The sequence below is a fragment of the Actinia tenebrosa genome, unplaced genomic scaffold (genome assembly GCF_029948245.1).
Source record: "Actinia tenebrosa isolate PJP-AT-01 unplaced genomic scaffold, QUT_ActTen_1.0 PGA_scaffold17__23_contigs__length_9995812, whole genome shotgun sequence".
NCBI lineage: Eukaryota > Metazoa > Cnidaria > Anthozoa > Actiniaria > Actiniidae > Actinia > Actinia tenebrosa.
Window position 1 is genome coordinate 1,478,865 of NW_028292577.1, and position 69,656 is coordinate 1,548,520.

Consider the following 69,656-nt stretch of genomic DNA (forward strand, 5'->3'; position numbering starts at 1 on the left):
GAAAACAGGCGGAATGTTGGTAGTGAAAATCTCTACTTCAGATGTGCAAATGAAAGTATTTCCTCCCTTAGAGATTAACTGACTTGTAAATCTCGTTTGGGAAGCAGCAGGCTCTAACCGTATATGGTATGAAGTCCATTTGGCTTCTATGCGTGTCGAACCACATCTAGTTTAGTCTGTTTGGGTTTAAAGGGGCGTTGACTGAATAGATATCCAAACTTTTCCTTATACTCCAAAAACTTTACTATAAATCATAATATTGATCCCAAATGTTTGTTTCCGTGATTCAGTGAATAGACGAGACAAATAAATTGGAAGAAAACGACCGACAATGCTCCCTAGAATTTCGATTGAGAGTGAATTGATAGTATTTCCGCTGATCGGCAAAACAACGGGCTCACTGTTTAAGGAGTCAACGCCGCATTCACCTGGAACCATATTTTTGCCCAAATATGGTCAAACGAGTGTAGCCATTGTACCGGTGACTATAAAAGCGGCCGTACCCATTTCGATCATTGCTTGAGCTGTTGTTGTAGCGAAGTGTACCACAGTTGTTAGTTCTTATTCCTGTGTTCAATCTCTTAACAAAAATACAAAATGGCAGATGAAGACGTTGCTGCTTTGGTTGTAGACAATGGATCTGGTATGTGCAAGGCTGGTTTCGCTGGAGACGATGCTCCACGAGCAGTTTTCCCTTCCATCGTTGGCCGACCTCGCCATCAGGGTGTGATGGTTGGTATGGGTCAGAAAGATTCATATGTAGGAGACGAGGCACAGAGTAAAAGAGGTATTCTTACCCTTAAATACCCCATCGAACACGGAATCGTCACAAACTGGGATGACATGGAAAAGGTAAGCCTTCAAAACATTTAAAATACATATAAATTGAAACATTATAACTCTATACTAACGAGTATGTCTCTTTTGTTGGTTAGATCTGGCATCATACTTTCTATAATGAACTTCGAGTTGCTCCTGAGGAACATCCCGTTCTATTAACCGAAGCTCCACTTAATCCAAAGGCCAACAGAGAAAAGATGACACAGGTAAGATATATCTAGATTTTTTAAACATTTGCTTGATATAAGTCTAGTATTAAACATCAGACGACCACACCTCCTACTAGTTACATAGAAATTTATTCAATACATAAAAGATACAGAATGTCTTATACAATAGGTTTTGAGGCTGTTTTTATTTGCCGGCTTTTGCTTTTGAGTGTAACATAATTCGTTGTCACACTTCAAGTTCACCAGACGTGTTGATAACAGATGCAAATGTGAATATTAACCGGTGTCTTGCTGTACGGTATAATTTATATTCATTCATTTTTATATAGAAAGTGAATTTGATTTACGGCCATAAATTATTTAAAACTATCTTTTTTATTTTCGTTGGTAGTTAAAATTCATAAGAAAAATTTCAAAGGGAAATTCCTTTATCTGAAACCGTTGAAACGATATAAAATACACGGAAACTAAATCTAGTCTGATTGACCTGAGGCTTTGAGATACACCATTGGTCATTACATTCAATCTTCCCGCTATGCTAGAGAGGCAAATGGTCTGGCATATGGAAATGCAGCCATCGCCCGGTTGAAAAATTTAATAAAAATCGAAAAAATTTAGGCTAGGCGACGCGAATCGCATAGTTTCCAGCAGGAAACTTGAGATGCCGGCTCATAGGCAATTTGTGGTTATTTACGCAAGATTTTCCTGACGAACCATATTTGGTAAAGTGTAAGCTGATTGGTCAGATTATCGTCAGTAGATCCCACCCGGCACCAAATATGACATCTGCTGTGCAAAAAAAGAAAACTTCTACGTAAACATGTCTGCATATTAAACACACTGTGAAATAAGAGTTGATTCAGAGATATTGATGTTGACAAAATTCCGTAAATAGATGTGTTCGATTAATAGATTTACATAATTCCTCGCTCAAAAAGTCACGCAACATTAGATGCGTTTAAATAAATGTACATTCTAAATGTATATATTCCACTTAAGGGAAAAAAGCATAGCAATTGCTTTCGTGGGTGGGGTATTTGAGTTTCGGTATTACTCGGTAGGCGTTGTGTGACTGATAACTAGCTAGCTGTTCAAGTGTTTAAGGATTTTTATTGATCTTTGGTTTTGTTTTTTATATTTTAATTGCAGATTATGTTCGAGACCTTCAACAGCCCTGCCATGTACGTAGCTATCCAGGCTGTCTTGTCCCTGTATGCCTCTGGTCGTACCACTGGTATTGTCATGGACTCTGGAGATGGTGTCACCCACACTGTACCAATCTACGAGGGTTATGCTCTTCCTCACGCTATCCTTCGTCTTGACTTGGCTGGACGTGACTTGACTGACTACTTGATGAAGATCCTGACAGAACGTGGTTACTCTTTCACCACCACAGCTGAACGTGAAATTGTACGTGACATCAAGGAGAAGCTCTGCTATGTTGCTCTTGACTTTGAACAAGAAATGCAAACAGCTGCAGCTAGCTCAAGTCTCGAAAAGAGCTACGAGCTCCCTGATGGACAGGTCATCACCATTGGCAACGAGCGATTCCGATGCCCAGAGGCCATGTTCCAGCCTTCATTCTTGGGAATGGAATCTGCTGGTATCCACGAAACATGCTACAATTCGATTATGAAGTGTGATGTCGATATCCGTAAGGATCTGTACGCTAACACCGTCTTGTCTGGTGGCTCCACCATGTACCCAGGTATTGCTGACAGAATGCAGAAAGAAATTGCCAACCTTGCACCCCCAACCATGAAGATCAAGATCATCGCTCCACCAGAGAGGAAATACTCTGTCTGGATTGGAGGCTCCATCCTCGCTTCTCTGTCCACCTTCCAACAGATGTGGATCTCCAAGCAAGAATACGATGAATCTGGCCCATCCATTGTCCACAGGAAATGCTTCTAAATTCGAACACTTAAAACCCTTGAAAACTCTTCTTGCATTTGTTATTCCGTTAAAATTTCTAATCCTTAACCCTCAAGCTACCAGGACTAAAGAGAACGACTGGAGAACATATTGTAGTACTTCGCGAGCAATTTACGGCAAACCCGGTACATGTAGTAATTCTGTTGTAATCAACTAGTAGCGAGTATATTTTGATAATGTGATCTGTGCTTTTGATATTAGAAAGTAATATTTCCCTTATAAAAAGTTGTTTTATATTGAAAAAAATCGTTATCGAAACAATAAAACGATTACTTTTGTTACCAAATGTCTTAAGCGTTGTGTGACTCTTGCGCTTACATGGAATGAAAGGTAGATCTCGTAACTAAAACAAAATCGTGGGGGTGGGGAATTCAATCTGTACTCAAGACAATCTCGTGCACCGTGCATAACCTGGGTTTTGGTTTCCCTATAGTAAGTTATAAATATTGTTTTTCACCGCACAAATTCCTGGTCTCGCCCTCGCCTCCGAGGTGTCTGTTAAACACTACACGGATTGACCTAAGAAAAGCAACCAGAAACCGTAAATGAAATACTCGAGAGTTTTAGATAGACATTTTTTTCTTCCGGCAAGCGTGACCACGTTTTCATCGTTTTCCTGTATTTTACTAGTAATTTAGCCGGATTATTTGAGTCCTAGTAAAGATAGGAACCAAAACTCGTATTTTTATCCAGTGATATTTGCCTTATCAAATGATTTCTGAATAATGAGCAAAACCACAGGCTTCACGGATGCAAAACCAGTAATCATGAACTTTGCTAGCATTTTCGTTACCACGAGATCGTTAAGTTAGATCACGCCTAACCAGCACGTTCGCAGAGGTGACCATGGCAACCGTGCCAAAGTCCTCAGGCAGCCACACAGTGGATCAGAAAAACATTGCTCAACATGAAGAGCACGTACAGCTGGCACCTCATTTATAAACGATGAAAGGAAATGGACAAAAAATGTAGCGAACAAACACAGTTTATATTCGTCGGCCGGACAGGCGGATCATTAGCGAGCTCTGAATCGAGGCTTATAATGGATGTAATAGATCAAATACGAGTGCGAGCAGGGTTCCCAGGGGTCAGGAAAAGTCAGGGAAAAACACAGTCAGGGAAAAGTCAGGGAATTTTTTATTTAGTCAGGAAAATTGCGATTTTCAGCTAAAGTCAGGGAAAAGTCAGGGAATTTTGTTTAAAGGTAACCATGAGTATCCGTGTGATACTCATACTGTTTGCAATTTTCGAATAGACTGATAAATCCTTTCAAATGATGAAAAAAATGTGAATGTATTTAGTATCATTTATGCCGTACATTATGTTTAGTCACGTTGGGTATCCTGTGTAATAAGAGCGGGGCCTAGGTAAAAGTTAGGCATGTGGCACATGCTCGCCCATGCGGCTCAACAAGGTCAGTGAAAACTGTTATTTAGTAAGGGAAAAGTAAGGGAAAAGTCAGGGAATTTTTAAATTGGTGATCACCCTATGAGGAAAACATCAATAGAATATAAAATCAACCCAAACCTATCAACGAATTCATTACTAGCTTATTAGTTGACAATGCACTAGAAGTTCACACCAGAGGTTCCCGAACTATATCTATAGAAATCATAGCATGCACATCAACAACAACGAAACCGTGGTCTTACTCCGAACCACCAAAAGGAAGTCTAATCATAATTCGTCTTCGCAGACAACGCCCTAAATACTGTTGCTTTAAAAAGCTGTGAACCAACAAAAGGGGCGCGCGGCACCGCTTTTGAGCAATGTGCACAGCAAAAGTTAAACACTCAAGAAACAGATTTGCAAATCAGATTATATCGACTCGAATACTCGACCGGTGAATAAGGAATAAAGAAAAACAGCGCACTTTTCCTTGCTAAAATCCCCTCAAAATAGAAAACAAAACCCGAAACTACAAACCAAAAAATTCTTCTCGGACAAACACCGGCTGCACGGCCGAGCAACATATTGAAATCCTTTCTTGCGGCCTTCTAGTGAAAGCTTTGCATTACTATATCCGCCACTATACCGAATTGACTTTAGACGCCCATACTCTCTCTGCCACTCACACAGCAACTCCGGCAGCATCTGATATCTTTTTGGCTTTCATATTCTTCTCTCTGCCACCACAGAATAACTTATTCAAATCTTTATCCAATCTCTATCACCGAATACGAGCAAAAAGAGAGAACAACTTTTTAAGACGAGTGCAAGAAAATCTACACTTACCGCTTTTTCCATAAGTAAGACCCATATCAGTTTTTTTAAACTTCGTCAATAGTTTCTTTTTTATGCACTCTTAATTTCGGAAATTCGGCAAAATTTAAGTAAAAAAGTAATTTTTGAGTTATTAATTCTTGTAACTGAGAAATCGTAACAGAAACGACAAATTCTGAATTTTAGGGCTTTAAACTATCGCTTCAAATATCTCAAAATCGGCCTTTGAGATTTTCTCTAAACTTCGCAAAAGTATAGGCAAATGCCTCAAGATTAGCCTCCAGTTTGTCATTTGTAAATTCTATATCGAATCAGGCGTAAAATTGCTGCTAATTTAAAACATTGACGTCACTGTTTCGTTGCTATGGTAAATCTGGTTCCAATGAAATGTACATCATTACAAACTTCAAACTTTTTATAAGTGAGTAGTTATAGAATGACTGAGGGTGGGTGATCAAATGTCGTCCTAGCCTGCGAAACGGCCGGAGTGGGGGGTTGGGGAGAAGCTTTTTAACATCGTAAAAATAATTTTGGGAAAAGCGAATTTCTTCTGTGCAGCATTAAACTTCCAGGACGAAAGGGAAAATTTTGTTGGCTTTTGCCGCCTGGAGCAAGGGCGCCAGGACAGACGGATTGGGTTTTAAATATGTGTGATTGTTTCAGTTATTCATAGATTTCGTATTTTTTCCAACGGTCTTTCTGGTTCGAATCAGCCGTCCGATATCAATATATTTACCACGTCCAGCAACGGTCTTTCTGGTTCGAATTAGCCGTACGATATGAATATATTTACCACGTCCACCAACGGTCTTTCTGGTTCGAATCAGCCGTACGATATCAATATATTTACCACGTCCAGCAACGGTCTTTCTGGTTCGAATCAGCCATACGATATCAATATATTTACCACGTCCACCAACGGTCTTTCTGGTTCGAATCAGCCGTACGATATCAATATATTTACCACGTCCAGCAACGGTCTTTCTGGTTTGAATCAGCTGTACGTACGCTCTGAGTATTTACCGCTGCACTATCCGTGCCAAGCAGCGCCGGCGTCGCTTCGTTAGCGATTACTCTCCTTTAATAAGTTAATCAAATATACCTTCAGTACAGTACAGTCTATTTTACTGTACTGAAGGTAAATACGGCTGATTCGAACCAGAAAGACCGTTGGATGGAAAGGTAAGTGAACACTATTTAGTATCCATTTAGAAACAAACATATATCAATTCAATTAGAAATCTACGAATAACTGAAACAAACACACATAAATAAAACCCAATCCGTCTGTCCTGGCGCCCTTGCCTGGAGTTCCCTATTATGAAATCAATGAGTCAATCAGTGTGTTCTGTTCTTCATTACCCACCTTTGCTTCTATCATCTTGTATCATAATCGTAGTCATCGCTCGGTTATCGTCACATTAAATCCATCACTACTGGCACTTGAGAAGCATCACTGTACTCTGGTTTTGCTGGTTCTAATTCTTCATGTTCCACTTTTAACTTTTTATCTTTTTGCTTTTCGTTCTTTTTACTCTTTCTTTGGAATAGGACCATACCTCCAAACGTAGTGCTGAAGCGCAGTATGGCAGCGCGAAGCATTTACGGCTATGCCGGAGATTTCGGCCCCGACACCGCTATCCATAATGACTGATCAGGAAGCTCGGCCGAAGCCTAAGGGAGAGGTTAGTCGGCCCCTAAACCGTGTAAGATTAACCCCTTGCTATGACCAGCGAAACGAAATTGTTTCTCTGATGACAAACTTTCTGTAGTTGACTCATTCCGTGTGGGATGTTTGGGAACGCATCGCAGACTTGTGCCTAAAGAGTTAGTCATGCGCCGTAGGCATATTCATACTACGAAAGCATTGCATGAGAAAAACGCAAATCATCATATTTTCAAGCTTTTTCAATGGTTTATCTCAAAAATGGAAAAAAGGTGGCAATAGCAATTAGCTTAATTGGAACGGGCGCATGCTCAAAGCAAACGTTCAATAGTGGTCATTCACACAATGGGTGGGGGATCAGCTATTTTCCATACGTACGATGACCCCCCACTACCCCAAAACGATGTTGGGTCTGGCTAGAGGGAGCCGTATTAACCAATCACAAATGGTCTCTTTCGTATTTGTCTTTGGGTAATGAATGTTCTGGTTGAGTTCTGGTTGAGCAAATATTAGTATAGCCACCAAAAGTGTAAACTTTCGAGTTGGTTACCACCCAAAGCATATACAAACACTGCTCTGATTCTCAATACACTACTTTAGGAGCCATCACCGTTTTACTTTCTACTCATAAAAGACTCGCGGGATTCAAAGTACCAAAAGCGTTGGCCTTAAAATACCTATATTTCTCCTTTTCGAGAAACTGATATTTTCACATGTGAAAATAACATGTTATTTTCACATGTGAAAATATCGTTACCATGTGTATTTAAGCTATTAGTTTATGAATAAAAACTTTTTATAATAATAAAAAGCTTATTAAGTTGATTTTATGGATAATTATATAATAAACAGAATATTACATGGGCGCTTGGAGATACGAAATTTATCTTCTCGTGTTGAAAATCTCTCACTCGAAGATAAATTTCGTATCTCCGCGCGCCCATGTAATTAATATCCTCTATTTATTTACAATGGTGAAACATGAGATATAATGTAAACGAGCTAGATATGATATATATATATATATATATATATATATATATATATATATATATATATATATATATATATTTATTTTTATTTATTTATTTATTTATTTATAATATGACTAGATTATTACGCGCGCTCTGATTGGCCAAAAACCAATGAACTATTTCCCCATGGGCTGCACGCTCGCGCACGCTGATCTCAACGTACACTCGCCTTTTTTCTCTAAATTTTCAAACCCGATGGCGTCAATAGCGCGCGCACGAGCGAGATGGGTGATATAACGCGCGCTCTGATTGGCTGAAATGCCTATGAACTATTTGCCCATGGGTCGCACGGTAGATTTTTGGTCATATTATAAATCAGTTAGACGACAAAAAAGCGCTCGCCCATGGCGATATAGACGCACTTGAGAAAATATAAAGAACTCTTAACAAGCTAGAGTGTCACTCGGCTTCGCCTCGTGCCACTCTTTCGCTTGTTAATCGTTCTTTATATTTTCTCTCGTGCGTCTATATCGCCATGGGCGCGCGCTTTTATGTCGTCTAACTGATAAATAAATAAATAAATATATATATATATATATACACTCGATTGCAGAAACGTTGTAGTATACATTTGTACATTTATACAAATATCTAATGAGATGCATAATGCAAAATAACCATTTTCAACGCTTAAAACCAACTGATTTATAATCTGTACGATCTAATAGACAAGAAAAAAAATTTTGGACAGTCATTGAATGAAACAAACAATAAATAAAGCGATTTTTCTGTTTTGCATATCATTAAATATACTGAATAAATTAGATATTTTGTATAAATGTATACTACAACGTTTCTGCAATCGAGTGTATACATATCTTTAGTTACCTTTCTAAAGTAAAAAAAAAAAGGAAGAAAAGCTTCTATCGAGTTAGAAAAATGATATTTTGCTTGTATTAGAGAAATAACTAAACAAACCGAGTAAAAAAAATGTTTAAAAGTTAGCACATACTCTATTCCGAATACATTCATACTCTATTCCGAAAACAATGTCCGAACTTCTTGGCTAGCAGCTAGAGAACGGCTAGCGCTCAAAAGGTGAATTCAAGACATCTGGTCTTTTGGCTTTCTTCAATAAAATGTCCAACGGTCCGATTAAAAACCAAACATTATACTCCAAGTATAATGGGATTCTTATGCAGCGCTAATACCTTCGCTAATCCCATTAGTGTTGTATGTTATCTTTAAAAAAAATTGTACATTATCACAGGGTGGGGTAAAGTGCGGTTTCCGCTTGACTATGGCAGGATTACCACGTGCTCTTTGTGAAACGTAATTTGCGACATGTGACTTGAAAGTGTACTAAGGGTGCAGTTTTGCTATATGCCCTCATTCGCTAAATTCTGTCGCTCAAGTTCAGCAGCGCTACGAAGAACACGATTCATCCTTTTTACCCACCGCCTTCCCCTTTACACCATCCTGTATTATCCCTCTTCAGGTGGCGGGTATTTTCCCCACCTTTGATGGAGAGAATTTTAAGTTGTGTAATAATAAGGGTTAATTTTAATGCTCAGGACCTATTATATTATTATTTAGATTATTAATTTTTGATTAAACCGACACGACAGAGACCAAATTCATTCCAAACATGATTGTTGTTGATTCTCTCCATCAAACAAGTGCGACGTCTCGCAGAGCAGCTTCTGGATCTAGTTTGGCCGTAATATTGCGCGCATAAAAATAATTATTTGATTGACAGAAGCCATAAACCCAGATATCTTGGGCTGAGTTGGTCGCATGGCTATGAAAATGGATGCAACTGCCTTGTAATGCTTTTAGTGAACGCCAACATTGTTTCCTTTAAAACGCAACAGTAGTAATGAGAACAACAAATCAATAAACTCCACTAGAGTCAACAGACTACAGCCAAGTAACAAACCCATGTTGCCGCCGACTTCTCCTGTAAAATAACGACAACAATAACTGATTACGATTAAGCTATCAGGCTCTCTTGGGCCCCCAACCCTCCCCAGGCTTCCCGCCAAGGTCTGATACTCAAGTTAAATGAGGATTAAGAAATTAATCGGTAATCCACGAACATTGCAGAAATATGCAGAATTATACAAGAAAAAGATCTTATTGGGGTATGGGGATTTGTCGTGTCCCCACGAAAATACAACGAGAAGGTCTAACTGCTCCCCCGAAAAGACAGCAAGAAGGTCTACTGATCCACCCAAAAAGACAGCAAGAAGGTCTACTGCTCCCCCGAAAGGACAGCAAGGTCTACTGATCCACCCAAAAAGACAGCAAGAAGGTCTACTGCTCCCCCGAAAGGACAGCAAGGTCTACTGATCCCCCCGAAAATACAGCAAGAAGGTCTACTGCTCCCCCGAAAGGACAGCAAGGTCTACTGATCCACTCAAAAAGACAGCAAGAAGGTCTACTGCTCCCCCGAAAGGACAGCAAGGTCTACTGATCCACCCAAAAAGACAGCAAGAAGGTCTACTGCTCCCCCGAAAGGACAGCAAGGTCTACTGATCCACTCAAAAAGACAGCAAGAAGGTCTACTGCTCCCCCGAAAGGACAGCAAGGTCTACTGATCCACTCAAAAAGACAGCAAGAAGGTCTACTGCTCCCCCGAAAGGACAGCAAGGTCTACTGATCCACCCAAAAAGACAGCAAGAAGGTCTACTGCTCCCCCGAAAGGACAGCAAGGTCTACTGATCCACCCAAAAAGACAGCAAGAAGGTCTACTGCTCCCCCGAAAGGACAGCAAGGTCTACTGATCCACTCAAAAAGACAGCAAGAAGGTCTACTGCTCCCCCGAAAGGACAGCAAGGTCTACTGATCCACTCAAAAAGACAGCAAGAAGGTCTACTGCTCCCCCGAAAGGACAGCAAGGTCTACTGATCCACCCAAAAAGACAGCAAGAAGGTCTACTGCTCCCCCGAAAGGACAGCAAGGTCTAATGATGCACTCAAAAAGACAGCAAGAAGGTCTACTGCTCCCCCGAAAGGACAGCAAGGTCTACTGATCCACTCAAAAAGACAGCAAGAAGGTCTACTGCTCCCCCGAAAGGACAACAAGAAAGATGCTTTGTAACAACTTATACTCATTTAATATTGATCTTACCCAGCAATGATGTTTTCTCGAATGCAAGTTTTTCTTCGTGTTCCGCGTAGCTCAGACCTTTGAAGCCAATTTCAATGATTGCATAGTTTTCTCTTCAAAAAGAAAATAAGGTTTAATAATAATGATTTTGATGAATGATTTTGCGCGAGCGTGTCTCTGTCTTCTGATATAAACACGGCTGCCAGCCAATCAGCGCGCGCGTTATTTACCAATTACATTTATTCGCAGAAGGCGAATTGAATATTTCCCGATATTCACTAAGCCTGAGGCGAATAATTGTTTTAGTATTTTTAACACAAGTGAATTTAATAAATAACGGGGAGAGAAATTTTTCAAATTTCATTTATCTCTGCAAACGTGAAGGTGTAGGTGAACAGCAGTAGCATAAGACGTAAATTTTGACCAATGAGTGCGCCGGATTTATTATATTCATATACTTGCGCAAAAATACTAAACCTCAAATATTATATATATCTTATAATGTCATGCTTCTTTTCGAAATTTATGATATTAATAGTTATGATATGGACAATAAATACTGATACGTTTCCTCAAGTTCGTTTCTCACAAGAATTATATATATATAATTGTGTATAATAATATATAATTATTAATATTATATAATATAGTTGTGGCTATTTTTCATTTAAACAGGAAGACTTTGAGCAGCAATTCTTGCAATGTGCCTTTCTCTAATGGAATAAAGAATTGTTTTATACCTGGAATAATTGGCAGAAAAGAGTTGGCTAACGCCTGCAGTAGATTTGTGCGGTAGAGTACCATAGCTTACTTCAGTGTTATACTTAGTGACTTCGCAAGCAACAGGACAGTCGCACTTACTAAAATTAAAGTAATCTAATAGAAAAGTAAACATGAAAATTGTTACTTGTACGGAATTGTTGATGCTTAAGGTAGTTTGTTCAAGGTTCTTTTTCACGCTCTACTCCTCCCGCCCATGGCTTTGTTCTTAAATACGCCGCTCCCCTACCCCATGAGATTTGCACACAAACACGCACGACACGCACGACACGCATTCCATTCATGTCAAACAATGATAGGTGGCGTCTCTACGGTCTGTGCATAGTGATGACAACAACGGTCATGAGCTGAATTTATGGGTAGTGTTATAGAATACTAGTTGTAGTGATGTTGATAATGCATGGAGGGTGGTAAAGGTTGTGATAATGGTGTTGATGATGCTGATAATGGAGGGTGGTAATGATGGTGATGATGTTGATGATGCTGATAATGGAGGGTGGTGTGATGGTGGTGTTGGTGTTGATGATGCTAATAATGGAGGGTGGTGATGGTGTTGATGATGCTGATAATAGAGGGTGGTAATGGTGGTGATGATGTTGATGATGGTGGGTGTTGATCGTGTTGATCGTGTTGATGTTGCTGATAACGGAGGGTGGTAATGATGGTGATGATGTTGATGATGCTGATAATGGAGAGTGGTAATGGTGGTGATGGTGTTGATGATGCTAATAATGGAGGGTACTGATGGTGTTGATGATGCTGATAATAGAGGGTGGTAATGGTGGTGATGATGTTGATGATGGAGGGTGTTGATGGTGTTGATGATGCTAATAAAAGAGGGTGGTAATGGTGTTGATGGTGTTGATGATGCTAATAAAAGAGGGTGGTAATGGTGGTGATGGTGTTGATGATGCTGATAATGGAGGGTGGTGATGGTGGTGATGGTGTTGATGATGCTGATAATGGAGGGTGGTAATGGTGGTGATGGTGTTGATGATGCTGATAATGGAGGGTGGTAATGGTGGTGATGGTGTTGATGATGCTGATAATGGAGGGTGGTGTGATGGTGGTGTTGGTGTTGATGATGCTGATAATAGAGGGTGGTAATGGTGGTGATGATGTTGATGATGCTGATAATAGAGGGTGGTAATGGTGGTGATGATGTTGATGATGGAGGGTGTTGATGGTGTTGATGATGCTGATAATGGAGGGTGGTAATGGTGGTGATGGTGTTGATGATGGAGGGTGTTGATGATGTTGATGATGCTGATAACATGGAAAGTGGTAATTATAGTGGTGGTAGGGTTGCTGATGGTAATAATAATGCTGGCGATTGAGGGAGGGCGAGCAAATTGAATAATTGTTTTGCACTGACTAGCGGCTGACTAGCCTCTTATGTGAAAACGATTTATGTTTCCAAGTGTCTATTTTTAATCTTTTCGCTATGGGATTCAAGTAAAGTTTATTGTCTGACTCGGAAATTCCACAGAATTTCACTTTCACTCAAAAACCGATCGATATCGCAATCATTTCTTCGCGATTCGCGTGATATCGGTCTTCTCCGAAATTCAACGTGGAATTCCCTCGTCAGCCAATGAATTTTACTATAGAATTTGTGCACATTACTAACATTTGGCGCGAGCTGTACAATTAGTGTGGATCGAGTAACAAGAGATCGAGTCATCAAACACTAAAAAAGAATGATATCAATCATTATTGCTTAATAAGTAAGTAGTGAGGAAGGAAAAGGTAATGTAAGTAATATCCGGATCTAAATACCGCATACCACTATACGGCATCACGCAACTATAACCACACACCCCAATGAAAAAATACACACATAAAAACAGTCGTCCCTGCAAATTGCATTTACACTTTTTTTGGCGATTTCCTCGCAAACGCAGTTACGACAGCACTTTCTAATAGCACTAACCACTATGCCACCCCAAATAATGCAACGGCTTCATGAGCCCGACCAGCAGCACCGTGTTGATCGCAATTCAACAATAATGGTAGTAAGGACCAAAACAAAAATCATGAGCCTGACCAGCAGCACGTGCACCGTGTGGATTGCACTTCAACAATAATGGTAGTAAGGACCAAAACAAAAATCATGAGCCTGACCAGCAGCACGTGCACCGTGTGGATTGCAATTCAACAATAATGGTAGTAAGGACCAAAACAAAAATCATGAGCCTGACCAGCAGCACGTGCACCGTGTGGATTGCAATTCAACAATAATGGTAGTGAGGACCAAAACAAAAATCATGAGCCCGACCAGCAGCACCCTGTGAATCACAATTGAACAATAATGGTAGTAAGGACCAAAACAAAAAGTCACGAGCCCGACCAGCAGCATCCTGTGAATCGCACTTCAACAATAATGGTAGTAAGGACAAAAAAAATCATGAGCCCGACCAGCAGCACCGTGTGGATCGCAATTAACAATAATTACAGTATGGACTATGTGTCTAGTAAACTACCAAAGTTATTGAGAGAACACTATAATGATTTACCTCCATATCCAGCAGGGCGACAACCACACATTTGGTACAAATGGTCACTCCAGCACTGAGCATAGCATGCTCCATATGAATAGTGTACGAACTCTCCTTTTAATTTTCTCTCTCCACATCGAGCACCATAAGGATGCTTTTGATATTTAAACTAAAAGAAAAAGAACAGTTATGTTGGCAGCTCAGTTGGCAAATCAAGTGCGAGTATTTCACTTGAAATATCATTTTATACCTTCTGTACTTCCAACGAAATCGATGTTAATGATCCTGTTCCTGCATTGATTCCTACATCACTTTTGAAATCGCTCTGTTCCGTCACGAACACTGAAAACCCCTCCGAGAATTTTGGGTAATAGACCCGGTCAAGCTGTGCGTTGAGTACTATTTGTAATCCACCTGAGACTCCGGGATAATACGATTCACTGGCATTCGTTTTATTTGAATTGAAAATGTAGCAAATCCCATCGCTATTTATGAAGGGCCTAAAATGTGCCGTGCAATTTGATTCATATAGACCATATTGACACCAGTCAACCATTTCTCTCCAGGTCTGAGAAAATGTTAGGAAAAATTCCTCAAACTTGAATTGAACGTTGTGGAATTTCAAAGCATCAATAATTTTCTCTTGTAGTGATTCGTCACAACCTTCAATAAGAGGCTTTTCTGTCATTATTGTAGACAGACACGCACACAGCAAAGCATAGCCGCAAGGAATCCCTGCACGCACATCGGCAGTAGCTACGCATGCGCTGATATTCAACCCATATTGATGGAAGTCTTGGTCAGTGTCAAGGGCGAATAGCTTCTTCTTGTCTGCAGTGCTTTTAGGGCAAATGGTAATCGCCGGGAAGATCAAGGATTCTTCGAACTTTTGACTGATTTGAAATGTGGTTCCATGTTCCAGGTATCTGTTGCAGCTTTGTATTATTGAATACAAAAGATAAGAAAAAGCGCTTAGGACTACCAACGACCAAGCAACCCTTAAGTACACTGATCGACTTAGGACGGCATTTTTTAGGCCATGAAGAGTTGAATTTCCTGAAAAATCTTTCCAAATGTCAGATAATGTCTCTGCTTTGGGGATTTCTTGCTCACTCCAAGCGTTTTTGGTTTGATCTTGAGCCATGATTGGTCAGTGCTGTGCTGACGGGAAAATAAACCATGCAACAGAAATGACACAAAATACTTATTAAAAATCAAGGGATATAAAAAAAAAAAATTCTGATTGGCTAATAGCGCCTCTGTCCCACTCAATACTAAGTTATGATAACCCAGCCCATGGTTCACCTTAGCGGAAACAATTAATGTTTTAACTTGGGAACTGGTCAACGCTTTTTGGTCAGCTCTTTTAAATACTCATAAGCATTGTCTTAGAAGGTTAGCCCCCATTACCATGACCCCCATACAAACATCCATGACCCCCCAACATGTATGCCATGACCCCCATAAAAACATCCATGACCACCCAACATGTATGCCATGACCCCCATACAAACATCCATGACCCCCCAACATGTATGCCATGACCCCCATACAAACATCCATGACCACCCAACATGTATGCCATGACCCCCATACAAACATCCATGACCCCCTAACATGTATGCCATGACCCCCATTTGTCTTACGATAATGAAGAAATAATTAATAAGATTTTTTTCTTAACGTCACACAAATTTATCTAACTTTTCAAAAGTGTGTCGAAATGCGCTCTAATATTGAGATATGAGTAGAATCAGTTCCATATAGAAGTTTTGCACCATCACGTGACGACAGCCATGTTAGATGGCAGGAACAAGACAATCGTTTTACATGAGAAATTATTCAATTCCCGAGAGCTTAGAGATTTTATCGTTCTTCCATCTAACCACAGGCAGCCCAAGCTGGATTATGGCGCTGCTGGCTAGTGATGGTGCAAAACGTATATTCCTGGAGAGAAATAAATATTACTAGTCAATTGCCCGTGAATAAATTCATTTTTTTAAATTCTGAGAAATACGTTAACAGTTGACAGAAAGAAAATAAGTAATTGTCATTCGGCGTGCGCGTGAACTTTGAACTTTTGTTGTGTGCACTCTGTCATGACTTCAAGGTGAAGCGTGAAATTATCGTGATTTGTGTGTCGACAATTGCCAATTTGGATTAAAGCTTAAGAAATACATGTATGAGGAAAGTTATACCAAATTTTTAAAATTTTTTAACTCGGTATGTTTGGATTTTTCAAGTCAAGCGTAAATAAATGTCAAATTTGTAAAGAAATGCACTCATTGGCTAGAATTTGACAGAAAGTGACAGCAGTTGACGGTTTGACACTTGAAGGGATTGCCGTAATTCATTTCAAGTCGCTCGGTAGTCTGACGTTTGCAAAGTGTTTTCTTATTCAAACTTCAGCATTTAATTTCTTAAATAACATAACTTTTGTGACAAAGCCGAGATCCATCTTTATTGGCGTCAAATGGATCGGAGGAATTCCAGATAATCGAATGGAGAAGTTGTTATCAAATCAGTCAGTTTCCCTTTGGGCATGCATGCTTTGTTGAACAGGTTTGTTTATTTAAAATTAAAACATAACTAAGATATAACGCGCGCTCTGATTGGTTCACCACCTATAAAGAAATTAAGGATCGTACTTGGTTAGCGTGCATCCATCGAGTTTTGGAGAGTTGTCGAAGTGATACTTTAGCAGTGAATTAAGCAATTCTCCCAACTATCCGCGTGCACATCAATAGATTTACACACGCTAAGCATTGACCATTGTTTAAATAGCTTTCAGATTTTATCGATATCAAAAAGTGTTTATTTTGAGCAATTTTTTGGTCCTTTTCAATCTAATTAATTAGAAATTCAGATTTAGTTAATTTCGAATCATAATGTTTTTCTAAGTTGTGTAATTGAATGAATCAAACTGGAAATAAAACTCTTTTGAGCCACTACGTTGTGTCGTGTCCGTATTCAATGGAGATGTAGACGACAACTATTTGATTTCCTAATTAGCGTAGGTTATTAATATTCATAAGTTGAAATTATGGGATGTAAGCCGGGACAGGCAGCAAGACGATCGTAATACGTACACCATATGGTATGTCAAGATTATATTTGATTTTCCGTAAGATATAGGCTTTTAATTTGTAACTTTTATTTCTAGTGAACCTCGTAATTATAAATCTGTCTATTGTGAATGAAATAACTGAAGAACATCAAGATTATCGAGAATTAAATCGCTGATATAATCGACGAGCGTTTTGCGTTGTGTACCCATTACTGAATTAGATGTCCCCACTGAACGAAAGAAGATGTCCGCTACATTATTGTTCACATATGTCATTCACCGACTGATGGACATTTATTAAGCTTGATTCTGCAGTTATCCAGCGTTTATTTCATCTCCGAAGAGTGTTTACAAGAATCGTACGGCTTGTGAATTCCTCGAATTTCCATGTGCAGCGATGGATGATGACACAGGAAGCCCGCCGGCAAGACGCAAGAAGCCCGCTGATCGTGAAAGTTGTGACGGAGTGAGAGAAGAGAGAGCTGAAGCTCTAAGACGCTCAAGATCGGGATATATTGGCCAATTGACAAAGAATTATCGAAATATAAAAGAAGTGATGAAATCAGAGAATTTCAATGATATTGATACCGTTCTGAGGAAAAGGCAGAAAATATTGAACACATTTGATAACTTCGAACGGTGTTGTCAACAGCACTTAGAATGCTTGAAGGAACAGTTGGATATTGAAGAAGCTGAAGGCATTTACAGTAGAGAGCTAGAAGCTAAAAAGGACATTGAGGGAGAAATTGATGCGTGGACCCACCGAAACAAAAGACCGTTCATTGACTTTGATCTGCCTCTTGTCGAACCCTGCGATTCTAGTAGCCAAGCAGGCTCTAACGAAAGTTCCCAATCAAGTACAGCAACGAAGTTAAAGTTGAAAGCGAGGGCAGATCAAGCTGTTGCCGAGCTTAAGATTAGACAGTTAAAGGAAGAGCAAGAATTGCAAGAAAGAATTGAAGAGATGACGATGAAATTGCGGTTAGAGGAGGCAATTCAAGTCAATAAAATAAAACGTCGACACACATTACTAAAAGCTCAACACGAAATGGAACAAAGAAACACTGAACTAAAAATCTATGAAAGGGCCGAACGAGTTGAGCTATACAATTTTTACGACGACGACGACGACGTGTTACCTGGTTCAAACCCCTTTGGCTCCACACCAAGAAGTGCCCCAAAGGAATCGACTAGAGTTGCAGACTTTAGACAGCGCCTCCCTGTGAACCCGTTTGCAACTCCGATAACACCGATCTCCACTAACCCATTCGCAGCCCCGATGGCCCAGACGCCTGGCAGTTCGTTAGCAACACCGACAAGGGGAAGCTCAAGTAACCCGTTTACGACGACAGAATGGTCTGATGTAGTACACTGGAAGCCCAAACCGAAGTTTGTTCATGCTGCGCATGCACCGACACCACAGGCATGGCTGGACCTGAACACACCCGAGTTCTACGTCGCTGATTATGATAACCGTCTAAGCGACACTGCCAATAACGATGAACCACCTAAGCCAGCAGTCCATGAGAAGGTCCTCAGTCAACTGATAAAGCAGCAAGAAAGGATCACCAGCGCCATGACCAACGCTTTAATGCTTCCTAAACCAGAGCTATTAACCTTTGATGGAAACCCATTACACTACTGGAGGTTTATTCGCAACTACGAACAGAACATTGAAGCAAAGACTGAGGATAACGGAGAACGATTGAATTATTTACTGCAATATTGTACGGGCAAGGCTAAAGAAGTGATCAAGAACTGTGTAGTATTGGACTCTACCGACGGCTACCTCACAGCACGAACGTTATTGCTTGAAAGATTCGGCGAACCTTATGTCATAGCCACGGCCTACATTGATCTTGTAACTGAGAGACCCCCGCTGAGGGCGTCTGATAGACAAGGCCTGCAAGTTTTCGCCGATAAGTTAAAGGACTGTGAATTAACTCTACGTGCCGTTGGATATTATGACGACTTGAACAATGCTGACAACTTGAAGAAAATAGCAGAACGTTTCCCTGTCCACCTAAAGGCTAGGTGGCTCGAGAAGGCTAGAGTGATACGAAGCGGAGGAAGAAAACCCAGCATAGACCATATGTCCGAATTTTTGTCTGAGAGAGCAAAGGCCGCAAATGATCCTGTTTTCGGACAGATTATGGACTCAAAGGACACGTCCAGGGACAGAATGCGACCCCGAAGTAAACCGTTTCAGAACACGCCAAGGCCGCCAAGAGCTACCACCCTAGCGACACACCAAGCAGAAACGCCGAAAGTGACGGCAACAACAAAGGATTCACAATTAGCTTCGAGGGCCGCATATACTTTAAACGACCAGGTAAAGTGTGGTCTTTGTGCCCAAGCACATCTTCTCACAAGCTGCGATGAATTTAAGAAGAAGACGCAAGGTGAAAGAATGAAGTTTGTTCGAGACAAAGGGTTATGTGACAACTGCCTTAAGCGAGGACATAGAGCAAAGAATTGCTATCAGAAAAAACAGTGTGAAGTGGATTCCTGTGAGGGAAAACACCACACGTTGCTGCATCCACCGAACAGCTCTAACCTTAATCAACAGCCGAGCCAGGATTCAAGTAACAATACGAACAGTGCTAAAAATTATAATGTCGTCAAGGCTGATAGCGTAAACAGCGTCGATGTTCTTGCCAAGGAGAAAAGAGTATGTCTTCCAATCGTGCCCGTAAAGGTTCGTGGAAAGAAAGGTCAGAGATCTGTTGTCACCTACGCTCTTTTGGACCAAGGATCCGACACGACATTGTGCGAGAAACGCCTAATAGAACAGCTGGGAATCGAAGGCGCCGAACGAACATTCTCGTTGACAACTATCGAAAAGGCAAACGTTCAGCGAAAGGGATTAACCGCGAGTTTGGAAGTTACAGCTCTTGACTCAGACAATGTCGTCGAGATACCGACCGTATGGACAGTCAAAAAATTGCACATCACTACAGAAGGTGCACCCAGAGATGAAGACATTCGTAGGTGGCCACATCTAGCAGAAATACAAATACCTGAAATAGACACTGATGAAGTTACTTTACTCATCGGCAATGATACGCCTGAAGCCTTTTGGGCGTTAGAAGAGAAACGAGGACAACGGAAGGAACCGTATGCGGTCAAGACACTCCTTGGATGGACCATCGTAGGACCGATGACTGAGTCTACGCATCAACAAAGCTTGAACGCACACTACATAACTTCCCACGGTGATGAGCTTAAAGCTCAAGTTGAAAGATTCTGGAGGACCGATTTCGGAGATGCAGTACTAAGTTCCGAAGAATGCATGTCAGCAGAAGATAAAAGAGCGTTGTCTATCATGCAGGAAAGCACGGTTTTATCTGAGGGTCACTACCAAATGGCCCTGCCGTGGAGAAACAGCAGTTATTGTACATTGAACAATCGACCGATGGCTGAGTTTAGACTTGCAACATTAAAACAAAGATTCCTGAACGATCCTGGACTTTATGAGAAATACAAAGAAGTTATAGATGACCATCTGACTAAGGGCTATGCCCGTCGCCTTCCCAACGAGAATTTTGACCAGAAGAGAGTGTGGTACCTACCCCACCATGCTGTGATTACCCCCAAGAAGCTACGCGTGGTATTCGACTGCGCCGCCAAATGGAAAGGCATGTCATTAAATGTTAATGATTTACCAGTGATTATGCTCGTATCACATAACCGTAATCGGATAGTTTGATTTGGGTGATAAGTTGATGTAGCGTGTCGAAGGAAAGTTAAACTAAGAAAGAAGCTCCTTAGAATATTAACTAATTTGCTATCCGGCCAAGTAGCACAGAGGTATGTAACTCATTATATTTAGTTCTCCTACAAGAAATTATCAATATTATTATTCAGCATAAACTTCCTATAGTTGGCTGAGCATTCATTTCTAAGTATCGCTAGACCACGTGTTGCATAATCATTCCCTAATCAAGCACATTTTTCTATTTGAAGCGGTTTTAACTAATACAGATATACCTTATTGTATTTTACCCAGTCTTTACGTGATTCTAATAAATGCAGTGATTGAATGATGGAATCTCAGTAAGTGATTTGCTGTTCTAACACGGCCGACCCGGGGAAACTCGAAAGATTGCCCCAGCCGTAACAGTAAAGACTCTGTGGCTACAGTGCATCTGAAGATATGTCAAATTTTGATTTAAACACCGAGGAAATCGATGAAAACACGCAAAGAGAAAAGAAAATGACAGAGAAGGGCACAGCCTTTAAATTGGACTTGCTAGATCGTGATCGAATTACGGCCCAAAGAAATTGGCGCAAACAGTTTAATATAGTGAATGGATTGCTAGCAGACTCAGAGGATGTCAACCGGCTTCTTAGTGAAAGGGGTCTGTTGGAAGCAAAAATGGAGATTCTCGCCGGCGCGAATGAAAGGCTAGAAGAGGCTTTAGACGTAACAGAAAGACGCGTAGCGAGCGAGAAATTTGACACGATAGACCAACAGCACTCTGACCTCCTAAAAGAAGTAAACAAAAGGTTAAGCGATTTAAAAAGGCTAAATGAAGACGAAAGATCTTCGATCTCGGGCTCATCTCGCAGCTCGAGATCAACTCGCTCTAGTAAATCCAGCAATTCCGCGTTTGCAAGAAAGGCCGAGATGGCTGGCATGATCGCGAGACTCGGCGCAGAGTTAAAATTGCAAGACTTAGAAGCACAAAGAGCCGACGCGCTAAGAAAACAAGAGGCTGAGATGACGAAGTTTCGAATTGCTAAGAATCTAGCGCTTGCGAAGGCCGAAATGAACGCGATTGCCAAGGTACAAGAAGCAGAGCTAGGATTAGTCGACGGCGCATTTGATTTGCCTAAAGAAGATGACACAGAGAAAGATTTAAACAAATATTTGAGTATGCAACTTGACTCCGTCAAAGAAGCCCCGCAACACGATCCTGTCATGCAATCTACGCATCATGCAGCTAACATATCAGAATCCCGTATCCATGCAAAAGAATCTAAGTCGACTAAGTCGGAAAACCTTGGTTTCGAATCCAAATCTAAGTCAGAAAATCTTGATTTCGAGTCCAAGTATAAGACAGATCCAGAGCTAAAAAATTATTCGAAACCTTCGAACTCGTCTGTAAATCCTTTCACCTCAACTCGCGTCATAGGCACACCATTTGACAACTATCCGTCAACACATTTGAACACACGGAACCCATTTGATCCACCAACGGATTTATTTGACGATGTCGACGCATCGCAGTTCGTGTCTTACCGAGAAACAAACGTGCATAGTAGTACACCAAGCTCGAATAATGATAACGCCCTCGGCAGATTGGCAGATTTGTTGTCCGAAAGACGCAACATAGATAGTCTTCCCCTTCCGGAACCGGAAATCTTCAGAGGCAGTATGTTCCATTATCCTAATTGGCTTAAATCCTTTGAGACTATAATAGAAAGCCGAATAGAAAGTCCAGCTCAACGGCTGTATTATCTTGGAAAATACACCGCGGGGGAAGCCAAAGAAGCGATTAGCGGTCTCCTATGTTTGGATAGCAAGGACGCGTACCTTCAGGCAAAGGGTATACTAGCATATCGGTACGGGAACCCCTTCCTTGTGGCTGACGCATACAGAAAGAAACTAAGTGATTGGCCGAAAATCCCTCCAAACGATGGAGTTAGTTTGCGGAAATTTTCCGATTTTTTATTCCATTGCTTGGCCGCAATGCAGAACGTTAAGTATCTAAAGGTGCTAAACGATCCGGAAGAAAACCAAAAAATGGCCAAGAAACTTCCAAGATACTTAGTAGATCGCTGGAGTCGAGAGGTAGATAGATGGATTAGCGGCGAACGAAGCGGCGTTTTGCTTCCCTTTGAAAGAGAGAATGAGATGGGATACCCACCATTCGCCGAGTTCTGCAATTTTATATCGCGCGAGGCAAGGATCGCATGCAATCCGGTAATCTCCAATAAAATCTTCAAAGAAGAAGAAAGTAAGAAAGAGGAAATAGCCAAACCTGTCAGAGTAGGAAGGATCTACAATCAGAGATCCCTCTTCACAGATTCCGCTGAAATAAAGCGAGAAAATTCAGGATCCAAAAAGGACGACTCGAAGCAAGAAAGGTCAGTGCAGTGTGCGTCGTGCAAGGGACCACATAACCTAGACGACTGCAAGGCGTTCCTAAAGCTATCAGCTAAAGAGAGAGTAAGCTTCGTACGCGCGAAGGGACTCTGTCTCGGGTGCCTAAGATGGGGTCACATGCGAAGGGATTGCAGAAGGAGAGCAGTATGCAAGAGTTGCCACGGCTTCCATCCGACGTCTTTGCACGACGGTACGTTCGTTCCAAAGAAGGAATTGAAAGAGAACTCTGATCAAGAAATAGAGGTTAAGGAGGTTTCATCGAAATGTACGAAGATCAGTGACCAGAAACAAGACGACAGTGCCGCCCATTCCCTGATCGTTCCTGTATGGATACATCACAGCGACAATCCGTCCCAGGAAGTACTTGTATACGCTCTCTTAGACGACCAGTCAGACGGCTGTTTCATCAAGAATGACGTCGTTGAAAGAATGGCAGTGAAGGGAGTCCAAGTGAAGCTCAAATTGTCAGCGGTACTTGCGGAACGTCTCATTGATTGTCAGAAGGTGAACGGTCTGGTGGTACGAGGCCTAAACGAAAGTGAGATCATCCCACTACCCGGAACGTATTCAAGAGAAATCATTCCAGCGAGAAGAGGACAGATTCCTCGACCAGAAACAGCTCGAAAGTGGCCACACCTGGAGCGTATAGCTGATCAACTGATGCCACACAGAAGCGACGTGGAAATCGGGTTGCTGATCGGTCTAAACTGCGCACGCGCAATCAAGCCAAGAGAAGTCATTCCGGGCAAGGACGATGAACCTTATGCGAAGAAGACTGCGCTAGGATGGGGAGTGATAGGCATAGTAGATCCTGACTGCAAGGATGTCCACGAGAAGTGCGGCTGCCATCGCATACTCGCCAGGGAGGTTGTAGGAGAGACCAAGAAACCACTTCACTTCTCCATGCGTACTCAAACAAAGGAAATAATGACACCATTTCAAGTTTCAAAGATGTTCGAACTTGACTTTGATGAATCACAAGACGAAGAGCGGACACTCTCTTACAATGACCGCAAGTTCATGCAAAGGATGAAAGATGGAATTAACCAAAGAGAGGATGGCCATTATGAAATTCCTCTACCCTTCAAAGATGATAGAATTAATCTGCCGAACAACAGAGAGTTAGCCGTAATCAGACTGATGAGGTTGAAAGGGAGGCTTGAAAAGGACGAAACCTACCGCAAGCATTACCAAGAATTCATGAAGGAGATGCTCAGTAAAGGTTATGCAGAAAAAGTTCCCCAGTCAAAGGAGAGCGGCGATGATGGTCAAGTGTGGTACATCCCGCATCACGGCGTCTATCACCCCCAGAAGAAGGATAAAATCAGAGTTGTCTTTGATGGCAGTGCGGAATACAAGGGCGAGTCACTCAACAGACATCTGCTTCAGGGACCGGACCTCACGAACAACCTCTCAGGAGTTCTGTGCCGATTCAGGAAAGAACCGGTAGCACTAATGTGTGACATCGAAGGAATGTTCCACCAAGTGAAGGTAAACGTCGAACATAGAAACTTTCTTAGGTTCCTTTGGTGGGAGGACGGTGATACGAACAATCTTTTGACAGAGTACAGGATGACAGTTCACCTTTTCGGAGCGGTCTCCTCACCTGGCTGTTCGAATTTTGCCTTGAAATCAACAGCCGACGACTACGAGATCGAGTTTGGCAAGGAAGCAGCAGAGTTCATTAGGAATGATTTCTATGTAGACGATGGGTTAAAGTCCGTTCCAACCATTGCGCAAGCCATCGCTCTTATTGAGAACACGAAGGCACTCTGCCAGAGGGGTGGCTTCAACCTGCACAAGTTCCTATCGAACAGTAAAGCAGTTATAGAATCAATCCCAATTGAGTCACGCGCGAAAGGTTTAAAGAATCTTGACATAACCAAGGACCTGTTGCCCATCGAGAGAGCCCTGGGAGTGCAATGGTGTATAGAGTCGGATCAGCTGCAGTTCAAGATCGAACTGAAGGACAGGCCATTGACGAGAAGAGGAATATTAGCAACGGTAAGCTCTATTTACGACCCCCTGGGCATGGTAGCTCCCTTTGTTCTTGTGGGCAAAAGGATACTCCAAGACCTTACCAGAGACAATGTTGGATGGGACGATAAAGTACCAGAGTCAATCAGACCTCGTTGGGAGAAGTGGAAAAGCGAGCTGCATCGCCTGGCCGAATTAAAGATTCCTAGATGCTACAAACCTGAAGGCTTTGGAGAGTGCAAGACCGTCGAGATACACAACTTCTCCGATGCAAGCACCAACGGCTATGGCCAGTGCTCCTACCTTAGAATGGTGAACGATCGTGACGAGATACATTGCGCCCTGGTAATGGCAAAGGCTAGAGTGACACCACTCAGACCTATAACAGTGCCTCGCCTAGAACTCACGGCAGCATTGGTATCCGCCAAGGTTAGCGGCTTTCTGAAGAAAGAGTTGAAATACGAAAAAATAGCAGAAGTGTTCTGGACGGACAGTAAAGTCGTTCTTGGTTATATATCCAACGATGCAAGGCGTTTTCACACGTTCGTGGCAAACCGCGTTCAGCAAATTCGTGAACGCGCCTCGCCTCACCAATGGAAGTACGTGGAAACAAGCATGAATCCGGCTGACGACGCTTCCAGAGGTCTTAGTGCTCAAGAGCTGATCGAGAGCAAACGATGGTGGAATGGCCCAAGCTTCCTTTGGCACCCAATCAAAGAGTCCCAGACTTTATCAGAAACCTTCACAGTTATCAACCACAGCGATCCAGAAGTGAAGAAAGTCACAGCCTTAGCAACGCACTCAAAAGAATACCCAACAATATTAGAGCGTGTCAAGTACTTTTCAGATTGGTATCGCGCCAAGAGAGCTATGGTGATATGCAAGAAATTTGTGCAGAAGCTAGCCTGGACGATAAACGCACGCAAGGAAAGGGTGGATCCCTATAAAAGTCGAAGAGACGGAACGTCAACAAGGGAAAGAGTTCAGTTCGATGTGCAAGACCTACAACAAGCGGAAACTCTGATCCTGAAGGCTGTCCAGAGCCAATCCTTTCCTGAAGAAATGAGAGCTCTAAAAGCCCTGGGACGTCCAGCAGAAAGGATTGTGAAATCTAGCTCTCTTCTCCGTCTGAGTCCGTTTCTTGACGAAAACCAGGTTCTCCGCGTTGGTGGCAGAATCGGATTGGCCGACCTTCCCTTCCAAGTGAAACATCCCGTTATCCTCCCAAAGAAATGTCACATGACAGGTCTAGTAATCCGCCACTATCATCAGAGAGCCCACCAAGGCAAGGCAAGAACACTAGCAGACATACGCGCTGCTGGCTTGTGGATTATTGATGGAAGCTCAGCAGTGGGACACTACATCTCCAAATGCGTCGCATGTCGAAGGCTGAGAGGCGCCACTCAGAAACAGAAAATGAGTGATCTTCCTAAAGACAGACTGGAAGAAGCTCCACCTTTCACATACAGTGCGGTGGACTACTTTGGCCCCTGGTACATAAAGGAAGGAAGACGTGAGCTGAAAAGGTACGGAGTCCTATTCACCTGCATGGCCTCACGTGCGGTTCACATAGAAACAGCAGCATCGCTGACAACAGATTCCTTCATCAACGCCTACCGAAGGTTTACCGGACGGCGTGGACCAGTGCGCCAATTAAGATCGGATCAAGGAACGAACTTTGTGGGTGCTAGAAATGAGCTTGACGCAGCCATGAAGGAAATGGACCAAGATGCCATAAAGAGAGAGCTGATAAGGACCAATTGCGATTGGATACAGTTTAAGATGAATGTCCCGCACGCAAGCCACATGGGCGGCGTGTGGGAAAGGCAGATTCGCAGCGTGAGAAGCGTGCTAACAGCTCTGCTACAGACTCATGGAAAGCAACTCGATGATGAATCCTTGAGGACACTGATGATCGAAGCAGAAGCGATAGTAAACAGCCGCCCCCTCACTACCAACGGTCTCACAGAACCAGATTCCTTAGATGCATTAACGCCGAGTCACTTGCTGACCATGAAGACTACGATAGTAATGCCTCCACCGGGAGATTTCCAGAGGGCGGACCTATACTCAAGAAAAAGATGGCGCAGAGTCCAACACCTAACCAATGAGTTCTGGCAACGTTGGAGAAGATGTTACTTACAGTCTCTGCAAGAACGACAAAAGTGGTTGCGCCCCCGAAAGAATCTGTCAGTGGATGACATCGTCATACTGAAGGATGCGGACAACCCGAGATCTAAGTGGCAGCTCGCACGCATTGTACAGCCATATAAAGACGAAGACGGCTACGTCCGCAAAGTCAAGATTGCTGTCTTCTCTCCTCACCTCGATTCCTCAGGAAGAAGAACCGGCTCCAAGATGACATACTTAGAAAGGCCGATCCACAAGCTTGTTCTGCTCCTGAGAAGCGATGACAACTAATAAATGAGAGACCAGGGAGTCCCAGCCAAGGAGCCATATAACGTGAATATCCAAGTTGAACACTGAATATTGAACATTTTTTAGTAATATATATATAGTTTGTTTTGTTTGGGGTAAATTGTAATCACAATTTAGGGGAGCCATGTTAATGATTTACCAGTGATTATGCTCGTATCACATAACCGTAATCGGATAGTTTGATTTGGGTGATAAGTTGATGTAGCGTGTCGAAGGAAAGTTAAACTAAGAAAGAAGCTCCTTAGAATATTAACTAATTTGCTATCCGGCCAAGTAGCACAGAGGTATGTAACTCATTATATTTAGTTCTCCTACAAGAAATTATCAATATTATTATTCAGCATAAACTTCCTATAGTTGGCTGAGCATTCATTTCTAAGTATCGCTAGACCACGTGTTGCATAATCATTCCCTAATCAAGCACATTTTTCTATTTGAAGCGGTTTTAACTAATACAGATATACCTTATTGTATTTTACCCAGTCTTTACGTGATTCTAATAAATGCAGTGATTGAATGATGGAATCTCAGTAAGTGATTTGCTGTTCTAACACGGCCGACCCGGGGAAACTCGAAAGATTGCCCCAGCCGTAACATTAAATGACCAACTATTGCAAGGACCTGATCAAACGAACAATCTCGTAGGCGTCCTTACTAGATTTCGCGAAGAGCCCATAGCACTAGCAGCAGATATCGAAGCTATGTTTTTGCAAGTCAAGGTTGAGCCCAAGGACTGTGACATGCTTAGATTCCTTTGGTGGCCTGATGGAGATCTTAGTCAACAGCCAGCAAATTTTCAAATGCTAGTCCACATTTTCGGTGCAACGTCTTCGCCAAGTTGTGCGAATTTTGCACTCAGAAAAACAGCTGACGACAATCAAACCGAATTTAATGATGAGATTGTGAACATCGTGCATAGGAACTTCTATGTGGATGATATGCTGAAGTCGACAAGTACTGTTGAAGGCGCTATACGAACTGCATCTGAAGTGACTGAACTGCTACGACGAGGAGGATTTCGTCTCACAAAGTGGATGAGCAATAGTAAAGAAGTCCTCAAGTCGATACCTGAATCTGAAAGAGCTAAGGCTGTAAAGGAACTAGACTTTGAACGATTTCCGACGGAAAGAGCCTTAGGAGTTGAATGGAATGTCGAGAAAGATTGCATCGGATTTAAGACACAGGTAAAGGAAAGGTCTCTTACAAGACGTGGGATGTTATCCATAACGAGTTCTGGCTATGATCCATTGGGTATCGCTGCTCCATTCGTCCTGTTAGCCAAGCTAATCTTGCAAGAACTTTGTAGACAGCAACTAAAATGGGATGACCCAATCCCTGAACATGACCTCGTTGAGTGGAAGAGATGGCTAGAAGACCTACCAAGACTGTCAAATATGAAGCTACCGAGATGCTTGAAGTCACCTGACCTTGGAGACATCGTCACCTATGAATTGCACCATTTCGCAGATGCTTCCCAGTCAGCTTATGGCACCGTATCGTACCTGCGGATGGTTGACATTAATGGGGAAGTACATTGTTCGTTCCTGAACGGGAAGTCAAGGCTCGCTCCTGTAAAACCAGTGACCATTCCTCGCTTAGAACTATCGGCGGCCGTTGTAGCAGTCAAAATTGATAAGATGTTAACAGCCGAGCTAGATCTGCCGCTGACTGAGTCGACGTTCTGGACTGACTCTACAACAGTGCTTCAATACATCAACAACTTCTCAAGACGATTCAACATCTTCGTGGCACATCGGATTGCTATCATTCACGAATTTTCTACCCCCAAGCAGTGGAGATATGTGAATACCAAAGACAATCCTGCGGATGATGCGTCCAGAGGTTTGACCGCGGAGAAAATTACAGGAGACGAAGGAAGGCGATGGTTGTGCGGCCCTGAGTTTTTATGGAAAGGCCAAGATTCGTGGCCAGCACCAGTTCTCAAGATATCTGAGGTACCAAGTGACGACCCAGAAGTGAAGAGAGAGAGACAGGTCTATATGGCACAGCAAAGGGACTCAAAGAACTTCCTGCAACGAATGTACGAGCATTACTCTGATTGGTATCGCTTAAAGGTGGCCATTGCCTGGATGCTGAGATTCAGAAACTACTTCGTAAACAAGTTAAGAAGTTCAAAGCATGATATTGAAGTTAAGCCTGCTACAAGAGGAAGAATAACTGTGAAAGAGATTCGAGAAGCAGAAGTTGCGATTATCAAGGATGTACAAGGCCAAGGCTTCACAAGGGAAGTGAATATCTTGAGCAAACAGATTGAGAAGTCGAAAGTCAAAGTTTCCACAAGAGAGAAACCCCTACCAAAGGCAAGTTGCATTTTCAAGCTAGCCCCCGTGCTTAAAGGAGGAGTTTTATTAGTTGGAGGCCGCTTAGAGAACGCCCCAATTTCTGATGCAGCCAAACATCCACCAATTCTACCGAAGAACCACCCTGTCTGCGAGCTTGTTATTAGACATTATCACCAACTGTACGGCCACGCTGGAAGAGAACACCTACTGGCCCTTGTAAGACAGCGATATTGGATAGTAAGCGCAAGATCCCTAATTAGACGTGTGCTGACGACATGCTTTGACTGCCGAAGACGTAAGGCCCCGCCTATATCCCAACAGATGACAAACTTGCCAGTTGACAGGCTCACCCCTGACGAACCACCATTTTCATTTGTTGGAACAGACTTCTTTGGTCCATTCTTAGTGAAAAGAGGTCGGAGCACAGAGAAACGGTACGGATGCATTTTCACTTGTTTAACATCACGAGCCGTACATCTAGAGGTTGCTCATAGCTTGGAAGCAGATTCCTTCATCAATGCGTTGCAGCGGTTCATGAATCGCAGAGGAAGACCCATCGAAATCAGAAGCGACAATGGCACTAACTATAAGGGTGGTGAGAGAGAGCTACGCAAATCTTTACAAGAATGGAATGTTCAGAAGATCGAGAGTTTCCTAAAACAGAGAGAAATCGTCTGGAAGTTTAATCCCCCAGGAGCCAGCAGCATGGGTGGAATATGGGAGAGAATCATAAGATCTGTAAGGTCCATTTTAAGGGCCCTGTTGAGGGAGCAAGTTACTACAGACGAAGTCCTGTTGACTTTAATGACGCAAGTGGAGGCCATTCTTAACAGTAGGCCGTTGACAACTTGCAGTGATGATCCCAAGGACGACTCCCCTTTAACGCCTAACCATATCCTGTTACTGCGTCCAGGAGCGAGTATGCCTCTAGGTGTATTCACGGCTTCTGATAACTATGGCAGACGTCGATGGAGACAGTGTCAATATCTAGCCAATCTGTTCTGGCGCCGTTGGCTCAAAGAGTACCTACCAACTTTACAATTGAGGCAGAAATGGATCTCCCCACAAAGGAACCTAGCGAAAGGTGATGTTGTTTTGGTGGTGGACGAGACCGTTAAACGGGGCCAGTGGCCTCTGGCATGTGTACTAGAAGTTTACAAGGCAAGGGAGGGACTTGTACGCTCCGCAAGAGTCAAGACGTCTAAGACAGAGTTGGTCCGTCCCATTCACAAATTGTGCTTGCTGGAAGGAGTTGATTAAAGCCTCAAGAATCAAGGAAGCACTGTTAGCGAATTACACAAGAACATTGTTGAGTTAATTGATAATTGTGCTATGAAACCAAATTAATTTCTTATTGTCGTCAGGACAATGATTTAAGAAATGATCCATAAGAAATGCCTCATTTGGGGCCAGTAATGTAGACGACAACTATTTGATTTCCTAATTAGCGTAGGTTATTAATATTCATAAGTTGAAATTATGGGATGTAAGCCGGGACAGGCAGCAAGACGATCGTAATACGTACACCATATGGTATGTCAAGATTATATTTGATTTTCCGTAAGATATAGGCTTTTAATTTGTAACTTTTATTTCTAGTGAACCTCGTAATTATAAATCTGTCTATTGTGAATGAAATAACTGAAGAACATCAAGATTATCGAGAATTAAATCGCTGATATAATCGACGAGCGTTTTGCGTTGTGTACCCATTACTGAATTAGATGTCCCCACTGAACGAAAGAAGATGTCCGCTACAGGAGAGTTGTCGAAGTGATGCTTTAGCAGTGAATTAAGCATTTCTTTCCGTATAAAAGCATAGGAATGGCACGGTTTTTGGATGTTTTATTCCAGCAGGTTTTTAGTTCATCATATTTGAAGACTCCCCATATTTTCATAGAAGCAACGAGCCCGGTCGTGGCGGACGCCCGTTCGTTCTGAATGAAAACGGAAATAATTTTCTCGATCGATTGTTAAAAGTGCAATATTTTCAAATCAAAAACAGATGCCGTTCATCTTCAGGACCATGAATTCTGTGTAGTCTTTGTTTGTATAAGTTCAGTGGTCTCGGAGGAGTTCTTGGAGCACACTTTAGTGCTTAGTAAAATATATAGTAGTATGATTCCAGTGTCGAGTTCTCTTTGTTCAGCCTTTATAGCCACAGTTGTGCGTTAAAATATTCAACTATTCAATCAAAACCCGTGGCATTTTAATCTACTCGTATTGTTTCGTAGTACATATATTCCTTACTATACAATGGACCTTAATAAAAGAAAAAAACACATTTGTACACAATCGAGGCTAAGACTGAGCAAAGGCGAACTCGAAATAGTATTCCTTTTCAAGCGTTTTTTAGAAAAACAAATCATCAAGTTTCAACTTTTAATCGAATACACCGGACAAAAAAAAGCATTAGCTATAGTTATTTCTGTTGTTGAGAAATTGAACGTGAAAGGACGCTCAAGGTTGTTTTCTCAAAGTTTGTTTGGCGCCCTTTGTTTAGTTCAGTTAGAACATTACAGTTCACACGGTTTTCGTATACATTAACTACTTTCTCTTTACTTCAGTTGTAGATAAGTTCTGAAAGCAAAATTTATATCATTTGAAAGCTTAGGTTATAGGAAAAAACGTATTTGCTATTTCTGTAGTTGCGAAATAGGTTGGAAAAACGTTTTATTGATAACGGATATGAAACTGTATGAGAAGTGAAGGAACGCTCAAGACTCGTTTAGCCACAATGGCTCTTTTCAGAAACGAATATGTTGATAAGTTTCCCTTCTTACTTATTAATTTCACACATCAAAATTTTAAAAACTATTAAACTTGACCTAATATATTTTCAATTCAGAATATAATCGAAAAAGTCAAAGATGATTCTTGTTTGTTTAACTATCATCATTCAAATCAACTTATTAGTTTTCTGAACACAGCCCATATTCCAGTATTATCTATTTCAACATTCTATTTCATAACAAGTCAGTTGTAACTGCATTAATTTCGCCGTTCTCAGTTATAATCGAATCTTATAGTCACTGTGTACTCAATACGCAAAATTCGTCAGATCAAGCACACTGACACTCGACGAAATAATGGATTTGGTCATCATATGTCCGCTTGGCAAATGTTGGGCAAATATGGTGCTCTATATTTGCCCATACATTTGCCTATGCAGGCAAAGGTCGGGGTAAATTTCTAATAAATTTGCCATTGCTTTGCCATATATCTGAACACATGGGTAAATATGTTATATATTTGCCCTTAGTTTAGACGCATTTACCCAGTGGGGATATATGATAACCGTTTTTGCCCTATATTTGCCATATTGTCAAATGAAGGGCACATATGAAATCAACTTTGCACTAGGCTTTGCCCCATATTTACCTGGGGAGCAAATACAATACCCCAAACTGAGTATATCCGATGTGAGGTTTCCGTTTCAATTTATTGCAATCAAAACTTTTCAAAACAAATCAATAATTTTTCAACTGAATTATGATGGATGTTGGCTTGTTTTTACGATTTACGAGGGGGGAGTGCATGCAGGTCCATCTCAGTCATATGTGTCAATTTTTTCTCCTAACGCATGACATCAATGTTGCGACCACATTAATTCAATCATTGTTTTGCTTTGATGTCATGAAAGTGAGGTTATATGCGTTGATACACACAGGAAAAAACGCGGACGATGTATTTTTAATATGCGTAAGTCGTACATGCGTTTTTTCCAGTGACAATAAGAAAACTCATTAACCCATTAACCTCAGCTGCATTTCAAACCGCTAACATCTGTAATATTATTTGAAGCATCAATTTTGTTTAGTCTAAACATATGAATTCATCTTTTTTATTGGCAATATATGCAATTTCATTCATAATTATTTTAATTCATCTAATTTTAAACTCATCAAAGAATTCATTCAATTTTCATTTTGACTATCTAGTTACTGATGCACAGTTCAAACAGTTTATTTTTGATAGCTTTGAATATTTTTCCTGGATGATACTTTACTGTCATCTCCATCATCCGTACAATTTACGTTGTAAAGGACAAACAATTAATACTCTTTCTTTGTCAATAACATCGTAAGCAGCAACAAACTGGCTGTGTATCCTTTGTATGGGAATGAATGTAGAGGGCCCTTCCATTTCAAACAAGTTTCTGCACCAAATTTCATGTGGTCTGCCAATCCTGTGTCTTTCTGGATGTCGCTGATACCATCGAACCTTTGCCATACACAATGATTCCTGCTTGCCATCAATTATAATGGTTTGTTTAAGAAAGAAATCGACAACACCGGGGCGCAAGTCAAATGAATCGGTCTCAATACTGCCACTATATTGGCCACACCAACAACTTGCAAGAATGAAGGAAGAACGTTCCAGTCTAGAGTCAGAGGACCCTAGCTTTGTCCCCGAATATCCAATGGTACTAATTCTCTCAAACGTATCGGTAACACATTCAATGACCGAGTGTTGAGGTAAAATTGTTTCATAAGCTTTAAAGAGATATTCTGTATAGTCATCATCAAGAACATCAATGGATCGAGGTGAAAAACATGAGTATGCATTCATATTGCTCCACTCTAAGCAACGTAGTACTTGACCAACTGAAAGATTAAGTGTTGATGGTATTGATGGGATGCTTTCGCCAAGTGTTCCTACTTGTTGTGCCTCCTGAAGAAGTTGAAATACTGGTTGGAAAGTTTCTCGAAATCTCTCTGGTAAAGGGATATCTCTTAGTTCATGCTTTTGGAGAAATTTTCTCATGATTTGTATTTCAACAGATCTATTGTTAGTTCGAAACGCTCCTAAAATCCCATTGAAACGTTCGAAGCTGAAAAGCCAAAATGAATATACAGGCCCGTAATCTAAAATACATTGTTTGAGATGCAGGTGTAGATGCATGTTTGGCGTAACACGTTCCTTTCCATATCTTTTTTCAAACGATTTACAAAATTCCACTAGGTAATCATGTCCTTCTTGTAGCTCTTCAGTTGTAATAAGTGGAGAGCAAAGGTGAAAGCAGGACAATACGAATAACCTCCACAGCTCCAAATCATCTGTTGGAACGATATTCCAAATGCAGAATACAGAATACAAGAGAGTCCATGTTTTCCACTGATCAGCAGTAAATCCTCCAAACGATGTTGATATCTTTTTCGGGAGACGCCCAATAAATGATGGTGCTTTGACGTCATCTACCTTTTCCTGGATTTTATTCAAATTTTCTTTAGAAATAATTGGCGTTTCAGCATTTAGCCATACATTTTTCATTAAATGTTTTGCTGTCCCTAAAAACAAATTGTGCATAGGATCAACAACATGGTAACGAGTACAATCGAAGTAAGGCAACTGTAAGAGTTCAGAATATCTTGTTCCAGTGGAAGTTTCAATTTGGTTTCGTTCATCAGCGGTTGTTGCATTGAGTATTTTCTGAGCCTCTCTTCGGTGCTCTTCATTTGTCCTTGGTGTATCGTCATCTTCGAAACCTGAAAAATCCATGCTACTAAAATCTCCGAGAAAAAATCTTGTGCACTTTGAGCACCCTCGGTGAGCAGTACATCCTAAGAAACCGCAAACTTTTCTTAGTGCAGGAATGTCACAAGCAATACAAAGGAGGGCAGCTCGAAAACATCTTGCTGTTCTACTCCCATGAGGCCGAACTTGGATGCCTTCGTGCCACAATAAGTTCAATTCGGCTACAAGTGGTTGTAAGTACGTATTGATATTCAATTTGGGCTCGTGTGGACCAGGTATTACCCCAACTATTATTACGTTTTCCTCTTTGTACCTTTCTTTTCTCGGAAGATTTAGGAGGACCATATATATGACTCCAACGCTATAGACACTGTGCTTAAAAGGCTGAAACCAGTCAACATTCAGCATAAAAGCATAATTATTAGGCTGGGCAAGGAAAGGAGTGCCGTTAAAATATTGCCAATCTTTCCACACTTGGCCATCGTAAATATCAACTAAAATATCGTCCGGTACATTCCGATTTCTCCAAATCTCACATTTTTGTACAAAGTCTGGTCGCTTAATAAAGTGAGTTAGAGTGTCTCTGATGCTTTTATAACAATAAACTTTATGTGGGTACAATTTCGTCTGTCCATTTTTCAAACGAATTTCCTTAAGCAATTCCGCTCCACAAGGTGTGCGGCGAAACAATTGACGGTGATTCGGAAAAGCAATGTGAGAACATGGTTTAGCAATGACACGCCCGAATCTTGTTGTTATGCAGTCTTGAAAACGGTATAGGGTGTCGCATTTCGGACAAACAACATACTTTGAATGCTTATCTTTAAAAGAAAGATAATTTTTCAAGAGTTTGAAGGAGCTCGGGAAAACCAATACTGCGGTTGGGAAAATGATTGGCGAAAGCTCACACAAAACCTGAAAAATCGCTTTAAAAAAGGCGAGGAGAATATCAATGCCTCGGTCTGGTACAGAAAAGTATGCAGACCAAAAGCACACAAACAAGGCAATCCAGTTAATAAGGGTCACTCGGGAACTTGCTTCGACGGCAACGCTTATTTCTGCACTAGATTGTTCAAAATCTCTTTCTACGTCTTCGATATCAATATCCCAAGTTTCAACCAATCTCCTTCTTTCATTTCCTCTTATCTCTTCATGGTCAGATTCACTGTCCAACTTGTCATCCCAAAACACTTGATCTTTTTCCTCAAAGTCATTTATTCCGTCTCCTTTAAACATAAGCAAATACGATGTATTTTATTCATTCGGCATTGTATAACTGCAACATAGTATAAGATAAAGTCTGAAACCATTATAATACTAGAAAAAAAAATGTCAGTAAAAAAAAACCTCATGGGCTAAGGGACCGGTCATTATTTAAGTTGGGGGGGGGGGGGGGGGGGGGGAGAAAAAATTGGGGGGGGGGGGGGCCTGAAATTTTTGCTAGTGAAAGTCTTGAAATTTAAAAATGACTTTTAGGGAAAACTTTTAAATTTTTTACTACAATCCATGGGGGGTTTTCGATAAACTTGGATGCCTTCAAAGGGGGGGCCTTGAAATTTTTTTGCGTCACTGACAATTTCTCCTCCACCCCACCCCCCCCCCCCCCACCTCCAACTTAAATAATGACCGGTCCCTAAATGTATAATTTTGACCCAAATTTTGCTCTGAAAATAAATGATTTCCATTGAAAATAAAATATAAATTTCTAAGTCAGCAAAACAACAATTTATAATTCGTGAAAGAAAAATGATAAATCGAAAATAAAAAACCCAAGAGACATATTAAATAAATTACTTATAATTGTATTTCTCTAACTTGACAAACATGTTTTGCCGGATACCATGCTATCTCAGGATGACCACAGTCATGAATTGATTTGGAGACAAAAATGTACAGCAATATCCATTTGAACATAGTAAATTCTTTTTAGCGTTTTAAATGAGTTATCTCTAGCTATGATTTTATAAACTCTTTGAATGAACCTTTCTGAATGAACACTGAGGTTTTAATGGCTACCATAAGCCGATTACTTAATGATGCACCCTTCTTAAAAGTAACGGTGAAAACGAGGCTAAGATAGAAATAGAAAAGAATCATTTGTACCTCTAACTTAATCTCGCTTCAATAACACTAATGCTTGGTAGTAAATCCAATAGGGGAGCTAGATCATGTGCAAATCAGCCGCTTGTTAAAGATTCAGTCTTTTATCTATGCAGTTTGACTTTAACATTTAAAGATTATATAATCTAATCATCAAATAAACGTATAACATCAATACCTTTTTGTGAAGTAGCTGGTAAGAATTCGTCACTTGATGGTTGGTTTGTATTTGGCACATCAGAGGAGTCTTGATCAGTTTGGTCCAAAACGTTTATCTCGCTGTAGTCATTAGAAGAAGTGTCGTTCTGGCCGTCAATCTCGTGAGTGAAAATACTATCATTTGAGTCTTCGTCGTCATTCCGCTGTAATTGCCATTGATTTGTTAAAGGATCATAAAATTCTTCTTTGTGACGGCAAAATACTCTGTAATGTAAATCTTCGTTACAATGAAAGCAATGATAACGCTTTGACATCGCAGAAGACATTTTGTTTTCCAGAACTATATAATTAAAAAGACGGTGTGTATCATTGGGACAATTACTCAAAATCCAAGCATTTTGAATGGCTAACAGCCATATTCCAGCGTAATAAAGTTCCACGTCCATCAACCACATGCCACTGGACAAAAGCACGCCGGATCTTTATTACCGCGCCCTTTTCCTTAGAGCTGTCACTGTTGGCGGCAGATAATGGTACGATGGTTTTAGAGCTAGAAGCTAATCAAGTTTATTGCAATGATATTTCGTGAATCTAGGCTTTAGGAAAAATTTCATAACTTTATAAAATGGAGCAAATAGCTTTAAGATAATAGATATATTACTTAACATGAATCCTGGATACAACTTCAGCATTTTTATAAGACAGTTATTCCTTTTTTTATTATTAGACTTCATTATATGAACGTACATGTCATCACAAGTCACGTGATACGCCGTGATAGATAGGGGGTAGATCTGTTCGGTGGATGTGCTTATTCGTTCATTCGCCTTTTGGTCACAAACAGGTAACAAACTCTGTCGGTCATCTAGTTTCCCGCACATTCTATATCTTTGCTTATAAATTGCGTTCATTCGTCGCGATCAAAAAATGGGAAGAACATCTACACCTTTACCAGGACGCCCAATGCCAATCCATTCTGTTACTGCAACTACCAGTACAAGCAGTACGAGTAGACATACTGAAAATGGCGCCAATTCTCAAAGGCTTAATATACTTATTCCCTCTGTCCCTGGTGGTAACGAGGATGTGCTAAGAGAACACAGAAATCGCCTATTGCAAGCAACAAGCGAGAATGAGAACGTTGACCCCGACAGCGAAAAAGAAGAAATTTCTTCAAATTTCGAAACGATTGTAAAACAGTTTAAAGAACTGCAAGAACAAAACCGCCAAATACTAGCGGCCTTAAAAGAAAGCCAGCAGGACAAAGACAACAGCAAGACCAAGATTACTGTCTCAAAGGCTGTTGCAGTAAGTAAAGTGGCAATATTTAAAAAAGCAAGCTATTTTTATTGATAATTTTACTGGGAATTCTTGGCGCGAAGAGTAGTTGGTATAATTATGCAGCGGTATAATTTATGCAATGCTAAAATTGGCGGGAAACCCGCCATGGTAGTGGTTAATGCTACCAAACTTTACTATTGATTTCCAATAACAAGACACTGAATGATAATGATAATTTCCTTTTTTGTAAAGGAATTGATTTGATTTCGATTTTTTCCCCAATATTATACAATCACAGCCATAAAAATAATGAAAACATTATTACTATGTCTAAGAATAACTTAAGGTACATCTTATGATTTTAATGAATTATATTATGTTTGAAATAAAATAACATGGGAAAAAAAAAAAAAAAAAAAAAAAAAAAAAACGAAACAAAACAAAGCAAAAACAAATGGATGCTAAAGGAGTAATTGTCGGCCAAATGCCAAAATTTCTAACAAATTTTGTCTCAAGTTTTAATATATGGGTACTTGATATAATTTCAGCTGCCCTTAAAAGTCACTTTCTGACGAGAAGAAAGAGAAACAAAAGAGAGCGTTCAGGGGCCCTTGGAAGGCATCAAAAGATGCAGCGGAAAACACAAAGAAAACAAAATGTGAGTAAACTGAATTTGCAACGATTATGACTTTGTTTAATAAGAAACTTTGACTGACGGTGTTTTTTTTTTTTTCTTTTTTCTTTTAGCTCCTAAAATCCAGATCCAAGGCAGCGGACTTGTCAACCTCGCTATCACCAGGGGACAAAGAGAAAGTCAAGGCAATTATGAAACTGGAGTATATGTCATCAGAGGAGTCGATGTCAGAGGCGGATGACCAGGCTGATGACGATACAGCGGACAGTGGCTCTGATAACGAAGGGGGCCCTACTAAGCAGAGTAAAGTTTTAATAAAACACCCTCTGCCATGGAGAAGCCCCCTAGCTAATCAGTTCATGGAAAGCATGGACCGAAAGGCAAAAAGGAGGCTGTCAGAGCGCAGTCTCACCATGCTTTTGAAGCGGAAAATCGGGGAGCCGTCAAGACGCCCAAGGCCATCTGGAGGTCCCGAATGGGCATTGAGAGCCTAAAGGTTTTTATCAAATCAAGGGCACTGGGACACCGAACGTGGTTGGGGTTTCTACGAGTTTTATGAATTAAATCTTGTGTCACTGTTCCTCCGTTCCTTTGGCCTGATTTCTAGGGTTTTCGTTCTTCTTTCGATTACTTGAACGTTATACTCGTTTACTTGAAGAAATCCAAAGGTCAAACGGTATAGCAGCGGCTATCTAAGCCTATTGACCTTTGGATTTCTTAAAGTAAACAAGTATAATGTTCAAATAATCGAAAGAAGAAGGAAAACCCTAGAAATCAGGCCAAAGGAACGGAGGAACAGTGACACAAGATTTAATTCATAAAACTCGTAGAAACCCAACCACGTTCGGTGTCCTTAATTAAGTTTTTGCAGTTATAAATGAAGTGTACTACTACAGAATATCTAAAAAGAATCGTACATAAGCCACAGATCGATTGACAACTAAATATATTATGATCTCCTTTCACAAATTCTGTCACAAGATGAAACAAACACCTATAATTAATTTACAGAACTAGCATTTTCAATTAGTTGTAGTTAACAAATTGTTCATAGTTAATCAGTCGTCAAGAAAAGGAAATTCACAATAAAAATGTTTCAGTATGATTTATGTCTTTTTTCCTGCTTCTTAGTATAGGTTAGCTATGTTTAAAGTATGAGGTGGTTGTCACGACATATATCGTTTCTATTTTTTTTGGCCTGCCATAAGTGACAATAGCTGAAGACTGATAATATAGTTAAATTTAGCAAATATGATGAGCATAATTCAACTGAGCAAATATGGCTAAGACGCGCTGGTACATCTAAGGCATTAAGGGGGCATTAATCACATATACGGTCAGAGCATATCGCATGGTATATGTAAGGCATAAATCACATATACGGCCTGGAAAAATACAGGGTATATGTAAGGCATTAATCACATATACGACCTGGGCAAAGACAGGGTATACGTAAGGCATTAATCACATATACGGCCTGGGCAAACACAGGTTATATGTAAGGCATAAATCACATATACGACCTTGGAAAATACAGGGTATATGTAAGGCATAAATCACATATACGGCCTGGGCAAACACAGGGTATATGTAAGGCATAAATCACATATACGGCCTGGGAAAATACAGGGTATATGTAAGGCATAAATCACATATACGGCCTGGGGAAACACAGGGTATATGTAAGGCATAAATCACATATACGGCCTGGGCAAAGACAGGGTATTTGTAAGGCATAAATCACATATACGGCCTGGGCAAAGACAGGGTATATGTAAGGCATAAATCACATATACGGCCTGGGAAAATACAGGGTATATGTAAGGCATTAATCACATATACGGTCTGGGCAAAGACAGGGTAAATGTAAGGCATTAATCACATATACGGCCTGGGAAAATACAGGGTATATGTAAGGCATGAATCACATATACGGCCTGGGGAAACACAGGGTATACGTAAGACATAAAACACATATACGGGCTGGGCAAATACGTGCACATATCAAATGAGCATTCACATTTACTACCGGGTAAATGTATGGATGATATGATATCTGCTATATATTTGCCGTTTGGGATTTTACTGGGCCATACGGACTTTGCCATCTGTGCCCATGGGATAAATGTGTAGGTACATATCATATACAGTCATTGGGCAAATATTGTTTACTATTAGTCAAATATGATATTTGCCCATATATTTGTCTATATGTTTGCCTACATGACAAATCCATTTTTTCGTCGAGTGTGATATTCGACGAGAACAACGCTAAAGAATGATCAACAACCCTCTAAATTAATAATGAGTTAACACAAGAAAAGACAAGAAAATAGCAAGAAAACAGATAATAGAAGCTCATAAAATCCAAATAACGCTAGGCTTTTAATTCTATTTCATTGTAAAAATAACCTTAACGAGAAAAGATTTTTCATGTATGTAATTTGAAGACTATCACTGATTCGATATTAGTACCCAATATGTTTAAATTGCATCGAAAATCTATGAAGAATTTATATATGGCAAGAGAGACCTTTAGCATCATGTTTACCGCTAACCTCTGGGGATGAAGCCCAGAAACATGTCCGCAAACATGGAAAAACACTCGGCATCAGTGAAATTCAGTATGGTGGCTCTTTCACAAAAACTTCGTTATGACGCCTTGCTAAATGTCTAACGTTTGACGGAGAACACCTGACGTCGAACTGCAGTTTGAGGTTTACGGTACCTAGCAAGAAGGTCTTGCTAAAGGTCTCTATATAATAAAGTTTCCTACCTCTATAAGGATCCGCTTGAATAGGCCTGTCCCTGAATATTTTCCTTTCGATTTTTAGTGTGCATCATGTAAAAAACTGAACTGCAGCCACACGGGACGATGGACAAACGTTTGTGAACCCTCCTTGCCGTAACTAGCCGACAAGAGCTGCTCTAACACCTGTCTAGTTCTCATATTTGTTTTTTAGGTTGTAGGAGTCAAGCAAGCAATATATATGTATATAAAACATTAATGACCACCGTACGTTGCTTATTGTATGTCTTTGTCGCTTCGCGCGTAGGACGTATTGGAAGCTTAAAACTACATGTTGTGCTGTTTGCCACACATTACCTGCATAAAAACATACAGAGAGATTGAAAAGAAAAAACTCAGTAAAAAGAGAAAAAACAAAGAACAAAAAGGGACAAAAATAATAAAAAAAGTACAAAAAAAACCAAAAATAATCTAACTGGTTAGAAGAAAGATAAAAGAACGATAAAAGGAGACAAAGGAAAACAACAACAACAAAAACAACAACAAAAAAACAACAAACAAACAAACAAAGCAAGAAAACTTTAAAAGATTCAAACTTAGAGGAAAGAAAGCATATATCAATAGGGAACATCCTATACGTTTGCAAGCGTTCTCAAGATTTATGATCACTATAGTAAATGGAATGTTGAGCGGCAGATGTTCACGAGATAAGAACTAAGAATACTTAGCTTAGCTTTCATTACAGTACTATGATATACATATATATTTAGTATAGGTTTTAGACTTGAATCAGAGTTTCTCGAGCTGTGATTAGTCGAGCGACCGATTATTCTGGGACGACTTTTTTTTTTTTTTTTTTTTTTTTGCAAAATACAAAGGTATATTAGTTACAATTAAGGTGTTACCCTCTAGATGTTTACATACAATAGTGTATTATTTACGAAATACAAACAGAAATGCAAAAATTTACCGGTGTTTGCATTGCTTCGATTGACGGCAGTCTATTGCAAAGTGCACGTTGCGATTTTTGTCTGGGGTGGCCGCGTAGCAATGCAAACGCCGGTAACGATTACACAAAAACATATTAACGCGTATAACAACACTTACAGCCACACACAACGACATCAGCAACAACAACAACAACAACGTCCCAGCCTTTGTCAGTCTTTTAGAAAGAAAAAAAACATCTATGGATTTAAAACGAGATATATTTTTTCCCCATTTTTGTTTATGCTTTGAAATAATATTCTTCTCCTTGGCCACCATATATTCAATTTTTTCATTGTATCTTAAGTAATTTTTGAATAATTCTAAATTAATTTGGAACTTTATCTCTTTCCCTTGCCTTGTAGATGCACATTTTATATAATAAAATAATGTAATTAAACTTAATATCATCAACACCCAATATAACATAAACTTGACTACATGCTGGTAAATAGATGTTTGATTCTAAAAACCAATTTCTGATGTCAAAATAGAAATTTTTGGATTCTAAGCATTCCACAAAAAGGTGATCTATAGTTTCGGGATATATTCTGAGACGATATTCACTGCTCGATTTTACCAGAGTGAAAGTAATGATAAAATGTTTTTTATCCCGAATTTCGATTTTTCTTTGATATTCAAGTCCAAAACTATACTCGGTAAATATTCACCGCATGTAATCACTTTGCCTTTGGCGAATAATGGTTAAATATTACCATCAAAAATGTAGATATTCATTCATACTTTTTTATTTTTTATTTCTAACTCAAGCAATTACAATTTTTATAAATTCTATAATTGTAGAATTATCTCACATGTATACATTTGATATACTAAGGAAGCGGAGCAGTTTTCTGTTGTCCGTTGGGCATTAGAATAAAGATAGCTTGAACAGCTGCAGAATCTTTAGCTGTAGCAGACACCAGGATGTTGTTGTATGACATCACTTTAGCTTGGATGCTCTTCATGCAGTCAAAATCCAAAGGTGTTTTTTCTCTTTGACCACTACAGCCAATGGTATCCAGAAAGGGTTTGATATTCGTGTTGAAGTCTGGAATCTCTTCTCGCACACCTCGAAATTCGGAAACCCATTGCAGCGATATTACCTCAGGGTCGGGTTGTGAGGGATACTCCGGGAGAAGCCTAGCGGCCCTGAGTGCATTTCCAGGATTAGGGATCCTAGATAAAATATTGTAGATGCTTTTCATTGCATGGAATGTACGGCGCAGGTATTTGCTCATCTTGAGGAGACATGCTTCTACTTTAATCTCGGTGCAGTGTTCATATTCCTTGTTGGAGTCAGCCCAGTTCTCAATCATAGACACCCAGTAGTCCATTACTGTAGTGGTTGCCTTGACAATCTGTGAGTGCATTTGAAGATCACCAACCACGTGTCGCATGGCACCTCTGGTGTGATAGGCCTCGGCTGCATATACTAGAGCCACTGACATCTAGAAATTGAACAAAGACATTTATTCCCGACATAGGTTACGATTTAAAACTTGTTTACCTATGATACTTGAACGTGAATCGCCTGGATAAGGTACGCTCAATATACAGTCAATTCAAAAAATGTTGTCGTCGACCAACTCAAGCCTACACGGCAGGACCGAAAGGAACTCTGGGTAGCAATCATTGAAGCCGAGTTGACTCCATAATTTTATCTGACTAGTTATGCCTGGTTTACAGCACGAACCTTCGTAGGCGAGCGGGAAGTGTTCGAGGAGACGTTTTTTTAATGCCTTCATATTTTCGAAATTGTGAACTGAATCATAACTACTTTCGTTTTTCTTTCACTAAACCCAAAGACATGCATTTGATGGATTGTTTCTCGCCATTATTATCTTATTACTAACGGGAACAATGAATTCAGAACGAATATTTAACCGCTTCAGTGATTTTTCCCCAATTTCCTTTCGGTCCAGTCGCGTAGGCTTGAGCCGGTCGACGACAACGTTTTTTGAATTGACTGTATATACCTCAAACACTCCCTCCCCTCCCCTATTAAAATGACTGGTATTTTATCATTATCATAATCATGACATTATGGGTAGCATGGGTGTCTCTGGGTGGCCTGCGTCAATCAATGCTACTTCGTTGGTGGCACGAGGCCCGCGTTAGAGTGCACTCACTTAAGCTAGCGTATTTGTGTTGATTTAATTCGATGCGGTGTAAGTCTCTCACGTGCTACGAGGGGTTTTCTGTGGTTCTCCGATTTTCCTCCGTCCGTAAAAAAAATCCACATGTGCATAGTACATTGAACTGATGTGGCGTTAGTGTGCGAAGAACGACCTTACCTCTGACATGTACCGAACAATCTCTTGGTAGCTGTCTCTCTTATCAAAATGGTCTTTAGCTTCCTTCACTCTGTCTTCGTAGATTGTATTATGTTCGCTTCTCAGGTCGTCGATATTTTTCACTGCTTTCTTGGTCTTATCCCAGTTCTCAAGCTTTCTGATAAATGCTGTAAAGAACCGGTTTCGGTCAGGTACAGATTTGATCAGTCCTAGTCCACCAAGGTTAGCTTGGGCGTCATCTTTGAGTTCCTTATAAAATGAGTCTCTGAATTTGTACATCTGCAATGGAATGCACGTAATTTTGTTATTAGTAAGTAGGGAATTACACCAATCTTAATTAAGGTGGTGTTACCCGGACCATCTTGCAACGCCGATTTTTTGCACAACATTCGTTGTCGTGTAACATAGCGTCGAGGAAGATTTTTCGCGCAATTTTTCACTCTGCAACACGTACGTTGCAAGTTTTTGATCTGGCTTCAAAGGCTTGCAACACAAGATGACGAATATTCAGCAAATCGATGTGTGTAACATGTCCATCGCCGATTTGACGCGCAACAAAATAGCGCCGACTGTAGAAGAAGTAAGTTTAAAGAGTACAGCAACTGCAACAATTGTCTAAACTTACTGAAACAGACAAGATAAAACTTTTGTAGTTGATAAAAAATGATAAAAGCAAGAAAAGAAGAAAAAAGATAGCTGTGAGTGAGTTGGCAGCGCGTGGACTGAATACTAAAGTAAATGTTGCGCGAAAAGTTGTTCCCGTGTAACATGTCGAAAAAATCGACACACAAATGGCACAATAGCGTTGCACGAAAAATCGGTGTTGCAAGTTGTTCCGTGTAACACCACCTTTAAGCATACATATAAAGGTGCTTATTCAAAGGAAAAAGAAAAAAGGTCAAAAAAGAAACTGAAAGAAGTCCATGTTGAATGGACAACAGCAGGCCTTTACATCCAAACGAACATCTGTTATCATCACCCACATGGGCTCCCTGCTTAAATATTATATTAAAAGAATAACTTCAGAAAAGGGTGTTTCAACCTTAATTAAAAAAAAGAGTCTCGTGAAAGAACACCTTAATAATAACTATACGTCTGCCTGTTTTAGCTTAACTTATAATAGACCCCTCTCAAATTCCAAATTACAGCTGTGTTTCTTGATTAGAGACTCATTTGCACAGGCTTAGCCTCGAGTTTGTGCAAAATATTCACGTGTTCCAGACAAGGCCCGTCAAGTTTCAAAATGTTTGTATTGTTGAAGTTGTGCATTCTTTACTTTACCGTTGGTATTTGTGAATATTTAAACACTGATACGAGGCTAACCCTATGCAAATAAGTCTGTAATCAAGGAGCACAGCGGTAATTTGGAATTCGAAACTGGTCTATTGACATTTTGCTTTAATTCATCGAAACATATGGATTGGCACAATAATTCATAGTCTTAGTTTGTTTGTAGAAGGTTGAGGTTCGATTTCTGAGTGATATTTTTGAAAAAAACTGAACATGTAAAGGTGGAGGGGGGCAGCTTATAACAGGGGAACATAAAAATACGCCTGAAATCTCTCCTAATCAAAAAACATGTCTAATAATGTCCATTTCGTTTGAACAACAGTGTTCATGCAACGATAGCTCTGCGTAATAGTTTTGAAACGCGTATGTGCTCAGAAAATCTATGACGTACGGATCGATTGTCAAAGGGATATGGGGTTGCACAGCGTCATTACATCAATGGAGCAATGGAGGGGCTTATAACAGGTATTCTGCGTCATAAACAAGTTAAAAATAAGAACTGACCTTAAAATAGGAGCTGGCAAGTTCCTGCATTTGATACCAAGGTTTCAGATCCAAGTAAGGAACGATGTTCTTAAAGTAACCAGTCATGCCAGTAAACAGCTCAGGCATAGCGTATTCAAGGGTATACGCGTAAACGTTAGTGTCAAACTCCTCTTCTGATGGCTTGTTAAATTTTTCTCTAAAATGCTCGTTGAATGCACTTGTCAGTATTCCTGACGTATGTCCAATCAGGCCCACATCGTAGTCAGAGGTACAAGTAGCGCTGCCATAAGGTCGAGGGAAGCACACGCCTGCTGGCAGAATGAACTTTTTATTGCTGTCCTGCTGACATGCAGTTAGTGTTTTACCACTTTGGATGAATAGTACATATGTAACGTAGAGGTAACGGGCTTCAGTGATGGCAAGAAGTTTGACACATCCATTAGCTTTGAAATCTGGGTTTGATTTGGTTACTTTCCAGTCAAGGTTACGAAGAAAGAAATTTTCGATTCTTGTTGCTGCATACTAAAAAGATATTCCTTGTTAATTATAATAAATTTTATAACTATGGTTAGTGTAGTCGGTACGTCAATCTGTAAAAACTGCAACGGTAAAAACAAATAAACAACCAACCAACCAACAAACAAACAAACAAAAACCGAGAAAAATCTTTTAACCAAAAATTAATTCTGCACAGATCACCTCAAAATAGTCGCCTTGACTAAAGGTTCTCATTTCTTGCTCAAATTGTGGTTTCTTGAAGGCTTTAGGGTCTTGTCCTGGTTGTGGCTGGAGGCAAAAGTACCTCACAACACAGGTTTCGATCCATGCCACGTCTCTAGCGTCATCAGTGGTTGTCAATGCCCTAATTCGTAGAATCAAGACTATCATTAGACTATTATACACGACTTATTAACTGACCTGATACTCTCGACCCCAGAGCCATATCTATTTTTACTGCGCATGCTCCACAAAATATTACTTTTCAAGCATGCGCAGTACCAAGAATATGGCAGAGAGACATGAGAAAAACCGAAAATAGAAATCCGCCAATCTTGAAATGTTATCAAAACTTGATAAAATCTCTGGGAGAGTGAACGGTTAATTCACAAACCGAACCAGAAAACCCAGAGAAAACCCCTCAGATAGAGAGATCTAACCAACTTTACTCACATGTGATGCTGAGTTCACGGGGCGAGAGGCGAGAGGCGAGAGGCGAGAGGCAGGCCAAGCAGTGTTATTGAGGCCTAAATAAGCTTTTTTTATTTGTAAAAATTGCTGTCAATAAACTTATCTTGATGTAAACTTACTGATATATGAAAGTTTTGTTATTAGCTCCCGGTGAGAGAAAAAAAATTCTTACTGGGAGAACTCACACACTGTTAAAAATACCTCTAAATAATATATATATATATATAAATGACAAAACCTTCATAAATCGGTAAGTTTACATCAAGATAAGTTTATTGACAGCAATTTTCATAATTCGAAGTATATAAAAAAATACTTATTTAGGCCTCAAGAACACTGCTTGGGCTGCCTGTGGCTGATTGAAATTAGAAACGAAGGTAAGTTTGTATGGGAACAACAACAAAGAGCCCACCATGAGACTCGCTATCATGTTTTTGGTTCATTTTAAACGCTTTTAACTCCGCGCCAGGGATTCCTTCAATAATTGTCAACCGACAGACTCTCCGAAATTTCCTCTCGTGGGTAGGGAGTTTTAATGTAATTGCTAGATAGAGAGGGGATACGGGGGCGTATCACCATCATAATTATATATAATTCTTTAAAGACCGTAGCAACAAATCAAAGAACTATTTGGAGTTTAGTTGTTTTGAATTCTTTTCAATTGCATTAGAGTACTAGCAATCTTATAAAGGCTAGTTTAAATTTTATTTTATTTTATTTTAGAGACAAAAAGGAGAATTGAACTCTCTTTTAAAGTCGTTACCCTCTGTCGAAGCAGGCGGCTTTTTGTTCGGAATTCAACAGGTTGCATTGTTCCGCGGTCACCCAAAAACTCTAAAAAAGAAACAGGTTTTCAGCAGGTAGAAAATAAATTGTTAACGTTTATAGACTACCTGCAGTTACGTATTATATTATTAAAGCTACTTGAAATACGATCGATGTTGGAAAATGCTATGACTGACCCAGGTTCGATGTTGTTTTTGATGTCACGAACCATAAAATGATCCCACTTCAGTCTATTAAATCTACTACATTCTGTTAGGTCACTCAATTATACGTATTGGTCAGTATAGCATTCTTGAGCTAGCCTACACTAATCAAGAGTCATTGATGAATCTATTGGAAAGTCATTTTAAAATATTTCATTTGAGGCTAATGTATTAAATAGAAGAAATTTAAGACGGGAGAGTAAAAAAAAAAAAACAACAAAAAACAAAAAACAAAAAAAGCAAAAAATACGCTCAAGAGTAATTGCTTTTTTAAGCATTTTTAGCAAAAGTTAATTTCAGATTGGCATCCCAAGCCTAGCTGTTTACGAGCCGGAACGTAATAGTGAAGAAGAATGAGAATTTAGACTAGCATTTTTCACGGCGCTCTGCAGCTGAATTGATAGTTCTGACCCGGAGTTCTGATATATGTTTGGTTCAAACATTGTTTTATAAACTAGTGTTTATCCTAAAACATATGTATTTGGTGGCAATTTTCATCCAAGTGAATTATAAGAAAAACTTTTAGCCAGTTTTCAGTTGTGTTGTTGCTGTTTTATGCCTCTCGCGACCATAATTCTTAACGTTAAAACGAAATATTGTTTTCATGTGTCGCCATAACGAAACAGGGTATGCAATTAAAACAAACAATGTTTACCTTGGAAAAGATGCATGATACTGTAACCCAAACCAAGCCGTACTGTAGTAAGCCCATCCTCACGTACTTTGGCAAAAATAATCGGCGTAGATGCTACAATACACACACACACACATATATATATATACGACACAACAATAAACCCATTGATCCATTCAATGTCCCTGTTGAATTGTCAATCAATTAATAAATAACGAGAAGCTATGAGAGTTCATCAGTAGAGGACGAATTACTTTGAAGTTTTAGCGCACAATACTTGCTCATCATAATGTTAACCCCCTGTAATGGTTGCTTCTTAAACTACCTACTGTGACCTTTGGAGGTAGCTTGTCTTCGGTCACATATAGTTGCTTGGGTCATTAACCGAAACAAAGGGGGGAGGGGAGGGAGGGTTCAGTTTCTTTCCATGGGTTATTAACCGAATCCATCCCACCAACCTTCGAACTGACCCGTAAAACTTGCTAAAATCTTCCATAACGATGAAAGAGCCGCAGAATAAACAAAAAAAGTGGCAGGGCTTAGATTTAAATTTTTTTTTTTTTTTGCTTTATCTCTATATCTATTAAAACGAGTGACAGTTCAAGTGTCGTTTGGTGGATTTTTTTTCACAAGATCTAGAATATTTAGAACTTGTACATGTAATGGTTTTTGGGGTTACTATAGTACCAGTAAAATATATCAAGTACTATGTAATACCCAACTTTAGATGGGTAAAAAATCTGACAATGGGATCAAATCGAAACTACATTTTTAGTGTGTAATTGGAATCGTCAAGGCTCCATGTCCACACTTGTAGCCCACTGTTTCATATATATATAGTTCTGCGAAAAAGGGGATATGGTTCGTTTTTGAAAGCTTTCCATGTTTACGTTGTTCGCGCGTTTTCAGGAAAAAAAAGCAAAACTTCCCCCCCTCCCCCCCATTTTCCATTTGCTTAGTTAACTTCTAGTGTCATTTAGTTTCATCATGCAAAACGTTTTAAAAATCCGCGCTGGAATCTTTTGCCCATGAACGTCCTTATGTACGAACTAATCGATAACCTTTTGATTTTTTTAGGACACTGTACTTGACATTGCGCTTGGCGCTTGTGAAATTACAACTGAATTTTGCAACTCAAGTGTGGCCTCCAAGACAGTTTAAGCTGAAAGCGGATATCGCAAGCCCAAAGAAGAGCCACAAGATGGATCTCGGGACCAAGATTTGCGAGATGTCACACAAAGAAAGATTACTTGCGCACGCCTTACGTACTTTCTCTTTGCTACAACAGAGAGATAAAGGACTTGGTATTTTTTATGGACAGATCGATCTTAAATGTTCATAATTTTGTTAAATCCGTAAACTAATTTCGTTGTATTTTAAGAGCGCGATAATCAATAGTCAATTGATTTTGTCCTTCGCAATAGGGCTTTTAAGTTGTGACGTACTCCGGGTCCAATCACTCAAAAGATCGCTAAAATCTTGCCACAACCGTAACAATAATATAATGATTACTATATATATATATTAACAACAATTCAACAAATATATGAACAAAAATCCTGCTATGAAGAAAAAACAGAACAATGTCTGTTGAAGTAATTATTAATTTGGACCCGGAAGTAGTTTTTCTTTCAAATTACGTCACACTTAACAGCTCTATACTGCTAGTGTCAATGTATTTTGAGAGCGCGCTAATCGATGATCGATTAATTTTGTACGTCGCCCAATAAACTATTTTAATGTGAAGTATTATTTTGTAGGTTGGTTTCGTATTGGCTAAATTAGTGTTTCTTCAACCAAAAGCTCGAAAATAATTCTTTTTGGTTGAAGAAACATTATTTTAACCATAATAGCCAATATGAACGAGCACTGATCTCTAGCACAAAGCATGATGGGGAACCGAGTACTACACGAATCAGAACAAGGAAATCAATAAAATTTTCAGTAAATAATTATTCTGTTATTTTCGTCTGTTGAAATACTTACAGTTTCATAGAAAATGTCGAAGGAAAAATCGTCAGACGAATTTTTAGAGGAGCTGAAAAACCTTGAGTACTCGGTTTGCCATCACGCTTTGTGCTAGAGATTCGTGCTCGTGCACATTGGCTATTTCAATGTATTTTAGGCACGCGCTAATCGATTATCGATTGATTTGTAGCGCGCGCACTCCGTCACTGCTCACGATAACCATTATGACATAAATGCGCGCGCTCCCCGTTACTTAGCATCAGGATTTGTTTACTTTCCTTCATATTTCTTTTGACACTGAACCGAGAACGAGCTCGTTCCGTGCGCTAAAGAGAAAATACAAATCATTATAAGAAAGCGATTGAATTGACTGATATCATAATGAGTGACTATCATCCATCACTGGATGCCCAAGAAAGACTAGCAATGGACAGCATTGAAGAGATGCGTCAACAATTCCTGGAGATGATAGAAGCAGAGTTTGAGCGATCACTTGCAGTCTTCTCTGATCCAGAGTACCTTGCACTAGAGACTTCAGGTAACCCTAATATTCTACCACACCCACACGAAGATGATCAAGGTTCTAACCATGCTGTACGTGTACGAGAGATCCCTGTTTTACCACTCAGCAGTGTAGAAGAACTATATCATCAGCCTGAGACTCAACACATCACAGTTAGTGTTGAATCTGCTGATCCTTATGTCATGATGTTGGAACACCTTCTAGACGACGATAGTGACACTGACAGGGAATTCTGGAGTGACACCAGCAGCATCAATAGTGGCTGGAGTGACTGGGGCAACAGCAGTAGTGGTAGTGAAGGGGGTGACATTGAAGATAGTGATAGTGATGTGTGGAGGGATATAGCGGCTGAGGGATACGCTACAAGAATTCAGTCATCAGAGAATACCACTAGTGAATCAGACAGTGAGCAGTTACCAGACTATGAGACCATGATATCATCTGGAATACCACCATTGATTCGTGTTGCGAGCTGTCCTGTTACTGGACCAGCAAACATACAGATCTCAGCCTCTAATCTCCATCAGCAATCAGACAGTGAAATCAAGGAATCCATCGCCGCAACTGAGAGAAATACCTCAGCCGTGTCTGTCGTACAGACAACTGGACAACAACAGGCTGAACCACCATTCATGGACCTTATTCATTCTGTTCGTGCAAATATGACGAATCATCAGCCATCGTGCGATTCAAGTATACAAAACAACATTCCTGCCAACAGCAGTGTTAATAAAGACAACGAAATACGACAAAAGAAGACTGCGGTCAGACCGTCACAAAGGCTCAGCCACTATAATCAAGTTGCTAGCTGTTCTAACAACGTATCTACTTCATGTAAACGTAAAGCTGACATTCAACAAGTAATTATTGATGACCAAGACAGTGATAGTGATGTAAGTGAAGTATTTCCACCACCGCCTCCCCTGCAACGCCCAAAGCGACGTAGAGTCCAGCTTAATGATGATTTGTTCATCAAACCACTAACGCCTTGTGATGAGCTTCGGTTCATGGCTCGTGATTTGCACTTCAAGTGGATCACTATCGATGAAGCTGTCAACCGAATGAAAGACATATTTGATCGAGCACAAGAAATGCTTGAATTCTGGAGCAGACGACATATTGAATGTGGTCATATAGCATTAATGGCAACTATCAGCCAAGAAACTGTTCTACAGTTGATCTACAGCCTGATGATCGAGGAGGAAAACACAAACGACAATGAAGATAAAACTCGACAAGTGGCCCAGAAGGATTGGATGACTAACGGCAGCGATGACAGCGACGCTGATCACAATATAGGGACACATGGTGATGGAGAGAATGGTAGACCAACACCTGAGACTTACTGGGTGTCTTCTGACAGCGATGACAACGACGCTGATGATCTATAGCCGAGAATGGTGAGCTTCTTGGCGTAAGGTCAGGGCTAAAAGAAGAGGAGGTCGACTTCTTGATGTTGGAAGGACCAAGCAACAGATACGCCATTGATAGATATTTTTAGTGATTATTATTGACGATGTTTGTTTGTAAATGGACATGACTCAACTTTCTTAATTTTTTCCCCAAAAACTCAATGAAGATGTAATTGCAGTATTTTTATCTTTAACACTCTTTTATATACTCGGGTAATAAACTATTATCATTATTATTATTTAATAAAAGGAGTTATTTAAAAGATTTAGTGTATGTGTGGTGGAAATATATGAAATGAAAGTATACATGACAACCATATGAAATAAGAGGGCTCTCATCTAAAGGTCAGACTTTTTTCTGAGCTCTAGCTGATTCTGTGATCAACCATAAATAATATTATAGTAGTAATAAATTATGCGTTCGGTGTGTATATAATGAAGTATAGAGAATAAGAGAAAAATATCAAATGCCCTTGGCAGGATTCGAACCCACGTCTTCGGTATTCTAGTCCGATGTGTTAACCACTACACTACAAGAACCAACCACACTGGTAACGCAGCCAGAATATGAAATGTAGGGTATTCGTGAGGATATTTTTTCTCTATAGATAAGTTGAACACCGTTAAAGTGCACATGAACCCTTCGACAATACTTTCAGTACTGATTCTACATGAAGTAAATAGTTGAATGGTAAAATATTTCTTGATTTGAGTAATGCGTTTCTAAGTTATGAAGGTTTATACTTTCAATATGCTAATGAGCGTGACGTCTATTAAGGCTTAATTAAATATACAAAATCGAACTGGTTCATAGATACAGTATTTAAAAAGCATCATTATTTTACTCATGGTTTACATGAAAGCTATTTAAAATTTTTATTTTCAAAATGGCCAGCATTTAGTATTACTAGTTACAACAAAAACACTCAAATACCTTACCTGACGTCACCATCATTTACATATTGGAAGTATAAACCTTCATAACTTAGAGACGCATCACTTAAATCAACAAATATTTTACCAATCAACTATTTACTTTATGCAGAACCAGTACTGAATGTATTGTCAAAGGGTTCATTTGCACTTTAATATGTACGCAAAGAATAGACATAGTATAGTAGTCATAAATTATAATAATAATAATAATTTATTGACTTATATTGCGCTGCTTCAATAAAATTATCAGTAGCGCATTACAATATATATGATATAAAATAAATCTAATCTAATTCACTAAAATTATAATATAAATAAACATTGTAATCACAATCGAAATTGTATATAGTAAAAAAATATATATATATACACATATGTGCACACACTCATATATATACATACATATATAATAATATTAGGAACTAATCTAAACAAAATACCAATAAAAATCATAAAAATATAACTATATACATGAAATAATATCATGTCCCAACTTTGTGGATGCTCTCTGGATTACACTATATATACAATATATTCCAAATCACCTAATTGTATGCCAGGCTAAAAAGCAAAGTTTTCAAATGACGCTTAAATGTGTTAATATCAGTTATTGCGCGCAATTCAAATGGAAGGTCATTCCAAAGTGCAGGCGCAGCTGCAACAAACGCTCTATCCCCTAAGGTGGCCCGTGTGAGAAAACTAGGATAAGCTAGCAATATTCCTGTAGATGAACGCAGATTGTAGTTGCCTTGACTCTTGATTGAAATCAATTCTTTTATGTACGGTGGCGCGAGACCATGAATGGCCTTAAATGCGAATAGCAGTATCTTAAAGTGTATACGGTACCTAACTGGTAGCCAATGCAGCTCGCGCATCAGAGGCGAGATATGACAAAACCGCGGGGCGCAGCATACCAACCTTGCCGCAGTATTCAAAACTCGTTGCAATTTATGCAAATGCTTTGCAGGTAAACCATATAACAAACTGTTACAGTAATCAACGCGTGATGTTACAAATGCATGCACCAAAGCTTTTGTGTCCTCTGGACTTAAAAACTTACGTATGCGGTTGATATTATGCAGATGGTAGAAAGCCGCACCAGAAACTTTACTGATATGAGTATTCATGTTGAAAGTGCTATCAAACCAGGCCCCTAAATTCCTTACTACTGGTTTTGCTTCGATATATGAGTTACCAACTAGTATACTATCAATATCTACCTTAGCTAGTTGTTGCCTAGTACCTAGTAAAAGAAATTCAGTCTTATCGTCATTTAACATCAGACGATCTCTAATCATCCAGTTCTTTAAGTCTGTGATGCATGCACGCATCACACTAACAGCAGCATCAGCATCTCCTTGTACATTGGGACTGAATGCTAAATAAAGTTGCGTATCATCCGCGTAACAGTGGACTTGAGGAAGATGTCGCTGGACGATATCGAAGAGCTTGCTCGTATAAATGCTAAACAGCACAGGCCCAAGACAGGATCCCTGAGGTACCCCTTGACGCAGAGGGAAATTAGAGGAGAGACCCCCCTTCACCAACACACGCTGCGTTCTCTCCACGAGGTATGATGTAAACCAATCAAGAGCCTTTCCGCCGACACCAAACTTTGTCTTCAGCCTCTGTAGCAGAATGTCGTGTTTGACCGATGCGTTCGGTGTGTATATAATGAAGTAGAGAGAATAAGAGAAAAATATCAAATGCCCTTATATACCAAAATATCGCTCTGGGATCCTCACGAATACCCTACATTTCATATTCTGGCTGCGTTACCAGCGTGGTTGGTTCTTGTAGTGTAGTGGTTAACACATCGGACTAGAATACCGAAGACGTGGGTTCGAATCCTGCCAAGGGCATTTGATATTTTTCTCTTATTCTCTATACTTCATAAATAATATTGATAATTTATTTCATTGTTATTCGGGCCAAGGAACCTTGGAGGTTAGCTGAGCCATTCTCTACTTTCACGTCCCCATAATACTTTGCGTCTTTGGGGGGTAATCAGAGGGTAAAAAGCCACTTATTTTGCTGAAGGCTGTTCAGACAATGTTGACAATACCTTGTTTGGTATCCAAAAGTGAAATGAAGAAGTAAAAAAACAGAAAGAGATGGAAGCTTGAAAACGTTTAGGGTAAATTTTAAACATTTTTTCGTAAGTCAATACATTTTCTGTAAGACCAAAACTCTTGAGGATCTGTACACGCAAAAATAACTTGGAATAAAAAAGCAGGTACAGTGTCTGGCCCAGTATCCTGCCGGCACCAGTATCCTGCCGGCACCAGTATCCTGCCAAAAAAAATTCAACTTAAAATATCTCGTCGGCTTTATTTTTCTACCTAATCCGAAGCTATCCGATGATTAGCCAAGCACTTCCGGTTTCCAAAGACAGTTTTGGCGGGCTTTTTGGTCAACGCATTCGGGAACAGGGAGAAGAGAAGAACAGGTAGGTAAACTTTCTCATGGCTAAAATTAGGCTTTTTACTGCGCAGTGAAACTACCAACGATTATAAATAAACTCAAAACATGCGAAATGCGACTGGGATCGCTATGATTTTTCATATGATGAAAGAATAATGATGAAAACATTCATAAACTGAGCGAAAGGTGCATTAAATAAGTTTTCGTTTGAATAATACGCTCTAGAAGCAAGGACAAAGTTTAGGCTTTGGGGGGCCCTTTCTCCTGCCAGTTTATCGTTCGACTTCTTCCTTGTCATATAAATTGAATAAAGATCTGTGTTCATTTGACTAGGAGGTTCTTCAAACTATGTACTGGTATTGATAAAGCAGTAGAAGGGCTGTATGTTGCTTTGGCTGTTTTATTTCTTCAATTCTACAAGCGAAGAGCAGGAGATGAATGAAAAACAAGATAGAAACCCAGATAAGCTAGTGCTGGACAAGTCATTCTCCTCGTTTTGTAAATGAACAGCGAAATATATTCGTAGTAAGATGATAATAGCTATGTGAAAAACGTATGCGATATATGAACAGGATATGAAATGTGTTTTAAATGGTTAATTGTTTATGCAGTAATAAATAGATAAATAAAGCCTACTCATAAACACGCTTAATTTCTAAAATTTACAATTTTTAGATTTAAAATGATCATTTAGGAGTATTAAATTGATAATAACTTTTTTTAAACTGGGATCTATTTGTCTGTGTCTTAGATTGTAATATCAATAAGCGGATCTTATAACGTTAAAATTTTGTATGGTGAGTGAAAGTAGGAGAGCCATTTGGAATTATTTCTCAAGGCAATGAATGATATCTAACTTGTTTTGCAACTTTTAAGGTAAGAAACTATTAGAAAGTGCCTTTTTGCTATTTAGCACCTAAACAACGCAGGGATCTCAATAAACCGCACGGTTATTGGCAATGGCAGGATACTGGACCAGGTGGCAGGATACTGGACCTCCAAACCACTTTGTTAAAACTGCGATGCAAACCAAAGACAAAGGATACAAATGACAAATTTGTTCTTATTATGTTGCAGGATAATTGATTCATTATTTGGTCGGGTTTCAATGCATTGGCTTTTAATAAAAGGGAGTTACGGTGATTTTTAGCTGAAGTGGCAGGTTACTGGGCCACACACTGTATAGTATAAATTCAATTAAGAAACCTTTCAATTTGGGACAGTTTTTTGATTGGTTACCCCCCAAAGAAGCAAAGCATTATGGGGACGTGAAAGTAGAGAATAAGTCATGTACCTCTCGCACTAAAACACTAGACTCCTACTTCAGTACTTTTTCCCCGGTCTCTTCCCAAAAATAGATTATTCACTCATATTTCTCAGTTACAGTCCAACTTAAAACAAGTAGCCCAGAATGGCCGGCTCAGACTTTTTGGAAACATTACACATGCAAGGAAGGAACAAAAAACCCTATTAGAAGAATTGAGTTTTTAGTAGTTAGTAAGATCAAAAAAAGTGTTGAATACCGCCAAGATAAGGTATGGCTATTGTAACTTAAACGACCTTTTTCAAATTTCAATAGTTTTTGCTATTACAAGTGTAGCGTTTGCTGACATAAGTATAATAAATGCTATAAAAATATTAATTTTTGAATGCTTTACCCTCTTCATTTTCCTTCGAATTTTTGTCAATTAATTTCACTTTATTCTCTTAATCTCAAAAATAGATTGTAGTTTGAGATTTTACAGAGGTCCATGACAGCTGACGGCTATAGTCCTAAATATTTTGAATTAAATAAATGTGAACGTAGCAGCACTAATTTGTAAAAGCATTGAAACCTTTTAACCAATTTTTATTTGCTTTTCATCTTTAATGTATGAATGCAAATTTACAGTTTTTATAAACACAATAAAGGTACGGACACACGGTGCAACATTGCACGCAACATTTCACGTAACAAGACTGTTGTGGTGTGTGTCTATCCCTGAAACTGGTTGCACGTAAAGGTACAGACACACGGTGCAACATTGCACGCAACATTTCACGTAACAAGACTGTTGCGGCGTGTGTCTATCCCTGAAACTGGTTGCACGTAAAGGTACGCACACACGGTGCAACATTGCACGAAACATTTCAGGCAACAAGACTGTTGCGGCGTGTGTCTATCCCTGAAACTGGTTGCACGTAAAGGTACGCACACACGGTGCAACATTGCACGCAACATTTCACGTAACAAGACTATTGCGGTGTGTGTCTATCCCTGAAACTGGTTGCACGTAAAGGTACGCACACACGGTGCAACATTGCACGCAACATTTCACGTAACAAGACTGTTGCGGTGTGTATTTACCCCTGACACTGGTTGCACATAAAGGTACGCACACACGGTGCAACATTGCACGCAACATTTCACGTAACAAGACTGTTGCAGCGTGTGTCTACCCCAAACTTGTTGCACGTAGCATTGCATGCCACAAATCTGAAGTTGAATCGCGCTCTACTCTTACGACATTGCGCGCAACAAATTTCATCGTGTGAATATGGCTGCAACATTGCGTGCATCATTTTGAAAGTTCAAACCAATCAGCTTGCACCAAATTTATAACCGCTAAATTTCTTAGCATAACCGACTGAAACAAGCAATGTTGCGTGATTTCGTTGCAACATGTCACCCCTATTCAAATTAGTTGCGCGGAGTTTCGCACCGTGTACGTACCTTAATACTACCTCTATAGTTATTAATTGAAGCTTGAGAAAGTTAAGCAATTCTATCCAAACCCAATGAAAAATATAAACTGAAATTTACACTTTGCAAGATATTGGCTCAATAAAAAAAGTTTGTCCAAACCTAATCATCTTTTTGATGTCAGAAATGTTTTTACCTGTTTTACGTTATACATCTTATCTTCCAGTCTGATAACCATTCCAACATAGTTTTGAATTTTCTAAGAGTAACAAGGGGTTTATAAAATTGTCCAGTTTTTGGATACAAAGTCGTTAATTCACTAGAGCAGATGCAATTAAACCGTGAAATAAAAATAAACTAAATACTGACAAATAGTATCTATTTAGTGACTAATAGTCACTATCACTCAACCAGAACATTTATTATGAATGTTCTGGTTGAGTGATAGCAACTATTAGTCACTAAATAGATACTATTAGTTAGTATTTAGTTTGATTTTATTTCACGGTTTAATTGCATCCGCTCTAGTATAATCATACAATCATGAATAACAGTCTTTATTGCTCTTGTATGAACCAATTTAAAAAACGTAGTCAGGTTGGAAAGGTTTGATGCTAATATTATGCACAATTATCAAACAATGAACAATTGAACAATTTTTTCATTCTTCATGCATGTGCTGTATGCAAACACTCTCCAAGTGCCCATGATTTGTCTACCCAGAATACCGCTTGGTCTTGAATAGCCGCAACGATTTATCATTTTCAACCAGACAATGCTATTCAATTTGGTTTATGTCATGTCAGAGACACAAGGAGTTTCTAAAATCACTGAGATCTCATCCAATCTTGTAACAACACAGCAGTCATGCCACCATGGAATAGAGAGTCTTTATTTCTTTTGTATATGTCATATCAGAAACACAAGGAGTTTCTAAAATCACTGAGATCTCATCCAATCTTGTATCCACATAGCAGTCATGCCACCATGGAATAGAGAGTCTTTATTTCTTTTGTATATGTCATATCAGAAACACAAGGAGTTTCTAAAATCACTGAGATCTCATCCAATCTTGTATCCACATAGCAGTCATGCCACCATGGAATAGAGAGTCTTTATTTCTTTTGTATATGTCATATCAGAAACACAAGGAGTTTCTAAAATCATTGGGATTCCATTCAATCTTGAATCTTGCATTAGACGTTGAAACCCTTCTTTCCCAATCTTTCCTTTCCCAATATTCTCATGCCTGTCCAGATGACATCCCACTTCACCTTTAGAGTCATTCAAGTGCATTCCCTTTAGATATTTGAAACCAATGATCCTGCCAAAGTCCTGCATTACACTTTCATAGCCTTTCTTGGTAGAGATATCATATCCTGCAGCAAAGGTATGACATGTATCCAAGCATACTCCAACACGACTCTTGTCCTTTACTTGATCTATGATGTCTTTGATCTCTTCAAACTTTCCTCCAATCTGAAAAAATTTTGAACATAAAATAAACCCCTTAACTGTATGCAATTGTAATAGCTACTTATTAGTCCAATATGGGTTACTCATGTCCAATTATTTTCTTAATTGGGCAGTTCTTGAAAATTAAAGAATGTTGCGGCTTTTACCTATATTGATTAAAGCTCTATAATAATAGGTAATTGTATCGTCACTCTATAATCCCATATAAGTAACTATTGTATTATTTTAAAATTTCCTGTTCAAATTAAAGATTAATAGACCTTTCCCAAATTCGCTTGATTGACCATGAAACAATGGTTTGAAGTCGAGACTGGACATGATTCTTTTATTCATGAACCTCAACCTCAACTTGAAACCAATGTTTCATGATCAGTTAAGCGAATTCGGGAAAGGCCTATTTGGATAGTTTCCATTCGCATTCTTTCGAGGGAAAATTTTGACTTATGGAATCAGTCTAGTATAGTTTTGGATGATATATTTAATTTTCAATAGGACTACATGTCTGTCCAATTATGAAATAATTGAATTCAAAAAATTCCTTTGACTGCCAAGCTGGATCGGCCTATTGGCCTCTTCCTATTTTGTTAGTCCTCGGAATTTTTTTTTATCTAATTATTTCCAAATTAAACAGCATGCACTGTAGTCCTATTACCTATACTAATGGCATTCCATGCTGTACAATTAAGAATAATTAGACTAAAAAAAATTCCTCTGACTGCCCCATTACACTGATCCTGTATTCATTGTTGTACCTCCCTAGTTACTGTTGATACGTCGGACAAGTTAAAATGTGTTTTTGATATACAGCATGGAACAGACACTGATTGCTGAAAATTGAAAATGTCTGTCCTAGAATAAATGCATTCTCAAGGTCAATGAAGAAAATAATCAATGACTACTAAAAATCTAATGGGTTTGAGTTTGTTGGTCGGACATTCTGTATTCCATTGGAAAAAACTACCCATTGTTTGGTTGGACACTCAAGCATAGTCGGGATCGGTCAATTCTGATTATAACAGTCCTCAGAATATTTTCCTTCTTCAAATTTTTATTTCTGAATTGGACAGCATAGCCAGTGACCTATTACATATACAAACAATATAACCATTTAATAAACCCCATCATCATGTTTTATTTTTTTCTATTCTCAGCTACCTAATTCCATTATTATGCATCAAAGCCTATTTTGCCAATTCAAAAACGAACAAATTCAAATCCCCATTCTACAAATTTGAGAGCCTTGCAAGTACATGTCATTAAAGGAATACGAACTCTTCCTATTCAAGTTACACTTTACACTCTTGAGAACCGGGGGTGAACATGCCTTTAACAGCATAAATGCTTGGGGCATCAACATGGTATCTTATGGTGAAGAAAAAGTCAGCATTGATTTATTTTGTAATTTGAGGAATTGGGTATTAGATAAACATGCATTGTGAACATGTTTCCTATGTTATGTATACATATTCCTATGAGGGTTGGGGTGATGGTGATGGAGACTAGTGTATGGACTCTTTGTATAACTGTACTAATCATATGCAGAAAAGACTAAGCCTTCTTTCCGTACATGAAACAAAAAGTGTATTTAAAGAACCATTGTGTCATTGCATCATTGAAAGGTACTTTTGTGGATATTAGTACATTCACATGTATGCAAAGGGTCTATTACACCAATGGCACTAGTTATTGTGGTGTAGCCCAATCCATTCCCACACAGCACTTTCCCACCCTTTTTAAAAATGAAGTTCCAATCCTCACTGGGAAATATCCGGTTGGTTGAGACTATCATACTGTTAATGTCATGTTCACTCCCTTTATTCTGAAAAGCCTTAAAGAGGACAAATAAAGTATGTATTTATGTATGTGTATGCATGTATGCGGGAGGACATGGTTTGAGTACTAGCCAGACCAACACCCGGGGTCTTAAAATAACTGAGGAGAAGGCGCTGCCTTTGTAGTGATAGATGACCATGTATAATGGATGTCCCATCTCTCCACACTAATTCACCTTGCAACTGAGGGACATCAATAAGAACCACTAAGGAAATGCCCTTGCAGTGACCACCCTCAGTGTCTGGCCTTTACTAATGATTTCTTAAAGGGTTGATTGTGGGATGGGTATGGGGATCTTATGGGGTTGGAAATTGGTGCAATATACCTTCAAGACGACCCTGTGTCCTATTATGCAGCAAAAGCCGTGGGGGATGGTACGTGGAAATAAATATGTATGTAAGATGTATTTATTTACTCACCGTGTTGCCTTGACAGCTCATATTTTCAATCACAGCAGTCACATATTTGGTCTTGGTGTGTGCAATATTAATACTCTCTGCAATCCTGGCTATGCATTCTTCCACAGAAATCTTCCCACATGTAGATCCTGGATGAAAATTGTACAATGTCAAACCAAGCTTTTCACATCTCTGTAGCTCTTCTATCAAAACATTTCGACTTTTTTCAAGCGTTTCGGCATCAGGAGAGCCACAGTTCATGAGATAGATACCATGAGGAAGAATATAACGAGGCGAAAAACCCTCAGCTTTGCACGCTTCTCTGAACCTTTCTGCGGTCTTATCATCCAAGGGCTTGCTATTCCACTGTCTCTGTGATCTTAAAAACATCCCGAATGCTTTAGCACCGATCTCTACAGCACCATACACTGCATTGTAGAGACCTCCACTGATGGACACATGGGCTCCAATGAACTTCTTCTTTACAGAGACTTTGTTTGGGGAAGGTTTCACGTCTTTATCACCTTTGGCGCCAGAAATGGTTGCTTCTTGTTTATCACTTTTGACTGCCTTTTGAGGCTTTCTCTTTGTACTGGATTGTGCATCTACCTCGTCCTTAGGTTTCAAAGGTTTCATTTCTGTATCTTCTGTTGTTATGATGGTTTTCTGTTCTATTTTTGTTTTCTTCTTGGCTGTTTTTTTCACGTGTACTACCGTCTGTTGTTCAGGTTCTGATAAACTACCACTGGCTTCTCTTTTTCTCCTTTGTCCTTTCGACACATCTTCCACTATCTTGGAGGCTATTCTTGAACTTCTACGCATATTTAGTCTTGTTTTCTTAAATTTCTCTCAGATTTTCACCTTGTTTGGCTTCAGTACAACCCAGAGTACAACCAGAACATACAGAAAGCATGTCAGAAATCTGTCAGAGACGCAAGAGCTAGACGAATTTCTCCTGGAAAAGACGGCGGGCTTCCTGTGTACTGTATTAGACAGGGAACCCACTTTAGATTGCAACAGTCAAGACCACGATGTTGCCAATTTTCAAGATTAGACAATGTTTTTACAACCAATGAAGTGCTTTAGGAAGAACATGTATTTAACCCTTTTTTTCCCCAATTTGTCAAAAATGGCGTTTCTCCTCGAGCTCGTCAACCGACACACTCCCTCGCGGCTAAATTTAACAAATGCGCAGAGACTTTAAAAGTAACCATTCTCCCGGCAGACATCGAATGCTCAAGCATCGCATCGCCGCAATCAGCATTTATAATATAGCTATGTAATGCTGGAGATATCTGCCCCAACCCTGCTATCCGCAATGACTGATGAGGAAGCCAGGAAGGGAGAGGTTTATAGCCTACCCCATTCTAAGTCGTAAGATAAGTTCTCGTTATGATCATACTCTGATCCATGTGGGATGCATAGCTGAGTAAGCCAAACCAAATCCTTGTTCAGCGGCGCACTGAAATGACACGGCAAACTACACACATGTACTCGATAGATTGATATGCATTTTACTTTATTGAGTATCAATGGCGGGAAAATTAACATGAAATATTGAGAAAGATCATTTGGTTAAATGGTATTACTGTTATGATGTGAATATAGTTACTACAAAAATTTTCCAAAACAAATTTCCTGTTATTCTTCTTAAATGATTAGACTATTCAAGAGAGATTTTCTCAATCTGATTGAGAAGATTTTGAAAAGTTTGTAAACCGATCAATCATGATTTTCCTCTTACATGCACATTCATTTCGTTTTACGTTTTTCACTCATCGCGGATTCTTCTAAAGCCTTCCAAAGTAATAATTCCTTACACATAGCAGATTTATGTAAGATTACATTTATATCGATGCAATAAATGTATGCTTGTCAAATTTAATATCGCGAGTTGGGCATTTTCATTTATTCTTGAAGTTTTTTATTTGTTATTTTTATAGCTTAATCTGACTGCAATCTTACCTGTCTATTTTTACCCCAAGTTTTCTTTTCTTTTTTTTTTTAATGAATTATCTGGATTCAAAAGTTGTCTCTAGTCGGAAGAATTTACCAAGTTTTTTGAATACTATTTCACTTTAATGATCGAGCGAACTGCGTTTTTCTCGACGTACAGCACTACAGCATGTTGCTGTGTCCAGAATCAACATCATCACTGTTATCTTTGTTTCCCTTGCCATACAGTACTTTTTTAGTGATGTGCTCCTCTCGCCGCATACGGAGATCTAAGGAGGCTGGTTTGTCAGGGATGACGTTTGCAATAAAGGCAGTGATGGCGTAGACTGTGTATTGGAATACAAACACGAAAGCCAAGCGTGCAGCGATCACGTGCCAGTAGATTTTGGTTGGGCCAAATGGTGGCTGGGATTCGTAATAGCCTTTGTACCTGTTGGGATAAATCCATATCCTTAAAAATCCTTTATTGTAATTAAAAACGCATAACAGTACTAACAGTTTATTCTATTTTCTAGAAGCACAGCTAATACACAAACACACACACACACACGCTGAAAAAAACAACAGCTTAAAAGTAGGCCAAAATTCAACATCCCTTTTTTATGGGAAGCGCATTTTCCTGATTCAACACTGTAGCATTGTAGATTTTGATATTGATAAGATATAATCATGTAAGAACATAAAATTAGCAAGATTTCTTGACTCCCCCTATTAATTCATGGTCACCACCCTTTCAATCCGCCACTTCCTAATGCCCTTATTCCCGAAGCCATCAGCACTGAGTTAGCTTAGTTAACACGAAAAGAACAAACTATGTCATCTTTGGTCCCTAAATGACATCCTGCAAATCAACTTGTTCTGATAGCAAAGCTTTTTTGACCCCGTTTGATAATAAAGACTTGAAGAAGAAAAAAAAAAGGATTCATTTGCTTGAAAGGGCACATGTCGTGTTATCAGCAGATTAATGGACAAAAAAACTGTTTAATAAGAATTTTAAGTGAAAGACTAGCAGTCGTTCACTTCTTTCACATATCTAAAATATTATATTTGTATCATTGCTTATGCAATGTCCGTTCTTCAATTCTGGTATCCATTCCTGAACAAGGAGACCTACCTGCAAATAGGACGCGTGTAGTTCAATCCATTCTGGTACTTATCGTGAGGCTCGGACCCTGCTTCAAAATACGAAACATTGATACTTGAAAGGCTGTTATTGAGATATCCATTCAATGTCCCGTCGCCCATGTTCTTGTACACCAACTTCGGGATGAACTCCGAGGTAAAAGCGAGAATGAAGGCGTTGACCAGTACAGAGATGCGAGTCAAGACATCGAGGATACGTGTCCAGGCGCCGATATCTTCTGCAATCACAGTATCAGGTCGTCTGAACTGGGTGACAAAGTTGATTGCATCCACTCGAATTTCGATGACTGAATTGAGCAGAGAAAAGAGCGGAGCCAAAGGGAAGGCTGCCACGAACATCGTTACGAAACCGTACTGAAGAACTGAAAAATAAGTTAACGTTGATAGTGGGTGAAAAATCCCGAGAACTAGTAGCGCAAATAAAACAGTTTTGAACGCTAAAAAGTATTTAAGAAGTATGTAAATGCAAGAGAATATGAACTAAGAAAAGGAAATCCCGCGCCCCATCATGAGCACTCTTTGATGCTATTTATAGAATCTTTGAGGCTATTTTTAGAATCATTTATTTTGATCGTTAATTGTTTTTCTTCACGCAGATACGGCGCGCGCTCTACCCTGGTTGTTCACGTTTTCTTTTGTTTTTCAAGAAAACTTAAGCAAACAGGGTAGAGCGCCCGCAGAAAAACAAACGATGGCAAATGTGATTCTAACAATAGCGTCAAACGGTGTCTATGATGGTTACAAGCATGAATACCAGAGATTTCTTCTCTTCCTTCATTTTCTCTTGGTAATGCCAATTTAGCGGCTTTTGAAAACACAACCACTAGAACTGTTTCCAAGTAGGATGCATACTCAATTAAACTACAAGAATCAGATCGAATTGAAGCCAGCATTTCAATTTGTTGACCCTTTCAACTTATTAATTGAACATATTTCATTGATCCGACCTGAAAATAAGGTACACTGGTATTTGTGCAAGGGTTTGTAATAGAAAGTGCATTAATTTGTAATATTGTTCTTACCGATTTCCAGGTACTCCCAGAACATAAAATGCTCTTCAAGGGCACTAAGGTTGAAGTCCTGTATGTACTGGGGCAATTGCTTGTTCTTGGGTTCCTTACGCTCTTTCCACCACGTCTGAAGAGCTCTAAATCAAACGATAACATCAAACTGTGGAAAGCGTGCCTGATTAACTAATATGTTAGAAAGGGAAAACGTTGATCACTGGCTACGAAGTTAATTAGAACAGTAATTTTTTAATTTTCCATTTTTAATCATCAAGAGATTTTCACTTATATCTAAGGAAAATTGCTTGTATTTAGATTGTCGAAAGTCGTCTTTCCCTCCATCAGATTGCACAAGGGCGTTATGGGACCTTTAGGCACAATATTCCATAAATGATAAAATGGATTTGATTCTTGAACTTCAGAAAACAAAAAATCATCATCATCATCATCACCATCATCACCATCATCATCATCACCACCATCACCATCACCATCATCACCATCATCGCCACCATCACCACCATCACCACCATCACCACCATCAACACCATCACCACCATCATCACCATCATGACCATCACCACCATCACCACCATCACCAGCATCACCACCATCACCACCATCACCACCATCACCACCATCACCACCACCGCCATCACCACCATCATCACCACCACCACCATCACCACCTTCATCACCATCACCACCATCACCACCACCATCATCACCATCACCATCAACATTAATAGCATCATCATCTTCTTCATCAGCGTATGATATGCTATGAAGTCACATAAGATGAGTAAAGAAGTAACGTAATAAATTTACATCAAACTTACGGAATAGCTATCTCGGTGATATTGCCAATAACTTGCTGTCCCACCATGATAATGAGCAATTGAATGCACAATTCCAAGAAGCATCCCTGTTCACTGCAGCCATCCAATCGAATTCCTCCAAAGATGCGTTTACTGAGCCCGGGTGTACCCACAACAAGGTCTGACTTAAAGAAGGCAATGTAGAATATGGAGGCGTACGTGTTGACAAACTGGAAGAGGTACATCTTGTAGGTGAAGCTGTCCTCATAGTCTGTCTTAGTTCGTGGATTTTCCCAATTGGTCAGCCAAACAGCCAGTCGGATGTAAAGAAACTTTAGCAGGTTGATGCAGACCAAGTTGATGAGGGCAGCAGTGCAGGAGGTGATGATACGAGAATTCTTCCTAATGGTCAAGTTTTGGTCAGCACTCAAGGCGGCGAACACAGCACCACGATAGACAACTACACCAACAACAGCTGCGATGACAAGGAAGATCATGAAAGTAATGATACTACCAATGGCTCCATAACGTTGGTACAAGGTTCGCTTTGGTATATGAGGCTCCATCAATCCAGTCACAGGGTTCTTTCTAAGCGTTGGGGCGGTTGTGGCAAACTCTGGACGAATCTGTTCCTCCTCCTCTTCAAAATTTGCCACGTGCCAATGGTGTGCAAGGACAGCTTGACGTCTCTTCCAAAACTCGAGAAATAAAG

The 69,656-nt window shown here is 39.7% G+C and overlaps 10 protein-coding genes and 2 long non-coding RNA genes across 13 annotated transcripts in view; 7 read left to right on the forward strand and 5 right to left on the reverse strand.

The window, feature by feature from the left end:
- Nucleotides 1–499: 499 nt before the first annotated feature.
- LOC116301916 (actin, cytoplasmic-like) lies at nt 500–3,231 on the forward strand. Its single transcript, XM_031711087.2, has 3 exons — nt 500–852; nt 936–1,046; nt 2,160–3,231. The coding sequence occupies exons 1-3, from the start codon at nt 598–600 to the stop codon at nt 2,922–2,924; spliced, it is 1,131 nt and encodes a 376-aa protein (XP_031566947.2). The 5' UTR covers nt 500–597; the 3' UTR covers nt 2,925–3,231.
- A 5,559-nt stretch (nt 3,232–8,790) lies between these two features.
- LOC116301911 (acid-sensing ion channel 1A-like) lies at nt 8,791–15,350 on the reverse strand. The gene is made up of 6 exons (XM_089031990.1): nt 14,448–15,350; nt 14,216–14,366; nt 13,330–13,389; nt 11,660–11,795; nt 10,941–11,032; nt 8,791–9,768 (listed from the first exon to the last, which is right to left on the reverse strand). The coding sequence occupies exons 1-6, from the start codon at nt 15,339–15,341 to the stop codon at nt 9,644–9,646; spliced, it is 1,458 nt and encodes a 485-aa protein (XP_088888116.1). The 5' UTR covers nt 15,342–15,350; the 3' UTR covers nt 8,791–9,643.
- Nucleotides 15,351–17,182: 1,832 nt separating this feature from the next.
- LOC148910189 (uncharacterized) lies at nt 17,183–17,450 on the forward strand. The gene is made up of 2 exons (XR_016120105.1): nt 17,183–17,294; nt 17,361–17,450. It is a non-coding gene; the product is annotated as an uncharacterized LOC148910189 (long non-coding RNA).
- Nucleotides 17,451–20,919: 3,469 nt separating this feature from the next.
- Nucleotides 20,920–21,310, forward strand: LOC148910190 (uncharacterized). Its single transcript, XR_016120106.1, has 2 exons — nt 20,920–21,074; nt 21,274–21,310. It is a non-coding gene; the product is annotated as an uncharacterized LOC148910190 (long non-coding RNA).
- A 110-nt stretch (nt 21,311–21,420) lies between these two features.
- Nucleotides 21,421–28,387, forward strand: LOC148910191 (uncharacterized). Its single transcript, XM_089031991.1, has 2 exons — nt 21,421–28,076; nt 28,276–28,387. Exon 1 carries the CDS (start codon nt 21,421–21,423, stop codon nt 27,772–27,774), a length of 6,354 nt encoding a protein of 2,117 aa, XP_088888117.1. The 3' UTR covers nt 27,775–28,076; nt 28,276–28,387.
- Nucleotides 28,388–28,493: 106 nt separating this feature from the next.
- LOC148910192 (uncharacterized) lies at nt 28,494–29,079 on the forward strand. Its single transcript, XM_089031992.1, has 2 exons — nt 28,494–28,976; nt 29,071–29,079. Exons 1-2 carry the CDS (start codon nt 28,494–28,496, stop codon nt 29,077–29,079), a joined length of 492 nt encoding a protein of 163 aa, XP_088888118.1.
- A 59-nt stretch (nt 29,080–29,138) lies between these two features.
- On the forward strand, nt 29,139–31,784 carry LOC148910193 (uncharacterized). Its single transcript, XM_089032021.1, has 2 exons — nt 29,139–31,628; nt 31,695–31,784. The coding sequence occupies exon 1, from the start codon at nt 29,187–29,189 to the stop codon at nt 31,353–31,355; it is 2,169 nt and encodes a 722-aa protein (XP_088888147.1). The 5' UTR covers nt 29,139–29,186; the 3' UTR covers nt 31,356–31,628; nt 31,695–31,784.
- An 869-nt stretch (nt 31,785–32,653) lies between these two features.
- On the reverse strand, nt 32,654–38,287 carry LOC148910194 (uncharacterized). The gene is made up of 3 exons (XM_089031993.1): nt 37,852–38,287; nt 36,382–36,799; nt 32,654–32,675 (listed from the first exon to the last, which is right to left on the reverse strand). The coding sequence occupies exons 1-3, from the start codon at nt 38,285–38,287 to the stop codon at nt 32,654–32,656; spliced, it is 876 nt and encodes a 291-aa protein (XP_088888119.1).
- A 719-nt stretch (nt 38,288–39,006) lies between these two features.
- On the forward strand, nt 39,007–40,473 carry LOC148910195 (uncharacterized). Its single transcript, XM_089031854.1, has 3 exons — nt 39,007–39,140; nt 39,662–39,771; nt 39,861–40,473. Exons 2-3 carry the CDS (start codon nt 39,742–39,744, stop codon nt 40,239–40,241), a joined length of 411 nt encoding a protein of 136 aa, XP_088887980.1. The 5' UTR covers nt 39,007–39,140; nt 39,662–39,741; the 3' UTR covers nt 40,242–40,473.
- Nucleotides 40,474–44,299: 3,826 nt separating this feature from the next.
- On the reverse strand, nt 44,300–50,500 carry LOC116301921 (uncharacterized). The gene is made up of 6 exons (XM_031711091.2): nt 50,389–50,500; nt 49,508–49,578; nt 48,256–48,418; nt 47,575–48,078; nt 45,781–46,059; nt 44,300–44,934 (listed from the first exon to the last, which is right to left on the reverse strand). Exons 1-6 carry the CDS (start codon nt 50,443–50,445, stop codon nt 44,317–44,319), a joined length of 1,692 nt encoding a protein of 563 aa, XP_031566951.2. The 5' UTR covers nt 50,446–50,500; the 3' UTR covers nt 44,300–44,316.
- A 10,271-nt stretch (nt 50,501–60,771) lies between these two features.
- LOC116301910 (uncharacterized) lies at nt 60,772–64,945 on the reverse strand. The gene is made up of 2 exons (XM_031711080.2): nt 64,042–64,945; nt 60,772–61,792 (listed from the first exon to the last, which is right to left on the reverse strand). The coding sequence occupies exons 1-2, from the start codon at nt 64,840–64,842 to the stop codon at nt 61,403–61,405; spliced, it is 1,191 nt and encodes a 396-aa protein (XP_031566940.1). The 5' UTR covers nt 64,843–64,945; the 3' UTR covers nt 60,772–61,402.
- Nucleotides 64,946–65,520: 575 nt separating this feature from the next.
- The window catches only part of LOC116301915 (anoctamin-4), a 13,754-nt gene continuing 9,618 nt past the window's right edge, over nt 65,521–69,656 (reverse strand). For both annotated transcript variants that reach the window (XM_031711085.2, XM_031711086.2), the window contains 4 exons: nt 68,966–69,656; nt 68,142–68,266; nt 67,091–67,481; nt 65,521–66,406 (listed from right to left, as the gene is read on the reverse strand). The exon at nt 68,966–69,656 is cut by the window's right edge and continues 9 nt beyond it. In XM_031711085.2, coding sequence (XP_031566945.2) covers nt 66,139–66,406; nt 67,091–67,481; nt 68,142–68,266; nt 68,966–69,656 — 1,475 coding nt within the window. In that variant the 3' untranslated portion in view covers nt 65,521–66,138. The remainder of the gene's footprint in view (nt 66,407–67,090; nt 67,482–68,141; nt 68,267–68,965) is intronic.

Bases quoted from the DNA above. Each gene is read 5' to 3' on its own strand.
- LOC116301916 (XM_031711087.2), top strand. From the start codon at position 598: ATGGCAGATGAAGACGTTGCTGCTTTGGTTGTAGACAATGGATCTGGT. The intron at 853-935 runs GTAAGCCTTCAA...TTTGTTGGTTAG, and splicing joins ACTGGGATGACATGGAAAAG to ATCTGGCATCATACTTTCTA. The intron at 1,047-2,159 runs GTAAGATATATC...TTTTAATTGCAG, and splicing joins ACAGAGAAAAGATGACACAG to ATTATGTTCGAGACCTTCAA.
- LOC116301911 (XM_089031990.1), bottom strand. From the start codon at position 15,341: ATGGCTCAAGATCAAACCAAAAACGCTTGGAGTGAGCAAGAAATCCCC. The intron at 14,367-14,447 runs GTATAAAATGAT...TTTTTCTTTTAG, and splicing joins TTTCGTTGGAAGTACAGAAG to TTTAAATATCAAAAGCATCC. The intron at 13,390-14,215 runs GTAAATCATTAT...ATTCTTTTTTAG, and splicing joins TCGCCCTGCTGGATATGGAG to TGTTTGATGACTCGATCTCT.
- LOC148910191 (XM_089031991.1), top strand. From the start codon at position 21,421: ATGTCAAATTTTGATTTAAACACCGAGGAAATCGATGAAAACACGCAA.
- LOC148910192 (XM_089031992.1), top strand. From the start codon at position 28,494: ATGTTTTTGCAAGTCAAGGTTGAGCCCAAGGACTGTGACATGCTTAGA.
- LOC148910193 (XM_089032021.1), top strand. From the start codon at position 29,187: ATGAAGCTACCGAGATGCTTGAAGTCACCTGACCTTGGAGACATCGTC.
- LOC148910194 (XM_089031993.1), bottom strand. From the start codon at position 38,287: ATGTGGTTGATGGACGTGGAACTTTATTACGCTGGAATATGGCTGTTA. The intron at 36,800-37,851 runs GTATTGATGTTA...TTATGTTTAAAG, and splicing joins ACCAGCTACTTCACAAAAAG to GAGACGGAATAAATGACTTT. The intron at 32,676-36,381 runs GTATGTTGTTTG...TTTTGCTTTCAG, and splicing joins TTTAAAGATAAGCATTCAAA to AACTTATCTACAACTGAAGT.
- LOC148910195 (XM_089031854.1), top strand. From the start codon at position 39,742: ATGCAGCGGAAAACACAAAGAAAACAAAAT. The intron at 39,772-39,860 runs GTGAGTAAACTG...TTTTTCTTTTAG, and splicing joins AAACACAAAGAAAACAAAAT to CTCCTAAAATCCAGATCCAA.
- LOC116301921 (XM_031711091.2), bottom strand. From the start codon at position 50,445: ATGGGCTTACTACAGTACGGCTTGGTTTGGGTTACAGTATCATGCATC. The intron at 48,419-49,507 runs GTAACGACTTTA...TCTACGAATTAG, and splicing joins GCCGCCTGCTTCGACAGAGG to GGCATTGACAACCACTGATG. The intron at 44,935-45,780 runs GTAAGGTCGTTC...TTCAATTTCTAG, and splicing joins TTGTTCGGTACATGTCAGAG to ATGTCAGTGGCTCTAGTATA.
- LOC116301910 (XM_031711080.2), bottom strand. From the start codon at position 64,842: ATGCGTAGAAGTTCAAGAATAGCCTCCAAGATAGTGGAAGATGTGTCG. The intron at 61,793-64,041 runs GTGAGTAAATAA...AAATTTTTTCAG, and splicing joins TGAGCTGTCAAGGCAACACG to ATTGGAGGAAAGTTTGAAGA.